General features: G+C 43.2%; 1 protein-coding gene across 1 annotated transcript; it reads left to right on the top strand.

The window, feature by feature from the left end:
- Positions 1–37333: 37333 nt before the first annotated feature.
- LOC148049545 (protein-glucosylgalactosylhydroxylysine glucosidase-like) lies at positions 37334–52549 on the top strand. The gene is given in 13 exon segments (XM_087703977.1): positions 37334–37371; positions 37489–37525; positions 37528–37926; positions 38939–39058; positions 40782–40831; positions 40833–40905; positions 41041–41152; positions 41487–41559; positions 43429–43565; positions 44388–44521; positions 44636–44740; positions 44829–44926; positions 51897–52549. Coding segments are annotated over 13 exon segments (1617 nt in total). The 3' UTR covers positions 52138–52549.
- Positions 52550–72089: the final 19540 nt, after the last annotated feature.

The following is a 72089-nucleotide window of genomic DNA, read 5'->3' on the forward strand; positions in this document are numbered from 1 at the left end:
AAACCGCGACTATACAGAGGAAGGAATACTACAATATCTGGAAAAGTCAGATCTGCCAAAGATACCAGAGGAAATAAAGGATATGCTCAATGAAGACATTAAAATATCAGAGATAATTGAAGCCATACATAGACAAAAGAATAATAATGCTGCAGGGCTGGATGGGCTGCCAGCGGAAATATATAAATATATGTTGTTTAAACTGGAAATTTTTCTCCTGGGCATAATACCGGAGGGGTTTAAGAAAGATACACTTTATTTAATTATACATGTACTAACTGCGGTGCGCATAACTTATGCACAATATTGGAAAAAAGAAAATACACCATCAGAGCTAGATATAATCAGAAAGTGTTGGCCTGTGCAGAAGCAGATTGGCTCACTCTTGAACTTAAAAATAAAGGGGAATCAGAATATTTTGAAGTCTGGAACAGATTTTATGACTGGTATAAGACAAGGTGACAAGACTGGAACAAACTAGATATTGTGATTGGACAGAAGGATAGGCAATGTATTAAGTAGGCTAATTGTCAATGGTTGAGACTAGCTGTATATAATGTGAATGTATGGTCACTCCGACTTCACGGTACTGCATTGTTTTAAATGTAAAAATAATAAAAATATATGAATGAATATATTGAATGAATTGATTGCGGTCCCATTGTTCGTTGAATCTGCTTTTCATATAAAACTCTTTGTATCCAGGATTGGTTTTGCCAAATCAGTTTGTTGCTGTGAATGTTCACACATGCAGCCAGGGGTGGGCTTCAAAAATTTCAGCAATGGGTTCTCTGTCCGGTTGCTGGGTGGGCGTGGCCTAGTCAGCCGAGGTGGCACGAGCTGACTGCAGTTCTGCAGTTTGGCTGTACAAATCTCACCGGCTCAAGGTTGACTCAGCCTTCCATCCTTCCGAGGTGGGTAAAATGAGGACCCGTATTGTTGGGGGCAATATGCTGACTCTGTAAACTGCTTAGAGAGGGCTGAAAGCCCTATGAAGTGATTTATAAGTCTAACTGCTATTGCTATTGCTATTCACCTTGGTCGGGGGGGGGGGGCATTTTCGCCTTCCCCAGGCTCCGGAGCTTTTCCTCATGCCTCTGGTAGGGCAAAAACTGCCTCCCCCAGGCTCTGGAGGCTCTCTGGCCTCCAGGAACTTCCAGGAGGCCCTACCCCCCCCCCCGAGCCTCCATGTGCGCCCTGCACTTACCATATTTTTCGGAGTATAAGGGAATATAACATGCACCAAGATTTTGAAGAGGTAAATTAAAAAAAAAGTTTTTGCACTCTGCAAACCTCCCAAAAACGGCCCGTTTTTCATGAACACAGGCCCATTTTTTCCCCAAAAAGGCATGAATAGCCTTTAGGGGTTTTCAGAGTGCTCCTGGGGGGTGAGGTGGGGACAAAAATGAGCAAAAACCAGATCATTTTGGGGGAAAATTGGCCATTATTGTAAAAAAAGGGGGGGCATGGATAGTCTTTAAGAAGCTTATAGAGTGCTCCTTGGGGCTGGGGGGGGGGAATTGAGCAAAAAACCAGGCTTTTTTGCTCATTTCTGCCCTCCCCAGCCTCCAGGAGCTCTCTAAAAGCTTCCTAGAGGCTCTGCACGGCCATTTTGGTGAAGTGGGCGGGGTTTTGGGAAGCAAAAAATGTTGTTTTCAGTGTATAAGGCGCACCCAGATTTTCATTCTTTTGAGGGGAAAAGGTGAGTCTTATACTCCGAAAAATACAGTACCTTGCATCCAAACAGGTTGTGTAAAGACTCCTGGGAGGGGTGGGGTGGACAGGGTCAGCCAGGGGTATGATTTGAAGGTTCTCCAAACTAGCCATAAAATTAATTACAGGTTCTCCTGAACCTGGGTGAACCCATAGCACACACCCCTTGATAAGCATATTCCTTTTTGAAAACACTTGTTTGAATGGAACTCAAAAAAGCGAAATGCAATTTGAAGATTGACAGGGAAAAACACCAGGACCCAGGAATTGTTAGATGCTTTCATTCTTCAGTTCAGATATTGAATTTGCTGCACATTCATCAGAAAGGTCTGGCATAGACAAAAAAAAATGAGCAGGGAATATTTCCTTCTATGTAATAATGGGAAAATATTTAATAATTCATAAACCTAAATAATCTCTGAAATTCCAGCAAATGTTGGGGAAAAAATTCTATTGAAATTAATGAATATTATCTGCATACATAAAATTTAGGATTGGGAAGTAGAGGGTGCATCTGTAAGCCGGGTTTTTTTGGGGGGGGGATTGGTCATACTTGCAAAATACGCACATATGTTGGAAAATTCTTTATCCTTACTAAAAGCAAAGATTCTACTGTGCCCTCTTGGCCATCCCATAGTTTGATAAGCTGGGATCAATTTGAGGGTGGGGCCTTATTCATTATCCAACGTTGCTGAAGATTAAGTGAATAAAGTGGTGATGAATAAATGCAGACTAAGGAAATTAGGAGCTGAAGATGCCACTGCTTTTCAAATTAAAAATTTTAATGGGCAAATATTTTTCTCTTTTCCTGATTAGAAGTTCCCTGCACATGAAACGTTCTGGCTCTGAAAAGAAACATTCATCTGAAGGACAGAGATACATTGCAACATTTTGTGCTGGGTCCCAAACATTTCAATTCGATAGTGGGAACTGGTAGGCTGCTGAACTTGTTCGGCAAACAAGGGACTTTTGCCTAGGGACAAAACAAGTTGTATTAGTATCAAAATATATTAGTCACAACAGTTTGGTCTAAACAAATAACATGGGAGTGGCATATTCAAAGAAATGGGGATGTCTGCCACGAAGGACTGTAAGTGCACTCTCTGTGGGGAAGCCGGATTCACTTAACAACTGTTATTAAACTGCAGTGATTCACTTAACAACTGTGGCAAGAAATATCATAAAGCGGAGCAAAACTCACTTAACAAATGTCTCACTTAGCAGCAGAAATTTTGACCTCAATTGTGGTTGTAAGTTGAGGACTACTTGTGTCAAAAATCTTTCCTACCATTTTAAGGGAGCGTCTGAACAGTGAAACGCAACTCCTCAAATACACTTAAAAGTAAGAATCTCTTCCAAATGCTCCAGTCCCAAACCCACAAAAATCTTAGCTTACTCTGTTATATCCTTGACTTATTCCGATCGCTTTATGCTCCCAACACTCTTGCCATCAGAAGATTTGAAACTCTGATACAGGCCATGATAGTTTTGACTGAGAGCTGACAAGGTTCTTCAGCTTTACCTTCCTGCTTCCCTTTCAGGCATAACAGGAACTGAAAATTATCTCGCTTTGGAAATACATGAATATTTAAGTATCAAATCCAAAACTCTTAGAACAACTTTATTGTCACTTTGAATGTACACTACCGTATTTTTCGGAGTATAAGATGCACCGGAGTATAAGACGCACCAAGGTTTTGAAGAGGCAAATTTTTTAAAAAAGGTTTTGCACTCCCGACCTCCCGAAAACGGACCTGTTGTTTTTTTTAAAAGAGGCATGAATAGCCTTTAGGAGGCTTGTAGAGTGCTCCTGGGGTGTGGGTGGGAACGAGCAAAAACCAGCCCGTTTTTCACAAAAACGAGCCAGTTTTTTGTCAAAAAAATTGCATGCCTAGCGTTTAGGAGGCTTATAGAGTGCTCCTAAAGGCTGATGAGGGGGAGAATTGAGCAAAAAATAGCCTGTTTTTCGCTCATTTCTGCCATCCCCAGCCCCCAGGAGCACCCTGAAAGCCTCCATAAGGCTATGCATGACCATTTTGTTGAAGACGCCAAAAAGGAGGCCAAAAATGCTGTATTCAGTGTATAAGACACACCCAGATTTTCACCCTCTTTTTTGAGGGAAAAAGGTGCATCTTATACTCCGAAAAATATGGGAATTGACATACATTAAAATGAAATGTCATAGCATACAGCTTGCAAAGGGTCACCACCTCCAATATACACTACATAAACATGACAAAATAAAGAAACACAAAATTATGCATATGCCCTCATATATGACACAGAGAAACAACAGTCAAGTTTGGATGTATACATGTACATGGTAAAAAGAAAGAATCTTGCGAGTTTACCAGACAGATGGGCATAGGGAACAAAACTCGTGCACATTTTCAGAAAGGTTTGGAAACAGGAGAAGGCAGAAAATTTGATTCCTGATTGTACATTTTTCCTGTAGCATCAGCTATGAGGAATAAAGACTAGAGTAAATAAAATGGAATAAAATTGCTATTTTGGATGTCCTCCCTTGCACCTGATATAAACATATAGTAAGTTGTTGTGACTCAGCAGCAGTCTTCTGTGAGTCTTTTCGGGATGCAAGATTAATTATGCAGCTGGGGCTTGTTAGGGGCATATTCTGGGGATAAAAGGATGGATGGTGCCACGCCCTAGTTGCAGGAGTCAACGTTCCTTGGTTCGTTCAACATTGATTGATCATCAGTCGTGGTTTATGTAAGATAAACTTGGAAAAGTGCTTTGTTTTCTGTAACCCTGATTCAAGGATACACTTGGAGAAGTGCTTTGATTTCTGTAACCCTGATTCGTAGAGACTTTGAAAGAAGTGCTTTGCTTTCGTTTTGTTCAACTTGTGTTGCCGTAAGAAAGATTTGTTTTTCATTCTGTTATCTGGTCAGAGACTGTATTTATGTTATTTTTGGGCTTGCAGCCAGTCTGAGCTGAGAACTGATAAAGAGAGTTCCTTTTAAGTTTGTTTGCCTGTCGTCTGTTTAACGAGCGGAGAAGGGGGGACAGAACAGTAAGTAATGAAGGATGTCTCTTTGGAATTTCTTTTTTAATTCTCTAGTTTTGGGTAAGAGAGCAGAGTTGGGAGTCTGGATTAAATAAGTGGGTAAATTAATGATTGGCAATGAGAAAATGAGAACTGTATACAAATAAATATTTTTATTGCCTTAAAAAAGAAATTTTGAAGGAATCCAGATCTCTGTTGTTGAAATCTTCCTTTTACCATGAAAACACTTGCAGTAAATATGTTCCAGTCGCTCTTACTGCAATGCAGCTGCAGTGTTCCCAGTGCAATGAGAAGCAATGGATGAAGTGAAATGAAAATATTCCAAGAACAAATCAGGCCATGCCTCTATTTCAAAGAACAGTGAATCCTCATAGAAGAGGTTCGGTAAACCTAATGCAAAGAATCAGGGCTGTGGCTGAAAACAGTGGTTTGAAAGACTAAATTTTGCAGCCTGCAAAGAAGGCCAATCCGTTTCATACTCATAATTTGTGATGATCATTTAAAGCTCTAAGGTATTCAGACCTATTACAGCATCCAAATGGCAATCAATATAGCAACGGAATAGTTTTTAGAACAAGGGATTGCACCAGCTACTCTTTTATTATTTTGTTTTGTCCGCTAAAGTGGCCTCAATAAACTACGATATTGTACTGGCAGCAGTAACTTTACTAGGTTCAGGAAAGGTATATTGTACAGAATTACCAAGAAATGGAGGGAAAGGTTGTAATAAATTAGGGCCTAGAGGCAGAACAACAGTGGCAATTTTATTCCAAGCATGAGAATAAGGAGGCAGCTTCTAAGGAAAACAGTTTAAGAGTAAATACTTAAAAAAGGTGGAAGAAAAATGAAATACCCGAATTTAAACCCAAAGAGTAGGTACTGCTGAACAAATCTAACTCTGCACCTTTACTAGTTTAATTTCTTTATTATGCATAAATTTACTAATTTTTACCACTCTCTTTTGGGGCAAAACAAAATGAATACTCTAACAGGATGGCTGTTCATCTTCAAGTGTTAATAGAAAAACAAAAGCAGTATTGTATTGATTAGGACTGAAGCTACTATAGATATTCAGGTGGAATATCTACACATTGCATGAAACACTGCCAAGACGTAAATGGCATCCAAGTGTTGTAGAAAAAAAAACAAAAAAACAGGGGGTTCCGGGGGAGGTGTTGCCGCCGTCGGCAGCTTAATGAAGCTGCCCTCAGAGTTCTGGTTCGTATATCTATTTAAGATCTTAGATATCTCTTTTTCCAGTAAGGAAAAAGTAGGGAGGGACCCTCAGCCAGTTAGAATCCTCTTTGAAGTTCGTAGCCTTTTTTTCTTTTTGGCTGCGAACGGAAGAGAGTGAATCAATGAAAGCTGAGTCATTTACTCCGGCCAGATCTTCTCAGCTTTTTTTTTTCAGCTCTAGGCGAGTTACTTCCCCCCCCAGAACAAGCCTTTGTAATTAACCCATTTAAGATCAATCCAGGCAGTGACCATACCATTCCTTTTTCTCTATTTAAAATACCAGCTTCAATTTTATAAAAGACTCCTTTTGTTTAACCTTTTTTTTCCTTAAAAAAAAATGGCGATTTTGTAACTTCCGCATTTGCTATAACGATATATCTTCAACTTCCTGGACAGACTTAAGGGATTACAAACTAATTAGTCCTGTTCCCTCGAAGATTTCTTTTTATTGATTGCCAGGGGTTTGTTGAAACTACCTTATCTCAAATTAACGTGAGTAGAGACTCTGTTTGCTTCCCTTTTTATCATGGCACCGAAATCAAAACCCAGACGCTCATCTCAGGCATTTGTTATGAAGTCGCTGTCCTTGCCTTCTACGCCCTCTACTGGAGATTTGCTAACGAAAGAATTTCTTTTTGAAATCCTTAAAGTGTTCAGAGAGGAAATGCAAAAATTTATTTCAGACTTTTATGACAGACTTGATGCCAAGATTGCTCAAACAAAGGAGGATATGATCGAGGTTATGAATGTTATGACAGATTATATTGCTGGAATGGAGGATAAATTGGAACTTTTGGAAGAAGCTAATTCCAACCTGACATCTAAAATTGAAATATTACAACAGGAAATCCAAATTGCGCAAAAACAACTTGTCATGATAAATTATAAGAAGACTGAGTCTGCAATAAGAGTTAGGGGATTGCGTAAAAATGAGCAGGAGAATTTGAAACAGACCTTTTTTGAGGCTTTTAGTCGCTCAGTGGGAAGTCCGGGACTGAACTTTGATTGGCAGATCCAAAAAATCTATCGCCATAATTCGTACGTAGCAAAACAGCGACAACTTCTGAGGGACATAATTATATATTTTGCCACAAGAGAATCCAGAAACGCGATAATACAGGAGTTCTACAATAATAGGCTGCAAATTGATGGACAGGATTTGATTGTTTTCAAGGAAATACTACCTCAGATATTAAGAGCCAGAAGAGACTATGCCTTCTTAACTAAGGAACTCAGAAATTCTCAGATTCAATACAGATGGGAAGTGCCGTTTGGTATTACTGTTACATTTGATAACCAAAAACATTGCCTCAACTCTGTTTGGGAAGCCCAAGATTTCTATTACAATATTCTGAAGGCGGGACTTCCTGAATTACCCGGACATGGAGAAAGACAAGGAGAAGGAGAAGAGAAACAGCGGAACACGTGGCTACAAGGCGAGAGGCATTGCTTTCCCCCTCCGGAAGGGCAGAAGAGTAGAGAATAAAGACTTAGTTATGCTTCTACATTTGCTCAATTTTTAATCTGAATAATACTTTGTGATTTCTGTCTTGGGTAAAACAGTATAGCTGCATACTGACGAAGAGACATTGAGACTGAAAGAGACTGAAAGAAGTGGCGATGATTTTGGAATATATATTGTATGGGATTTAAACAGGATTCGATGGATAACTTTGAATTTCTACTTTAATTGTTCATGATTTATTCTTTAGGGTGAGGAGAGCGGAGATCGTGATCTTCTTGGATTGTGGTTCGGGTTGAATGGAGCTGGGAAGTGTGGGGTAGATGGGAGGGTAGTGAAGGTTTAAGTAGAGTTTATTTTGAGACAGAAAGTAAGCTGATCTTTGTATAAATTGTTATTTGAATATAATGTTTGGAAAGATATACCCATAGAGTCTGCAGGAAGTTGAAGCAAACATAAGAGGAGTACGTATGAAAATAATATATATATATGGACACGGGTAAAGGCAGGATGGGAGGAGTTGGAAAAGGAAACCGAGAGAAGTATTTGAATGTTTAAATGGTTTAATAGAGAAGGAGGTAAAAGAGATAAATCAAAGGTTTGGATATTTAGATAAAGAGATAAGGCCTTCGCTGGAATTCCATTTAATTAACTTACTTGGTTTCAATATAGTTTGAAATCCTACAAGTAATAAAATAACTGAAATTAGGAATGAGGTACATTGTTTAAGATTTAAAGATGATGGGAAGCTGAGTTTAATGTAGAGAATTTGTTGATTTTTCCCGTTTTTCCTTTGTGTGTGTGTGTGTGTGTGTGTGTGTGTGTGGTTTTTTTTCTTTTTTTTACTATTTCCTTTTTTTTTGTTTTTCATTTATCTTTTATCTTTTAATTCTAAAGTTATTTGATTTTAATATACTCCAGACTGTGCTTGATAAAGAGTTATGCCGGGTATGGGACCTGGGAAGTCAAAAGGGGGTTAGGTAGGGGGGTTTAGGGGGGAGGGGGAGGGTGGAAATACAGTCCCAATTTTCAGAACAATAAGAATGCACTTGTTGCTCTCTTTTCTTTTTTTTTCTTTTTTTCTTTTATTTTCTCTTTTTTTTCATTTTTCTTAATTTTAGAGTAAAATATAAACTGAATAGATTAATGAATTGTAGAGATACACCAAAGTGAGGAGTAGAGAGAAAGAAGAGGGAGAAGTAAAGAGGGAGTGAGAGGGGAATGTAAGGAGGGTGAGATGGAGGGAAGGGGAGAAAGGAATGTTTGAGGGGGAAGGGAAGTAGAAGAGGGGAATGTTGGAGGGGAGAAATGAAAGTTGGAGGGGGAGAAGAAAGGGTGTATGGGGGATTGAAGTGCTATGTTGGTTTTCTATGGTGGAAGATGAGTTGTGTTCATTGATTTTCCTTTTTTTTAAAATGCACAGTATATAAGTGATTGTATAAAATGAAAATGAAAATGAAATAAACAGTTTTAAAGAAAAAAAAAACAGGACACGCAAGCCAGCTCTCCAGGGAAGGAATAGTTTATTGCGCAAGTTCAGAGATAAAGGCCTGAACCATGAGTGACAGGCAGGAAATCCCTTATATAGTTTATCGCGTTCAGATAAAGCCATCTGTTAGTTTTGGAAACACCCCTCAAACACCCCCCTTCGCCCTTAAGTTACAGCAATATTATGTCTACAGGAAGTAATAATACATAGTCAGCTGATGGAGCAGAGTAGCTTGTATTTTGAGGAAGTTAAATGTGTCTTCCAGACAGTCAAGCCAACAAATACATTAAAATAGAGACTTTGCCTCAGCAGGTTTCATGTGCCTCTAACCTGTGTCTAACTGCACCATGTCCTAAAAGCAAACCTTTGCAATTTCTATATATGAACAGTTAAAGCTTAATATCATGAAACCCTAGTTTGGTTCAGGCTTGAGGCCTACCTTGGTTCAGCCTGCTATTTCACAAGAGTCGGTTTGATTATTGTGTTTAAGGCATGAGCCTAGAGATGATGAGTCCTAGTCCTACCTTGGACACGAAACCAGCTGGATAATCTTGGACCAGGTACTATCTCTTAAGACTTAGGAAGGAGACAATGGCAAATCATTTCTGAAATCTTGCCAAGAAAACTGCAGGGACTTTTCCAGTCACCAGAAGTCATAAACACTGATTCAAAGAAAAGAAATATAAGATGTGTAATTTTACCTTCCCACCTGGATCAGTTAATAAAAGACCAAAACATAAAAATCCAGGTGGATTTTATGCTGGATGCTCTGTCAGACAATAAGACTATGGCCTCTTTATAATGGGATAATGCATGGCTTAAATTAGGGTTTTCTAACTGTGGGTCATGAGTCTTTGTAGGATTGTGAGCAGATAACCAGGGCAGAGTCCTCTCACATTGCTTTCAGCTACCACAAGTTGGCTCTGGATCATGTATCACAGCTTTCCACTCATCCAAACATTTCCTGTCAGGAATAGCTACCATCCATTCTATGAGGTTAACTTGAATGCAGTACCTGGTGTTGAAGTTGGACACGGCATTTTGCAGAATACATTGTGGCCAGCAGCAAAGACTGTGTTGAATAAGAGTTCAGGCTTTCCAGTTTTATTTTCTCCGGGATTTTACTCTTCATGCTGGTGGAAGAGAGAAAGTGTGGGGGCGGTGGCCTAGCTTTCACGAGGGAATGCCTACAGGCCTTCCCTTGCAAAAGCCACGGGCTCGGGTGCACTATGCGGCCGAAGCTGGGGGGTGGGTGGGTGGCCTAGCTTTTGCAAGGGAAGGCCTCCAGGCCTTCCCTCGCGAAAGTCACAGCCTGGTGGCGAAGGCAGCCTACCTTTCACAAGGGAAGCCCCCGCCCCCCGTCTCCAGCGTTGCCTGGCTGGCTAAGCCTGCCAGGCAACCTGCTTAGTGACCCTAGCCTTGTCTGAGGGTCCAGTGTCTTACCTGTTCCTGCTGCCTGCCTGCTCCCTGTTGCTTCCATCCATAGCGAGGAGGATCCATCCATCGCATCGGAGTGCTGCTGATTCTGCCTGTGGTAAGTGACCCGTTTTTTTTCTTTTATTTTTTTTAATGTATTTTAAAATAATATTTTATTTAATACACAGAATTTTTTATAATAGTTTTACTTAAAAGTATTGAGTGTAGAATATTTTAAAATGGTTTACTTTAATTTATTTTGGATAGAATCTTTTTTAAAATTGTCTTAGACTATTTTAGAAAAAGATTCTATCCAAAATAAATTAAAATAAACCATTTAACAAAATTCTATACTCAATACTTTGAAATGTATTGTGCATAGAATTTTTTATAATAGTTTTATTGTAATTTATTGTGTATGGAATATTATTAATGGTTTCATTTCAAGTTATTGTGTGTGGAATAGTTTGAAATGGTTATAGTGTAAATTATTCCTGGTGGATTGAACTAATGGTTACATACTATGGCTGGTACAATAACTTAAAATTGTTACAGTGTAAAATATTGCTGGTGTAATACTTAACAATGGTTTTTAAGGTTTTTTTTATTTATAGAATATGTTTTTTAAATTACTTTTGGGGGAATTTTATTTTTTAATTGTTTATAAAATATATTTACTACAAGAATTATTATTACGTTTTGCAAATGTTTTCTTTGTGATGCAATATGTTGCTTTTAAGTGTTCAGACCAGGTTTATGTGTCTCAAAGTGGCTGCTTTTCTATGGGCAGGTCAGGTTTCTTGCAAGGCAGTTTTGCCAGATTTAGTGTGTTTCACCCTCATTGTTTAGGTAATTCTGAGGTGGTTGATCGTTCTGTGAGTGCCTGTCCTTTATAATTTTCCACATTGCCTTGATGGTTTTTATTTCAGTGACTTTGTCTTTCCTGTCCTTAAGCTTAGGAAAAAAAACTGGTTTCATTGGCAGTCTTTTGGGGGGGTGATTCTTATTTTTTGGTGTTTTCCTGTCACTGCCATAGTTTGTGTGTGTGGGTGGGTGGGTGTGTAATGTCCTGCAGTTATCTACACATTAATAATGATCTCGTAATATTAATAATATCTAGTAATTAGTAATATCTAGTAATAACATTGTCTTGGCCACTCTCCCCAGGTCACATGGGTGGCAGCCTGGCAGGCCACTCCCATCTGGTCACATGGGCGGCAAGCCATTCCCATCTGGTCACATGGGTGACAAACTCCCACAAAGGAGGCCACGCCCATGGTGTAGGTTCGAACAATTTTTGAAACCCACCCCTGATTGAGGGCATTGTTGTATGATTGCTCTAGCATGATCTAGAGGAATGTGAAATTGTTTTGCAAGAGCCTTGGCATTTTGATGAAACATAGAATGACTTTCCCATGGAGTAACAGACAGAACATGCTGCTTTGTTGCGGCATCTGCAACAGCATTTCCTTCTGACAACATGCCTGGGAAAGACTGATGACTTCTAATATGTGGGATGTAAAGTTGATTCTATCTAAGTTGCAAAAGTTGTTGTAATGTCAAAAAGAGGGACAGGAGATCATCATCCAAAGATGGTGTAACATATGCACCAGGGAGGGAGGTGACAATTTGACAGACATACTGGCTATCTGAAATAATCTTGAGGTCTCGAGTTGGAAAGATTTGCAAGGCCAAAATTACGGCTGCAACCTCTGCACGCTGAGTGGACTTTTGCGGAGGTGTTATTTTCATAACCCAGTGTCCATGTTCAAGCCAGGCAGTTGTGCTCTACTTTGGCCCCCCATCAGTGAAGACTGTGAGGGCATTCACTAAAGGTTTTAATGAAATACCATTTTGGACTATGATTTCCACTTGATTAAAGACAAGCAGGCGCAGGTCTGCAGGAATATGGTAAGAAGGTTTCCCAACATAATCAGTCAGCGCAGCCTGTAAAGATGAGGAAAGGCTAACCATACGCTCCCAATCTTTCAATGGCAAGGGGACTATGATATTGATAAGATCTTGACCTATAAGTACCTTGCATCGTTCTCTTCCTTTAAAAATTAATTCTGCATGCATTTGTGCTAGTACGCTAATAGTATGACTTGGGCTATGTGGGAGATATAGTCATTCAATTATTAATAATGAAGGCTTATTCTTGCTTCGTTGTTGTATTTCCTGAGCTAATACCGCTGTAGGTTGTTTTGCGGTTGGAATGATAATCATTATCAAGGGAATATTTTCCTGGCATCTATCCACCCAGACCAATTTCAATGTTTCATTAATTTTTGTGAAGACCGCTTTTTGAGTTTGGGTAAGTGTTATCAATTCAGATGGATCTTTCTTACTTTTTAATGCATCAAACAAAGGGCTAAGCATACTAGTAGGAAGGCCTACGAATGGTCACAACCAATTAATTGAACCCAAAAGTTGCTGTAATTGAACGTAGGAGACTTTATCCCCTATCTTCAATTGAGGAATTTGTGGGTGTGAATATGTCTGTAATAACTTGTGACCTAAATAAATAAATGGTTCTTGTAGCTGTACTTTTTCTGGTGCCATCTGCAAACCATATGCAGCCAGATCTTGTGTTAGATGTTCTAGTTAATATGAAGGAATTTGCGGTCCAGCAACTAAGATATCATCCATATAATTATATACCAGTGCTTGAGGATATCTTTTCCTAAAAGGTTTCAAAGCTCTCACAACAAATTGCTGACAGAGAGTAGGACTATTTAACATGCCTTGGGGTAATACAGTCCATTGATATCTTTCTGTGGGTTGTTCAGCATTTAATACTGGAACTGTGAAGGCAAAGAGAGACTTATCCTTTTTGCACAATGGAATGGTAAAGAAACAATCCTTGAAATCAATGATCATAACTTGATATTCCCTAGGAATCATGTTTGGATTTGGGGTGCCACATTGTAGTGGCCCCATTGGTTGTAGGATTGCATTAATGGCCCTGAGATCATGAAGAAGCCTCTATTTACCAGATTTCTTCTTTATTACAAAAACTGGCGTATTAAATGGACTTGTAGTGGGTTCAATGTGGTTAGCGGCTAGCTGTTCTCTCACTAACTCATGTAAGGCTATAAGTTTCTCTTGCATTAAAGGCCATTGCTCAATCCACACAGGTGTAGTAGATTGCCATACTAAAGGGAGAGCAGTAGGCTGAGATATAGTAACTATTAATCATTAATAGTTAATTTTGCTGGAAATTGCAACATCAAATCTCTTCCCCATAGGTTTACATGAATGGGGAGTATAACTGGCTTTAACTGGGCTGTGCATCTGCCATCAAGAGCTGTTACTGTAAGCCATTTGGTGCGGCATCGGGCTGCTTGGGGTCCTCCAACTCCCCATACGGTGATTCTGTAGTAGGCCAATCTGTGGGCCAATTGTCAGTGGCTATAACAGAGACATCTGCACCAGAATCGAGGACTCCTTCAAAAGATCTGCCATTTAACAAATATATACGCTTTGGTTTTTCTTCTCGAATTGATTGTCTTACTGCCATAATACTAGGATGAACCAAATCCTCCACTTCCTTTACTAATTTGCTTACCTCCTGCTGGTACTACATATGGAACAATTACCAATTGTGCCCAAGAATCTCCTTGTTTTAAAGTCATGGGCACATTTATTTCAAATTGTATCATAAGTATTCCTTCATAATCTGAGTCAATGACTCCAGGGATGACAAAAATCCCCTTGGTTCCTGCGGAGGATTGAGGGAGGACCAATCCCACAGTGTTATCAGGTAATGGTCCTTTCAACTGTGATGACATTAAGGTAACAACTCCAGGGAAAGGAATGAATTTATCTTCTTGATTAATCAAATCAATACCTGCACTACCTCTCGTAGCATTCTACCTTTAGAATTTTTGATAGTAGTTGCAGCAATTGGGCCGGGGCTTGCCGTGAGCCCGAACTCTAGTTTTCCTGACTATTTCCCTGACTTCTGCACTGATTAGCCCAGTGAAATCCCTTCTTACATTTAGGGCAAACAGTTTTTGGTGTAGTTACTGCACCTCCTCCTGGCCCATTGCCTTTGTGAGCTCCAACACCAGGGGCTCTGCACTGCTGTTTAAAATGGCCAGGTTTGTTAGAATTAAAACAGTTACCTTTGGGCTTGCCAACTTTCCTTTTTGTAAGGCAGCTGTGAAAGCATCCATTTGATGAACATTTGTGTCTATATCAGTGCATGCTTTCAACATGTCAGCCAAGGTGTAATTTCCTCTATTAACAATAGATTGCAATGCGCAGTGGCAATCAGCATTAGCATGTTCGTAGGCTAGCCTTTTCATTAATTCTCCACTAGCTTCCTCATTATCTACTTGCCGCTGAATAGCTTCTTGCAATCTATCAATAAAATCAGAATATGTTTCACCAGCATTCTGCCGAATTGCTGCAAAAGACTTGCTAGGTTTGCCTGAAACTGGCACTCTCTTAAATGCTTTGATCACACAATGCCCTATCACAGAGTAGGCTGGCGGGGGCGTGCCTGTGGCTTGTTGCTGTATTGTAGTAAAAGCACCAACTCCGTACAGTTGGTCTGGTATATATAAACCTCCTGAATTGTTTCCTGCATGAATTGCTTCTGTCTGGTATTCTGCATTCCAAACAATATATTGTGCTGGTGTGAGAAGCATACGAAACAAATCCTTCCAATCTTGTGGGATCAAGTTATAACCATTAGATATGCCTTCCACCATTCCAACAGAATAGGTGGAATGCAAACCTGTCTCTGTGATACTTTTCCGCAGCTCTCTCAAAATTTGATATGGCAGGGATTCCATCGATATTGAGCTTGCCCTTGTGGATTGACTGTCTGTGTGACTGGAAAAGCTTGGAGACCCTCTGCAAGTTCTATCCCAGTGAGGGTTCCCTTTTGCTGCTCTTCCCGAAACTCTGCTCTGACTGCACTAAATGGCTCCTGTGAAAGAGCAATCGGTAATGGAGCAGTCGGGGAGCTAAGCTCCACTGGCTTCAGCATAGTTGCTGCCGGCAGAGTCAGCTGCATATATGGCGGAGGGGGAGCAGACCCCTCCTCAGGAAGCAAAGAGAGAAATGGTGATGGTGCCTTAAGTCTATGAGTCCCCATAACCTCAATTGCTTCTTTACATTTTTGCCACAGCAACAAATGTTGTATTGGTGCTTGTGGTGGCGAATGCAAATGTATTCCAATTTTTATCCAGTCCTGCAAGTCTAAAGTTCCTGCTTCTGGATACCATGGGCCTATTTCATTTGCTAACTGCTCGAAATCACTTAAACTAATTTCTGTTGTTCCATTGTTTTAAAATATTTTTTGTAGCTCTTTTGCATGACGCTTCTGCGGAGCTGACAATCCCCCCCCCAATACTCAAGTATTTTTGGGAGCGAAGTTCACTGTGGTGCACCTGGGCTCATCCAGCTGAATGAGTGCAGGGGGTATCACGTCAAGGTCACCAGATGTTGTTGTGGTGAAGAAAAATGCAGACAGACAGGAAGAAGGTTAATGGGAAGGCACCCCGAACAGCTTGTGGGAGCTCCCTTTTATTGTCATACACTGTTAGTGTGGCAGAAACTGATTCATTGATCAAAGTTCACTTGTAATGATTGACTAGACAAAGCTCATTGCTATGTTATCAATGTGGACAGTTAATGAACAGCTCATGGTTTCCTGCTGCAAGCGATGTAATGTGCCTACCTGCCAAATCTCATGTCTCACATTTATTAATCATTAAGGATCATTGTGCTGACAGTTGCATTCCTCAGAGTGGTTTGCCAGCTATTGAGAAAACCAACTATCCCCACAACCCAACAATCATCAGGAAAAGTTTTTGCTTTGCTCTGTAAAGGCCACCTACTGAATGTCCCATGCATGGATCTTTTGGTTTGGTTTGGTTTGGTTTGGTTTGGTTTGGTTTATTAGATTTATATGCCGCCCTTCTCCCAAGGACTCAGGGCGGCGTACAACATTAAAAAAAACACATATTACAAAAGTTAAAAAGAATTAAATAGAATATCCCAAATAAACCCAATTAGAACTGACAATGACATTTTTAAGAAAATTCAATTAAAATTAACAATGTTCAATAATTTATTTTGTTTTGTTCAGCCAGGCTGGCTTGCTGGAAAAGCCAACTTTTTAGGGCGCATCGGAAGGACTGGAGGTTGGGGATTATACAAAGCTCCGGGGGCAGCTCATTCCAGAGGGAAGGCGCTCCCACAGAGAAGGCTCTCCCCCTGGGGGTTGCTAGCCGACACTGCCTGGCCAACGGCACCCTGAGGAGGCCAACTCTATGGGATCGCACTGGACGGTGGGAGGCTACCGGTGACAGTAGGTGGTCTCGCAGGTATCATGGGCCTAAGCCATGGAGCACTTTAAAGATCATAATTAGTACCTTGTATTGCATCCGGAAGACAACTGGCAACCAGTGCAGGCCGCCTAAAAGGGGTGTAATATGGGAGCACCTAGGTGCCCCCATGATAACCCGTGCAGCCACATTCTGAACCAGTTGAAGCCTCTGGGTGCTCTTCAAGGGTAACCCCATGTAGAGCGTGTTAGAGTAGTCCAGGCGAGAAAGGATGAGGGCATGAGTGACTGTGCAAAGAGCATCCGATCCAGGAAGGGGCGCAACTGACGTACCAGGCAAACCTGGTCACGGCCATCAGGTGTTCTTCTAAACTAAGCCGTGTATCCAGGAGGACGTCCAGATTGCGGGCCCTCTCTGAGGGGGCTAAAATTTCTCCCCCTATCATCAAAGATGGAACAAGATACACAAATCGGGATGACGGAAACCACAGCCACTCAGTCTTGGAGGGATTGAGCTTGAGCCTGTTCCTCCCCATTCAGATCCGCCCAGCGTCCAGGCATCAGGACATCATGTCGAGGGCATTGTTTGGGTGGTTTGGGGTAGAGATGAAAAGTTGGGTATCATCAGCATATTGATGATACCATACTCCAAAACCACGAATGATCTCATCCAGTGGTTTCATATATATGTTGAACAGGAGGGGTGATAGAACTGACCCCTGGGGCACCCCCCAAGTGAAGCACCTCAGGGTCTATCCCTGCCCTCCAGCCAACACAAATTGCAACCGATCCAACAGGTAGGAGGAGAATCACTGTAAAATGGTGCCCCCCCCACTCCCAACCCCCGAGTCGTCACAATAGGATACCATGGTCGATGGTATCGAAAGCCACTGAGAGGTCTAATAGGACCAGGACAGAAAAGCAGCCCCTGTCCCGGGCCCACCAGAGATCATCGACCAATGCCGCCTCCATGCTGTATCCAGGCCTGAAACCCAACTGAAATGGTTCCAGGTACACAGCTTCATCCAGGAACTGGAGAGGCTGATGTGCTACCACACTCTCAACAACCTTCGCTACAAAGCGAAGGTTGGAGACCGGACGATAGTTGGCTAAAGAAGCTGGGTCCAGGGAAGGCTTCTTAAGGAGGGGCCTCACCACCGCCTCCTTCAAGGTGGTGAGAAAGAACCCCTCTCTCAACGAAGCGTTGGTAATCGCCTGGAGCCAGCCTCGTGTCACCTCCCGGGAAGCTGAGACTAACCAAGAGGGACATGGGTCCAGCACCCAAGTGGCAGCACTGAGTCTCCCCATAATCCTGTCCATGCCCAGGGTCAAACTCATCCCAGATGGTCTCCACAAGATTCATCCCCGTGGACTCGCCCGCATCTACCCAGTCAGAGTCCAAGCCTGTCCGGATCTGAGCAATTTTATCCTGCAGATACTGAACAAATTCTTCAGCCCTACCCTGCAAGGGGTCTTTCCCAGTTCCTTGGTTAAGTAAGGAGTGGGTCACCCTAAACAGGGTGGCTGGACAGTTATCTGCAGACGTGATAAGAGTGGAAAAATATTGCCGTTTTGCTGCTTTTATCACCACTAAGTAGGATTTAATATGAATTCTTACTAGTGTTCGATCAGATTTGGACCAGTTGGCCCTCCAACCACTCTCTAGATGTCTTTTCCGGCGTTTCATCTCCCAGAGCTCCTCGGTAAACCAGGGAGCTACCTGGGATCGACACCTGGTCAGAGGCCATAAAGGCACAACATGATCCAAAGCCCCAGTGACCGCCCTATCCCAGGCTTCCACTAGGGCTTTGGTCGAGTTGTGAGCAAGGGATTCAGGAAAAGTCCCAAGCTCCATCAGGAACCTTTCAGGGTCCATCAGGCACCTGGGGTGGAACCATCTAGTCTGTTCCTCCTCCCTGCGGTGAGGGGTAGCAGTATGGAAGTTGAGCCTGATGAGGAAATGATCCGACCATGACAAGGGTTGGATAGAAATATCCCCTAAATCTAGATCATTCATCCACGGCCCAGAGACAAAAATCAGGCCGAGCGTGTGTCCCCCATTATGGGTGGAGTCTTGAATTAACTGAGTTAGGTCCATAGCCGTCATGGAAGCCATGAACTCCCGAGCTGACTCGGATGTCTCGCCAATGGAAGGCAGCTTGAAATCTCCCAGGATCATAAGCCTGGGGAAATCAACTGCCAATCCAGCTAATACATTCAGCAGCTCCGGCAGGGCCGATGAAACGTAGCAGGGAGACAGGTATGTAACAAAAAGGCCCACCTGAACTCCAAGGCCCCATTTCACAAAAAGGGACTCACACCCACCTATCTGAGGCACAGTGACCTCCTGAGGTCTGAGACTTTCCCTAATAACCACCGCCACCCCCTGCCCCTGTCCTGGGCTCTCGGCTGGTGAAATGCCCGGAAGCCTGGTGGGCATAATTCACTAAGGGGAACACCCCCCTCATGGCCCAGCCAGGTCTCCGTAATGCACGCCAGGTCCGCTCTACCTTCTTGTATGAGGTTGTAAATGAGGGGAGCCTTATGTACCACGGACCTGGAGTTAAGCGACACCAGCCGGAGACCAGGGTCCTGTAGTGCCGAGCACCCAGGGGTGTGAGAAGGGTGATGAGGGTCGGAACACGCGATCACTCTTAAGCAGCGAACCCATGTCTCCCGAACATAATTTGGCCCTCGGCCCCCACCATATCTGCCTCTCCCACAAACAGTGGAGATGGTGAACCCCCCTAATGTCTCCCCCAGAATCCCAACCCTTCCAGCACTCCCGACCCACTCCCATTAGTTAGCTCTGGCCTGTACCCTGGCAGACTCCCCCCCCAAGCCTGTCTGAGCCATCCGTATCAACCCCCTCACCCCCCTTAAAATTTGATTAAAAAACCCCTGTAAAAAACCCTTAAGAAATCTCTTCTCCGCATGCCACCTCTCGGGATCCCAAGATCCGTCATTAAGGAAGCATCTTGATAGGCAAGAAGGCCATCCCCAGAAAAGGGGGCGTTCCTGAAGGGAATAAAGTTCTGTCGCAGTGTAACATAGAGGAGAGTGTGGCATCAACCAAACGGGATGACATCATGGGGAGATGGAACGAGGAGATGACATGTCCACAGGGGAGGGAGCAGCCAGCAGTGTTCAAGGGGGATAGCGGGAAGCTTATGTCCATCATAACAATGGTCGGTGTTAAGGACAATATGTAAGAGTAACGGCCAGATGTCAAAAACTCAGCAGATGGGGAATTGTGAGGTGGTGAAGTGGCTAGTCCATCGCCAGGGCCGCACTCCATTAACCCAGTCCATATTGTCACAAGAATTCGGGGCCAAATGTCCAAATGACACAGTATGATAGCCCAGGCAATGGTAGTGATACCAGAGGGGGCCAGAACGAAGGACCCCCCCACTCCAACCGCACCCATGCCAACCACCGAAGCCATCTTCCGCTGGCATAAATATCCATGCCAGCTGCCTCAGCCACTCCCCTCTGATTCAAATTATCATGTTCATAAGCAAGGAGGAGGGGGGAGCAGTCAGGATAACACCAAGGTTCGAGGAGCAGCAGCTGCAGGGATCCCAAGCCGGGTGTCCCACCGCCACTGCCAACCACACTCACGCCGGCTGCAGAGATCCCAAGCCGGGCGTCCGCTGCTGCTGCCCCCGCCGCTGCCACTGACCACATCTACGCTGGCTTCAGAAATCCCAGGCTGGGCGTCCCACTGATGACAACCACACCCACGCCGGCTGCAGAGACCCCAGGCCAGGTGACCCACCGCCACCACTGACCACACCCACGCCGGCATCCGCCGCCGCTCTTCATTCTCCTTTCACCACCAACCACACCATTTTACTCATGACGTTCCAGCTACGAAGCAGTAAATCGCAGCTCAAGGGTATCCCCGAGGTCCCAGGAAGTTCTCATAGCTAGACCTGGAACCAACGATGGGATAGGGTATCCCTGCCAGCCCCGAGAAGGACAATCATCTTCCTGAAGCTCTCCAACAAATGCAATGGTGATCTTGGGCATGCACACAGTGACTTTTGAGAGATTGCCCTAATTACCTGAAAGAAAAGTTACTTTATATTGAACATGATGCTCCAGACCCTCCTTGCCATAGTTTTTAATGAACCTAAGAGTCCCCCTCCCATGTTAAAGCTAAGTTATTGGGGAGGGGTTCAGAATCCTTCATTTGAGTATAAGTACCCTTTGTCATCTGAACCTTTCAAGTGCTCCAGCCTTTGTATCAACCTATAAAACAACTTCAGCTGAAACCATTCTTTCTCCTGCTTACTCCCACTTTGTTTCTTGGTTGCCATTCGTGGGGGGAGGGATGGGGGAACTTAGGAATGGGGTCCCTCAGCTGCTAGTCAAAACATCTACCAGCCGCCATGTGAACCAAGGTCATGCCAAAAGACACCTGTTGGAACTGAGTGGCAACCTATGACTGAATTGATTGGCCCATGTGTTCTAAAAGACAGAGAAGGGGGGGGGGGTTCTATTCTTTTAACTATCCCTAAGCCCAGAAAAGGGACACAGTGGCTCAGTGGCTAAGACACTGAGCTTGTCAATCAGAAAGGTCGGCAGTTCGGTGGTTCAAATCCCTAGTGCTGTGTAACGGAGTGAGCTCCCATTACTTGTCCCAACTTCTGCAGTTTGAAAGCATGTTAAAATGCAAGAAGAAAAATAGGAACCACCTTTGGTGGGAAGGTAACAGCGTTCTGTGCACCTTTGGTGTCTAGTCATGCTGGCCACATGACCACAGAGACATCTTTGGACAACGTTGGCTCTTCGGCTTTGAAACAGAGATGAGCACCGCCTCCTAGAGTCAGGAACGACTAGCACATATGTGCAAGGGGAATCTTTGCCTTTAAGCATGGGAACCCTTTAGAGCTAGCTTCACCTTTCTAAATGCCGATATGATGTACTCAATAAGGGCTTCTTGAACTTGAATAAACTGTCAGGGTCTTTACTGCCTTGAGTTCATTTCTCAGAACGATGACACTTTGGGATTAAGACTCTTGATTCCAGATCAAAGGTGGGTTGCTGCCGGTTCAGCTGAACTGGTAATGGAATTCAGGCCGCAGAACCGGCAGTGATCCAGGACTGACACGCCCCTAATCCTGAACCGGTTCCCTCAGCACCACTGATATCGCCATTATGTTGGGTTTTAGTGACTGCTCCTGCACAGTTCACTGCAAATTGTTCTGCGCATGCGCACACAACAATTTCCATTGAACAGCACACGCATATGCGCAGAGCTTGTGAACCAGTAGTAAAACTGGCAGCAACCCACCCCTGCTCCAGATCATCCTGTCTGCTCCCTAGTTATGTTCTTTTATGAAATTTGGGTGTATTTATTTCATTTTTGGATGACACAAGAGTGAAACTGAAAACAAACAAACCCCCTCAAAGTATCCCAACAGCACCATCAATATTATAAAGTCTCCCATCTCTAGGGGAGTGTACAACCATTACTAAAGAACTTTTGTTTCAATAGGCTATTCATTTTCCAAAGGTTGAATGGTTTTTGATGAAGTGCTCATAGTTGAGAGTGTGGTCTCTGGGAAAGAGAAGATAAATTTTTGTTGCCATATGTCTAGGGCAGTGATGGCGAACCTATGACACGCGTGTCAGTGCTGACACGCGTAGCCATTTGGGGTGACACACACAGGATTTCATGCGATTCATCCTCGGCTCCTGCACGGCCGCCGAGGATGAAAGAATCTGTGCTGGAGGAACGGGGGGGCAGGGCGTGTGATCTCCCCCACCCACACTCACTTACTGTATCGCCGCCACCCCTTTTTGAGCGCAGGGGCTGCTGGTAAGGCGTGTGTGCTGTGCGTACACACGTCATCAGCGCGGCGAGGGAGGACCCGCAGGAGAGGAGCGCGGGAACAGTGCGCACCTCTCTCCAGTCAGGCCGGCACAGAGAATCTACTCCTGGGACTGTCGGTTACGACCGCACCACAGCAGGGAACAGCGCAGTGCCAACGGGAACTGTGAGCGCCATTAGCAGCAACTATAAATTGCGCAAAATTATGTTTTTGTCGAAGTGACACACAACGCGAGTTATGCTTGATTTTTTGCCGATTTTTGACACACCACGCCAAAAAGGTTGCCCATCACTGGTCTAGGGTGACCAGACATACCGATTTCAGCGTGACAAGCACGATTTATAACAATTTTTCCCGTGTCCCTCCGCCTTTTAAAAAAGTCCCGATTTTCTGGCTTCATGTTGAAAGCCCAGTGGATTTGCTTAAGAAATCCTAACCGGGGCAAGACAAAAGACATCCTGTCTAATCCTCCTCTCTCTCTGTCTCAGTACTTTCATTGAAGATATTAAAACGTTAAAGCAACAAAACGGACCTCCCCCCCGCGCGCCGGTCGCGTTCACCTCATCTTATAAGAAAAAAATGATCTAGTACCATAGAGCTGCAGGAAATGGCTAGAGAGGTCGCCAGTGTTACTTCCTGGATTTTCGGGAGGGGAGGGGCACGGAGGTTGGAGGACTGCTCCAAAATGATGGGAAAGTTTCTTTGAAACTTGGAGTTTCTGCCTGCTGGTAAGTGTGCTGGGTTTTTTTCTTTTAGTTTTTAATGCATTTTAAAATAATGTAGGTTTTTAAAAATGTGCAGCTGCTGGTTTCCGGGGGAGGGGTTGCCGCCGTCGGCAGCTTAACGAAGCTGCCCTCAGAGTTCTGGTTCATATATCTATTTAAGATCTTAGATATCTCTTTTTTCGGGCAAGAAAAAAGTAGGGAGGGACCCAGCCAGTTAGAATCCTCTTTGTAGTTCGCAGCCCTTTTTTTTTTTGGCTGCGAACGAAAGAGAAGGATCAACGAAAGCTGAGTCACTTACTCCGGCCAGATCTTCTCAGCTGTTTTTTTTCAGCTCAAGGCGAGTTACCCCCCCCTCAGGACAAGCCTTTGTAATTAACTCATTTAAGATCAATCCGAGCAGCGACCATACCCGTGAACCCTTTTTTTCTCTCTATTTAAAATACCAGCTTCAATTTTATAAAAGACTCCTTTGTTTAATTTTTTTTTAAAAAATGGCGATTTTGTAGCTTCCGCATTTGCTATAACGATATATCCTCAACTTCCTGGCACAGAATTAAGGAAATAACTTTTTACAAACCAATTAGTCCCGTTCCCTCGAAGATTTCTTTTTATCAATTGCCAAAAGTTTACTGAAACTACCTTATCTCAAATCAACGTGAGCAGAGACTCTGTTTGCTTTCTTTTTATAATGGCACCAAAATCGAAGCAGCCCAGACGTTCTCTTACATCTCAGGCATTTGTTACAAAGCCGCAGCTCTTACCTTCCACGCCCCCTACTGGAGATTTGTTAACGAAAGAATTTCTTTTTGAGACTCTCAAAGAATTTAGAGAGGAGATGAAGCAACTTGTTAAAGATTTATGTGACAAGCTTGATACCAAGATTGCTCAAACAAGGGAGGATATGACAAGAGTCATAACTGTATTGACAGATTATGTTGCTGGAATGGAAGATAAGCTGGAGCTCCTGGAGGAAGCCAACTCCAACCTGACATCTAAAATTGAAGTGCTACAACAGGAAGTTGAAAACGCAGAAAAACAACTCGTTATGACAAATTATAAAAAGATGGAGCTTGCTTTAAGAGTTACGGGATTATGTGAAAATGAACAGGAGAACTTGAAACAGACTTTTTCAGAGGCTTTCAGTCGCTTGGTGGGAAGCCCGGGACTCAACTTTGATTGGCAGATCCAAAAAAATTATCGCCAGAATTCGTGGGCGGCAAAACAGAGACAGCTTCCGAGAGACATAATTATATATTTCGCTACAAGAGAATCCAGAAATGCGATACTACAAGAGTTTTATAATACCAGGCTGCGAATTGATGGACAGGATTTGATTGTTTTCAAAGAAATACCACCCCAAATGTTAAGAGCTAGGAGAGACTATGCTTTTCTAACTAAAGAACTCAGAAACCGTCAGGTACAGTATAGATGGGATGTGCCATTTGGTATTATAGTTACATTCGATGACCAAAAATATCATCTTAACTCTGTTTGGGAAGCCCGAGACTTTTATTATGAGATCCTAAAGGCGGGACACCTTGAATCACCTGGGCTTGGAGAAAGACAAAGAGAAGGAGAAGAGAAACAACAAAACACACAAGTACAAGACAGGAAGTATCGCTTTCCCCTTCCGGAAAAGCAGAAGACCAGAGAACAAGGATCTAGCCGTGCTCCCAGATGAATCGAAAATAATGTGGATCGTAGCAACATCTATGAACACCAACCATTGATTAAGGAGATATTTGTGAAACCTTTATAAACATCTTGCTATATTAAATGGCCTTAAAATGACATAACTTCTTTGCAAGGAAATTATATTAAATTAACTGACTTAAAATATTGGCTTAATTCTCAACTTGAACAATACTCTGTGACTTTTGTTTTGCATAAAATGGTATAGTTGTATACAGATGAAGAGACATTAATGCTGAAAGAACTGATGCTGATCTCCTTGGAAAATATATTGTATGGGACTTAAAAAAAAGACTTGATGGATAATTCTGAACTTTTATATAAATTACTAATGAATTATTTTCCAGGGTGAGGAGGGCGGAGAGTTTGGTGTTTCTGGATCGTGGTTCAGGTTGGAGGGAGTTGGGAGGTGTGGTGTAGACGGGAGGGTAGTGGAGGTTGAATTAGAGCTTATTTTGAGATAGAAAGTAAATTGATTTTTGTATAAACTGTTATTTGATTATAATGCCTGGAAGGATACACCCAGGGAGTCTGTAGGAAGACGGAGCATATATGAGAGGAATACGGATGAAAATAAAATATATGTATGTGTATGTATATGTGTGTGTATATACATTTATATGTGTATATGTATGTATATGGACACGGATAGAGGCAGGACGAGAAGAGTTGGATAAGGAAACCGAGAGAAGAATTTGAGATGTGTTTATAAAAGGGACAAATTAAAGGTTTGGAACCAGACAGATATTTAGATAAAGAAATAAGGTCCCTAACTAGAGAAGAATTCTATCTGGTTAACTTATTTGGTTTCAATACAGTTTGAAATCCTGCAAGCAATTAATTAACTGAGATTAGGAATGATGCACATTGTTCAAGTCTTAATAATGATGGGAAGCTGAGCTCAAAGTAAAGAGTTTATTGATTTTTCCTTTTTTTTCTTTTTTTTAAAATTATTTCCTTCTTTTTTCCTTTTTTAAAAAATCTCTTAACCTTCAATGTACTTGGTTTTAATATACTCTAGACTGTGTTTGATAAAAAGCTAAGCCAGGTATGGGATCTGGGAAGTCTGAAGGGGGTAGGGAGGGGGGATCATAGGTGGGAGGGGGGAGGAGGGAGGGGGGAAACATAGTTTCAATTTTCAAAACAACAAGAATGCACTTGTATACTGTTGCTTCTTTTCTTTCTTTTCTTTTCCTTTTTTTTTCTTTTTTTTCTTTCAATTTTAGTATAAAATACAAATCGAATATACTAATGAATAGCAGAAATACACTGAAGTGAGGAGTAGAGGGAAAGAAGAGGGAGGAGTAGAGAGGGAGTGAGAGGGGAATGGAAGGAGGGTGAGATGGAGGGAGGGGGAGAAAGGAACGTTAGAGGGGGAGGGGAAGTAGAGGAGGGGAATGCTGAAGGGGAGAAATGAAAGTTGGAGGGGGAGAAAGAAAGGGTGTATGGAGGGTTGAAGTGTTATGTTGGTTTTGTATTTTGGAAGAGTTGTGTTTATTGTTTCTTTAATCGCACAGTATATAAGTGATTGTATAAATTGAAAATGAAAATGAAATAAAACATATATTTTAAAAAAAATGTGCAGCTGCTGTTTTTTTATTCAAAACAATATGTGATGTGCCATGGAAAAATCATTTAAAAAAAACCCTGAAAGAACAAAAGGATTTTTTTAGGGTATTTCCTGATCAAAACTATAATTGTTTCTGCATGACACCCTTAATCACAAATAGCCAACTACACTTCATTCTAAATAGTTTTATTTCCTTTATTGTATGTGATTACTCAAGTCCAAAAACTGAGTTAATTGGATAAACTCAGCTCCACAATTTACTAAATATACAGTTACAGGAATTTCATGTATGCTGTCTCTTAGGGTTTATTGAAAATAGGAGAATAATATGAGAGGGATTTGATGTAAAATAAGCTCTTTTAATGAATTCAAAATCAACGCAGCAGGCAAGACATGGGAGTGAACATAATACCCCTTCCCCTTCCCCGATTTTATGTGAGCCGCCCTGAGTCCCCTCAGGGAAAAGGGCGGCCTACAAATATTAATAAAATCTATAAAAAAATCTATACACACTTTAACAATATATTTTTTTCTTTTAGCCATCAAATACTGCAGCAAGTGTGTCAGTAATAATAGCAAGACAGGCATAGGATTTTCCAGCCAGGTTAATTTTACTTTATTATGGTTTTGATGTTGTATTTAATTTTATCTGTATTAGAAACTTATGAAGGCTGTGCAACATTTTGAGGTGATATAGAGTATGTAAAGGCATGAATACAGTAGAACCTCTGGTCATAACCATAATTCGTTCCATAACATTGGTCGCAAACTGATTTGGTCATGAATCAAACCTAACTTTGGAAATTTGGCGCTTACAAAAAAAATGGGGCAGAAGGGGAAATCAGCAGCAGGGGGGGAGGGGGGAGAATGTGAATATTTTGGTCAGAAGCGTTCGTGACCAGAGGTTCTATTGTATAACATCTTCACTTAAGGCTTAAGATTCACTTAAGATATAACATCTTCACTTAAGATTCACTTAAGAACTGTGGCAAGAAAGGTGGTATAGTGACCAAAGTTACAGTGGTATTGAAAAAAGTGACTGATGACCATTTTTCACACTTAGCGGCCATTTTCACACTTAGCGACTGTTGCAGCATCCACATGGTCACGCGATCAAAATTTTGATGTTTGGCAACAGATTCGTATTTATGATGGTTTCAGTGTCCTGGGGTCATATAATCACCTTTTGACGAAGTCAAATGGGGAAACCAGATTCACTTATGTTACTAACTTATCAGCTGCATTTATTCAATTAAGAACTGTGGCAAGAAAGGTGATATAGTGACCAAAGTTACAATGGCATTGAAAAAAGTGACTGATGACCATTTTTCACACTTAGCAACCATTTTCACACTTAGCGACCGTTGCAGCGTCCTTATGGCCACGTGATCAAAATTCGGATGTTTGGCAACGGTTACAATTTATATTTGTAAATTGTAGTTATGTTGAAATAAAAAAAACATTACAATACTATTTTTGCGTTGTATGAAAATTTTTGTTGCTCCGTATAAAAATTTTAATCAACCTCCTCCCCCCCACCCCCACCCCCGGTCAAAGGTGTCCCTCTTTACGAATCTGAAAATCTGGTCACCTTATCCAACCCTCTTCCTGCTTGTATTTCCTGCTTGCTTGTTTTTCTGTTTTTACTGTTGATGGTTGACCTTAAAAGGCAGAAAATATTCTCCACTTCAGTTAAGGTAACTTCTTCACTTACAAAGGAACCCGTTACAGTCATGAGTTGTCATAGTGTCTGTTATCACAGACCCAATTTTACAACCATTTTTTTCAGCAACTGATAACTAAATCCTGCAATCAACCAAATGGGGCATTTTTGCCCAAAACTGGAAACAAATACTGTTTTAAACAAAAATGTTGTAAATTGGGGTCATACGACCATGTGGCTCTGCCAACACCCATAAAAGTGGACCAGTTGCCAAGTGCCCAAGATGTGGTCATGTCGTCATGTAAGGCAGGCATTTGTCAGAACTTCAGAACTGCGTTGTGAATACCTTGCGGGGGGGGGAGGGGGAGGCGTCCATCATAACTTTGAATTAGTTAACTTGCCAAGCCAAGTTTGTTGCCTTGTTTGTTGTGCATTGTTTTGTTTTCTTTATATTTAATATTAGTCCCATTTTTGTCAACATGCTCTCTAACTTTCATTACTAGAGTTTGCAAACTCTTTGCCTTGTCTGCAATCAGAGTAATGTCCAGACAATAGTTCAGACAATAGTGCCTAAAAGAAAGACTTTTATATTGGATCTATTACATTCCATGTTCCCATATTCCTACTATATGTAAAGCAAGCAAGCAAGCAGAATTCTATAGCTATAATACGGGTTCCATCTGTTTTCCATTTTCTATGCTATATAATAAATTCTCCATTTAACTTGTAACAAAGAAAATAATAGCCTGAATTAAGTACTCAACAATTAGCATCTTTATTAGAGCTATAAAGTGTTATATCTCTCCTTCCCTCCTCTTATCTCAGGTGATACGCATTGCCCATTTGCAGATCTTCCTTTTGCTATTTACTATACACCAGTGATGGCTAACCTTTTTCTAAAGGCATGCCAAAATTGTGCGTGTGCGAACTATCGCGCATGCCCCATCTACCTGCGCATGCATGGGTGACCCCTCCACACATGTGTGTATGGCCCCACACACCGGGGGGGGGGAGTTTTCACCCTCTCCTGGCTTTGGAGGCTTTCCTGAAGCTTGGGGAGGGTGAAAACAGCCTCCCTCAGCCCTCTGGAAAGCCAAAAATCAGCTGGCCTGCACAAACATGCAATGGCAAATATGGCTCCGCGTGTTTTTCCTTCCTAACATCAATGGAGACGTTTTTTTGCAGAAAATATGTTAAGAGCTGTAAGTAATGATTTAACTAGGTTGGGCTTTTTTGGTTGTTTTAATTTACATCATGTATGTTTAATGGGGGGAGGGGCTTTGAGAGATAAAAGTGGCCAATGTGAAGGATGCATCTTGCCCTCCGGATGTGTCTCCTCTGCAGATCTCTGGAGAGGAGAAAGGGGTGGTGAGGGAGCTGTGTAAGAGAAGGTTGCCCCAACCAGCCAGCATCCTTATCACACACAATTGGAAATAGGAATCCCCCTTCAAGAAGGGCCAACCTCCCTCGGGCAGGACCAGGGAGAGCTGATCCCCTGCCTCCTCCTCTTGCTCTCCAGAGACCTCTCAAGGCAGAAATTGGACTGCTTCCTGAAAACTTTCTCCTCCCTGCTTTCGCATGCAGGAGCAGCATCCTCCGCCTCCTGCTTTGTTGGGAGGGGCCACCAGACAGGGAAACGCCAACCATGTCTGGGATTGGGAATAGAACATCTCCTTTGGCATGCTGCACATACAGGCACATACACATCTACACCCACACCCACACCCACACATCCAGATCTGAGCTTACAAACTGCCAATTATACTTAGGCTTGGGGAGAAGGTCCTCTCCCTCCTCTGTGGATAAAAGTCCCCAAACCCGGAGTGCAGTGTGTGTGTGTCTGTGTGTGTGTGTGTGTGTGTGTGTGCGTGCGTGTATTTGCAAGCATGCACATACACACACACACACACACACGGAGGGGCACACCCTTGGCTGCCAGCAGTTTGGAGAAGTGAGGAGCTTGTGGGGCAGTGAATTGTCCCCACATCAAGTCAGCCACTGCAACTTGTTCCATCCCAAATCAGCCACACCCAGTGAGTGGCATCGAGCCAGCCACAAACCACACAGCCATGCCTGGCAACCCCGTGACTGGCCCCTTTGAGGGCAACCATTATGCTTATGCGGCCCTCAATGAAATTTAGTTTGAGGTCCCTGGTTAAAGATTACAGTAAAGCATCCATTTGCCCCAATAAAGAGGAATAAAAACAATAATCGTTTTTTCTCCATCTCCTGTGAAAAGGTCAGAAAGGGCTTCCATTTATAGTGAATTTCTTCAGTGACTTTTCTCACGAGAAAAATTGGCCACCGTCACCACTTCTGTCATCTTTATTAACCATTCCTCTATTGTGAATACACAGCAGAAAGAGGAAGCTTGAGAGTTCACAAGGTTAGTGCTATATAGGATACCATATAGCTTTGGATACCATGGCGCCAAGGAGGGGAAGGGAAACCCATATGGAGAACCAATTGAATCGTTAGTTGAAATGCTGCTTTGACCATGAGGATCGACTGAGTGATTTTGGCTGGTCCTATTAACAGTTCTCACATGTTGCACAATCCCTTGTGTTAGGGGGCTTGTATAAGGTGACCAGACATAACGCTTTTGGTGGGACACCCCCGCTTTTTGATGCATTTTCCCGCGTCCCGCCCGCTTTTTTAAAAGGCACGCTTTTTTTGGCGATTGCAGCTCCCGCCCATCAGCTTCTGGGCTGGCTCATCGTTCTGTTCTATGCTACCTACAAATTTAAGCCAGCCCAGCCTGCCGCTCACTGATTTTATTGGCTGGACTCCAGCCAATCAGTGAGCTGGCCAACCAGCTCACTGATTGGCTGGACTCCTTAGCTGAGGACGCATGTGCGAGTCTCCATTTTATTTTGTCTTTCTTGTTGGGGTTGCAGCTGCGCTTACTGGTGGTGAGTAAAATAAATCATGTTTTGTAAAAAAATTTACTCGGGAGTAAATTTTACTTACTCCCGAGTAAAAATTTTACTCGGGAGTAAAAAGTGGCTGCCGGTCACGCAGAGAACTTCCACGTGGTTCCATCCAGACTTGCCGCCCGTGCTGGCTGTGAACTCCGCAAAGCCAAAGGGGGAGAAGGCAGGGGGCTGTCTCCTCCTCCCAGCCCAGCAAACAGTCCTTTTTTCAGCTGTGCAGACAACTTCCACGTGGCTCTCGCAGCCCGGCAGAAGCATTTTTTCGGGGGAGGGCTCTGCCTTAAGCAAGAATTGCATTAAAGACCAGAGCAACAGGTATTTCCTTATTTGCCCGGAGACAAATAATTCCTAGGGATACTTGCCATGTTCTTTCATCACCATGACGATCTTATTTTTTTGAGCTAAATGTATTTTTCCAGTTTGAATTGGGCATAATCTTTTTTTATTGATCCACTGTCAGGAAGAGGGATTATAATTTAAAACAGATGATTTCAGTGGCATCTTTTTTATTAATTTAAATTTCTTTCCGTTCTCCATACCCATCTTCTTGTATCAAATAATAGCAGTGGATTCATTGGTATTAAGTGTATATGTTTGAAGCAGTGCAGGAAATCTTGAAAACTTATGAATTTCTCTCCCCTCTGTGGCATTAGGCCTTAGTATCTGATTTGCTATATAACTTAGCAGTAGTTATTAGCACTCTTGGTGAATGATTCCCTTTTCTCAAATTATCTTGAACAATAGTTTGCAGTGTTTTCATATCTTGCACCCAGCTTTTTAAATTTATTATTAAATAATTTGTATTCTATCAGGGGCTTTCAGCAGTTTACAGCAACAAAAATGCCAAATAAAATTATATTATTATAAAATCATTGTAACAATTCCACAAAAACAATAAAAAGAAAATCCAGTGATAAAACCATATTAAATCCCAATGGCTCTAGAAGACAGAATAATTTGTACAGCCTTCCTGAATGGACAGCAGGTTAGGGCTCCCTGCTCTGGAGGCGGTTTCCAAAGGATGGGCACCAGCTGAGACCTTCCTCCTGAGAAAGCCCTACCTTTGTCATGAATGGGATTACAGGGCCTCCCCAGAAGATATTTAAAGCTCTGGTAAGATAGCTTTGAGGGGGGTGGTCTTTAAATATTTGGACTTTAAGCTGATTTTGGAACATCTGTAAATTTGAAAGCACAAAAAATGCTATTGGCTTGTTTCCAGATGAGTCATTTACTGTAAGGAGTATAGGCTCAATGTATTTTAAAATAATATTTTATTTATTGTGCATATGATTTATTAAAATAGTGGTATTCTGTGTTGATTCTTTTTTTAAATTGTCTTAGACTATTTAAAAAAAGATTCTATCCAAAATAAATTGAAACAAGCCATTTTTAAAATTTCTATGCACAATACTTTGAAATGGACTCAGGAGTCATGATTGACACTGAGTGAATTTGCACTTTTAATAATCAGGAAGATACAATGGCATTGAAAAAAGTGACTGATGACCATTTTTCACACTTAGCGACCATTTTCACACTTAGCGACCGTTGTGGCATCCTCATGGTTACGCGATCAAAATGTTGATGTTTGGCAACGGATTCGTATTTCTGATGATAGTTTGAAATGGTGACAGTATAAATTATTGCTGGTGTAATACTTAACAATGGTTTTTAAGGATTTCTTTTATTTATAGAATACCTTTTTTATTATTTTGGGGGGATTTTTACTTTTAAATTGTTTATAAAATGTATTTACTACAAGAAATGTTCCTTTTTGCAAATGTGATCTTTGCAAATCTTTGTGATGCAATATGTTCAGACCAGGTTTATGTGTCTCAAAGTGGCTGCTATTCTATGGGCAGGCCAGGTTGGTGCAAGGCAGCTTTGCCAGATTTGGTGTGTTTCACCCTCATTGAATTTTATATCGTATAAAGAATGGAAGGAGGAAGGAAGAGAAAAAAGGAGGAAGGGAGTGAGTGAGGAAAGAAGAGGATGGAAGGAGGGAGGAAGGAAGGAAGAGAGGGAAAGAGCAGAAGACAGATAAGGTGAAGGTAGATAAGCAAGAGGAATGAAGGAAGAAGTGAGGAGTCTCGAGGAGGGGGAAAACATTTAGTGACCAAAGTTACAATGGCATTGAAAAAAGTGACTGATGACCATTTTTCACACTTAGCAACCGTTGAGACCATTTTTCACACTTAGCGACTGTTGAGACCATTTTTCACACTTAGCGACCGTTGCAGCATCCTCATGGTCACGTGATCAAAATTTTGTTTGGCAACAGATTCGTATTTATGCTGGTTTCAGTGTCCTGGGGTGACCTTTTGACAAAAAAATTTTTTTTTAATCAAGCCCCCCCCTGCCCCCCCGTCAAGGGTGTCCCTCTTTTCCAATCTGAAAATCTGGTCACCTTAGGCTTGTACAAAGGCTCAATCTCCAATTAAATGCCCCTGAAACCTCCTCCCTCTAATGAGGTTATGCTTCTTCTTGGACAGTGGGTCTCAACCTTCCTAATGCTGCGACCCTTTAATACAGTTCCTCATGTTGTGGTGACCCCCAACCATAACATTATTTTATGTTTTCCGTATTTTTTCAAAAATATGTGTTTTCCGAAGGTCTTAGGTGACTTCTGTGAAAGGGCTGTTCGACCCTCAAAGGGGTTCTGACCCACAGGTTGAGAACTGTTGTTCTTGGAGAAGTAGCAGCAGCAGCAGCAGAAGAGGAAGGAGAGTAGGGGAAGCCTTGATCCAGATTAATGCAACCTAAGGTTATCAAGGTTAGAAGGATCATATACAACCATGTTAGGAAAGTGCAAAAAAAGCAATAATGGTATAAAGAAGAAAAAGGAAGACTTATAAGAAAGGCAATTAAAAATGTTTTTTTGCAGGTAGCATACATTTCTAGGGACCAATACTAAAAAATAAGGTTTAGAATTATAAGAAAAAAATAAGAAATATCTGCAGGTCCAGTCAGGCTAGCTGATAGTTTTAACCACAAGAACTCACATATACTCTCGAAATAAACTGCTTGTTTTGGTTTCTTATGCAGCTAAGTCACAGAAAAGCAGCAACAGTGGCTAAAGCAAAATTCACCTATGGCCATTAGAAAAGCCAGTTTTGGAAGAAGGCGGGGCTTAGCAGTGAGAAGACGGACTTTCAGGCACTTCCTGAATGACCATCTATACCGGAGTCTTTTTTGGAGGATTCTTTTGAATCTAAGCTGTCCCGAAGAGACAGTGATGTGGGAGGAACTCCATGGTCCCAGAGGTGTCCGCAAAATCTCTGGGAACCTAAGGAAAGCCTTCCTAATCCAGTGGCTTCCGGATCGGCTAAACAATGCCGACTGCAACTGCAAAGACCCAGAGAGAGAGAGCAGAATACGAGCAGGTCGTTTGATGTGAGTTTTAAATCCTTTTTTTTGTTGGAAAGAGAACACCCTAAATTTGGAAACTTAGTTTAAAATAAGGCTGAGAAGTGAGAAAAGCGGCGGAGATAAATGTTTGCCATTTGGAAGTTTATTTTTCTGTTCCTTTTTTCTAATTCCTAAGCCGGGCTGGACTTTCCTGTAATTTGAATCGGCTTTTTGCATTCCTTCTCTTTGTTGTCGACACCTTTAACTTTGAATTTATTGGGGCACTAAATCTTAAACTTAAAGTGCTTTGAAGATTGGGGTTTTTTTTTTTTTTGGTTTGCTTTTCTTCGTTGCCTTTTAGCCCTTTTGAGGTTTGTCTTTTTTTTTTTTTTAACAATTAGTAATTAACAAACGGAATGGACTAAAACAAGTTGTAAATTACAAACTACAAGCCAACACTGCCATCTTGTGGACTTGAACTTTGTTATTAAAATCCCCCCTGTAATGCACTTGATTTACGTGTTTACGCAGCTGGCAAACTGTGAGATAAAACAGCAAAGCTGACCGTGACCTTGAAGAGACTCTTATCTTAGGGGGGGGGGGGGAAAGAGTCCGGGAAAAATCATTTGTTTTAGCTTGTTGGCATCCTTTCATCTCCCAACACCATCCTCATATTACCGGCTGTGGAGATACCGACACCAAGTTTTTCTTTTTTGATCATCACCATCGACCTTTTGATATTTTATATATATATTTTTTTCTTCTCTGTTTTGATTTTATTTTATCTTTTTTTAACCTCTGGATCACCTCTTGACTATTTACATCTTTTCTGCTTCTTTCTTTTCTCACTTGTAACTGAAGCACCCCTTCTCCCCTTTTTGGAGGGGGGGTATCTTCCTTTTTTTTATTACTATTTCATACTCTCTTACTTATATATATATATTTTATTGCACTCTACTGCATTTCATCCTTGAAACAAAAAAAAAGCTTCCTCTTCTTTCCTTCCTTTTCTTTCCCTTCTCTCTTTTCCTTGCCTTTTTCCTTCCCCCCTTTTCTTATCTCCCCTCCCCCTCCTCTGTGTACTTTACGTACTTAATCCACTATACTTATAACCCTCTACCCTCTAATACTAATTGGCTATGAGTAGAAAAGCAGTTGCCTCTGGCTTTACATCAACCCTTGCCCCCTCACCTGCGGGAGGCCAGAGGACAACACAGATGACGTCTCATCAGGAAAAAGAGAAGGAAGCCAACTTTGAAACACTTATACAAATGATGCAGAAAATGCAAGCAGGAAACGATACCCTTGTAAAAAAAATGGAGGCAATGGAACAACAAAACCAAAGTATTGTACAAAAAGTTGATAATATGGAAGGAAAAGTAGAAAAGCCAGTTTAAAGGGCAATGGTAATTTAGGGAAATTGTGAACTTTGTGGTCCTCGTCAAAAGGGATTTGCGTTTGGGTTGAGGGAATAAAACGCTGTTGAAATCCATTTTGGGGGTATGTCTATTTTCCTAGCAACTGTCTTGCAAAACTGTAGTTTACAATAAAGTGCTTGCTGCTTCACTTAATGACTGTCCAATTTCTGACTGGAGTGGGTTTCCCACAGTGCCAATTTTTATTCTTGTAGTTCGGCATTTTCCAGCTAAACAGAAAAAAAATAACCACATTAGGGATTCCTCGCGCTTTCGCGGCCAGATGCTTTCCCCTTACGGCACAAACTGGGAGAGTCTGAAAAAGAGAAAATGGAAAGGAGAGAAAAGGGCCGATGCCGGAGGGAGGAGAGGAGACGGCGAGGCAGTGACGTGCGGTGAGGTTTATGCCTGGTGAGGCTCAGCTGGGCATCCTTTTGTGAAGCAGCTCAGCAGGGCAGCGGTCTTTCTTGCCACAAGGCCTGGCTCTTGTAAGGAAACCCCCGGCTAAGCGTTTTATGGCTGGCTGAAATGCACGGAAGTTTCCAGCCACCCACAGGGGGACTAGGAGGGAAGGGGTCGCTCCTCGGAAGTCTATCTAGCCAGCAGCCCCAGGAGACACCCCCCCCCAAGAGAAGAATTGGGGCTACCAAAGCTCCCACACCCACCCACCTTTGGGATGCAAGAGATGGCAAGGCTTGCAGCGAAGGGAATCTGGACCCTGGGAAGGTTGGGGAGGGGTGAAGAGCGAGCCTCCTCCTTCTCCCCCACTCCTCTCTCCTCTGAAGCACGCCCACCGAAATAACCCGCCCAACGTAAGCGTGCTCAACTGCAACAAGAAGACATGATTCGCTGCTCCCAGATCAGGAGGCGGGAGAATTAGTGCCTCTTTTGCATCTGAACTTTTTTGCTTTTTAACTCTTTCTTAACTTTTAGAAGGCAAAAAATTCCTTATGCAAAGGAGGCTCTGAGTTCTCTCGCCTCCTGCTTTGTTAACACTAAGCAGACACCAAGCCACTGTGACCTGGAATCTGGTAGCAACTATCTTGGCTTTAATTATTTTTTAAAAAAATATTTAAATTTCTTTCCTTTTCCTGAGGAGACAGGTGAGGCTCCACCTCCCTTGCCTCTAGTGAGTGCACGTCCCTGGGGCGAGGCGCCTCCTGTCTCTTGGCCCGGAAGGCATGGGCAGTTTTTACAAAAAGCTCCCCGTCTCCGCTTGGAATTGTTCCCACCCTGCGGAATAGGACCGAGCAGCAAATTCGCCAGGTGGAAGAGGCAGGGACGGGAAACGCCTATGATACTAACAGGGTGCTTTGGATGATAAGAAAGGGGGGACTTTTACTAATATTGCCTTCCCTAACCTGCTGTCCTCCAAATATACCAGCTCTACAACTCTTGAGCTCCCAAGTAGCTTGGTCTACGAGGCAGAGAGATTGAGGAAGAAGAGAACCATTGGCCACTGCACTTAAAAGGGATAGGCAGAGATAAAAAGGATAAGGAGAATGAGGAGATGGAAAAGGTTTAGGTTAGAGTTCAAAAGGTATGCAAAGCAAAGTCTTTGTGCTCAATGAGTAGAGAATTCCAGTGATGTTTCTGTGGTTTAGTAGATCTTCTAATATTCAGAGAGAAACATAAGGATTCCCATTTTTTTCTTTAGCTATCTCTATGGAAAGACATTGGTCCCAGAAGTAGAGCCCCCCCCCCGCAACCTACTGTACACATGATCTGGAACTCAGTGCCCCAATCAGTGACCCTCCCTGGAGAACAGAAGGAGCAGAGATGGGAGTTCCTCACTGCTGTAGCAGAGTCTGAAAAGGTTATGCAAAGGACCTTTTGTGAAGGGATGTCCCTGGTTGGACCGGGTTCCTTATATCTGTCTCACACCCAGGCATCGGCAGCGCTCTGGGAAGGCTGCTGTGTAGATGTGGACGGGCCTCTTCCCTTCAGCCAGGCCATATATGGCTGCCTGTATTACCTGTTGAGTGCCATTCCTCCTCTGGGCTCTGCTAACTTCCCTTTCTCTGGAATCAGCCCAGGAGGCCTTTCCAACAGCACATCCAGTGAAGACTACTGGGGCCATGTCTTCTGGGACCAGGTGAGCAAAGGGAACCGCCCCAGTTTGCTACTCCTGGATGAAGGGGAGATGAATTGGGGAAGATGCTGCCTGCCAAGGCAAAGACCGGGTCATCTACTGTCCTGCAGCTAGTGTTGGTTTTCTGTGATGCGCATGCAAAGACTAAAAGGTGTTGTGAATTTTGCCCAGTTCTTCTTCTCTCCATTACAGGTTGATGTAAGTACCATGCAATCAACTGTTAGTTCAGATATGTGACTCAACCTGGAAAGTGAAGATAGAAAGTTAGACTTAGTTCGTCTCACCTGACATGCATGGGGTAGAATGTAGATGTGTGTTTAAACTAGGGATCTTTTTAATTTGAGGTGACATGGATTGAATCCGGCTGTTATCTATGTTCTGTCCTGAGGCACAGTCTCTGCTTCTCGAATAAAATATCTTTTCAAAATGGACAACAAGTTGGAAGGTCTTATTAGCAAATGACCTGACTCTGGATCTGTCTCTAATTTTCCCCTCCTCCCTCCCTCTCTATCCATTCCTTTGTAACTTAAGATTTGCTAACCTTGCGGTTGTTTCATCTGACATGTGAAATACCATGTTTTTATTGTTGCTCTGGCACTTCCTGATTTAAACACTATCCCCTAAATCAGAGTTCCCCAAACTTTCTGGGTTGGCGGCCCAGAGGGAAAGGGAAGGGCAGGCGCCTTTATGTGTGCATGCATTCGTGGGAGCAGCACTTTCTTCCACAGTCCCCTGAGGAGGATTTGATATTAACTTTCCACCAGCCTCCTGCCCCAGAGAAGAATGTTCATCATGTGGTTCTCTATTTTTTAAACTGAAGCGACATAATTCCTAGAGCCCAGATTTTGTTCTGAGGGAGGGAATGAAGAAGTTTGTCTCCCAGAAGACTCATGCTCATCTGAAGCTGGGAGCCCTTATGGGAAAGGAATAACTGCTGGCTTTACTCTAATTTGCAGATCTTTTACATTTGATGGCCATATTTATATATGTTGTCCTTTTTTGTTGTTAAATGTAGGATACCTGGATATACCCAAACATCCTGCTTTTCTATCCAGAAGCGGCTTGTGCTATCTTAAAATACAGGATCCAAACACTAGAGGGAGCTCTACACAACGCATGGGAACAAGGATACAAGGTAGAAGCCACTTACAAAGACAAGAGGAAAAGTCCCTTCTCTTTCCACAGCAGGCGTGGAACCAGTTTCCTTCACTATTTCCTTTAGTCGTGGCTGGGATCCACATAGAGGTTCCCCTTGTTTTGAATGGTTTTTAATTTTAGCATTTCGGCAGCTTTTCAAGAAACAAAAGTAAAATCCTGGCGCAGCAGCAGAAACTCCTTTGAAACAAGAGTGGCTCTAAACAGTTTCGAAAGCCTTGATGATATTCAAAAGCAGCTTTTGCAATCTGAAGTGGGGGAGACTGGAAGTAGAAGGACAAGAAGTGGTGTCTCCATTGAGGAGATTTTGACTCTTTCTCAGAAGTTAGATGGCTTCTTTTCCAGATTCAGACCTTGCTCTGAAGAGAAGACAGGGATCTCTTCTCTGTTCCCCAGAAAGCATAAATGGTTAGAACAGGCAAAGGGCTCCAAATTTCAACAGGCTAATTTGAAAATAATTTCTGAAGTAGCACAATAGAAAATTCAGGGTGAGTTTTTAGCTTTGTCTAGAATTGATTAAATAAAGTAATTTAGACCAACCACCAGTAATACCACATGAATATATAAATCATTTGAAATTAAGCTAGATTAATCGTTGGAGCCCTGGTGGCACAGTGGTTACTAAGCAGTATTTCAGGCTAATTCTACCGACTGCCAGCAATTCGATTCCTACTGGCTCAAAGTTGATTCTGCCTTCCATCCTTCTGAGGTTGGTAAACTGAGGGCCCAGATTGTTGGGGGCTGATTCTGTGAACTTTAAGTTAACTTTAAATTAAGGCAATACGCTTAAACAACAATGTAGTAACAATTTCTAAGGTCATAATCCTGAAGAGCAGACTTCCTTCAGAAGTTGGCTGCTAAAACTCCAGTGATGCTGAATCCATGGATTCAGAGGGCACAAGCATGTAAGCATTTCTCAAATTTGCAACTTGTTGCTGAGGGTTTAAAATCAGTTAATTTAAGTCTCAGTAAATTTTATGGTGAGCTATAGGGATGGGGGGAGGGGTTTATGCCTTTGAAACAGTCTTGATTCCTGATGACTGGACTAATCCCTGCAGTTTTCTTGGCAAGACTTTGGAAGTGGCTTCCTATTGCCTTCTTCCTAGAACAGAGAATAGATGACTGGCCCAAGATCACCCAACTAGATTGTTTCCTAAGGGGGTGATAGAACTCAGAATGTCCTGGTTTCTAGCCTGATGCCTTAATCGTTGCACCAAACTGGCAACTTCTAACCTGCAGCATCAAAAGAAAACTTCTTCACTTGCTTATTGGATCCAAGCAGTGGCCTTCATGTGGCAACTTCCTGGTGTTCTCTTCTTTCCTATGAACATGTGGCTGGATACTGAAGGTGCTGAATTCAACCCCTCTCCCATGAGTTTCACCCCATTTGACCCAAGTGGAGAGTTTTGTGGGGATCCACCATTGAACAACCGCAAGAACTATTCTTTGGCAACTGAACAAGGCCCAGAATGACATTGAAAAGTTGCCTTCTCTCATTGAGGATGGAAACTGGATTGAGCAAACAAGGCCACTGGCTGTTCTCTAGCAGGCTCTTCTGTCATGCAGGGAAAACCTGCCCATTCCTGAACAAGCGTGCTCTGGATTTGAACATCTCCAAAGAAAGGAAAAAAATTACTATTTAATATGCCTTATGACTTGTCGAGATACTTGATTTTATTTCATGTTGGTTTCCATTGTGGCAGGGTGCAAAGTTTCCCTGGGAGAGTGCGGCAACGGGCCAAGAGGTCTGCCCTTTATGGAGACGAGGAGATCCACATCAATGGAGATGTGATGCTGGCATTCGAGCAGTATTTCTGCCTCACTCAGGTAGCTGTGGCTGGGCTTGGAGAAGCCACTGTTGCCTCCCGTCCTGCTCCTGCTTTTGCCACTAAACCTGGCTAGCCTGTCTGAGTCAGATGGGGCCCTGCAGGGTCAATGGAATCTCTCCTGATGCGCTTCTAGGACTTGAAGCTCTTTCAGCAGGAAGGTGGCTGGGATGTAGTCCAGGCTATCGCTCAATACTGGTGCAGCCGAGTTGTGTGGAACTCTGAGGAAGAAAACTATCACATTGTGGGTAAGTGTGTAAGGGGGCTCCTGAGCAGGGATAGGAGTCAGTTCAGTGCATCTCCTCCAGCAGCTACAGCTGATGAGGCAGAGCCTGTAATGATAGGTGGGAATGACCTTGGGAGGCAGGAGGGAGAGCAATAAAGGTTTTTCTTAAATGCCCAAATGAATTGCAACCAATATGCACCCTTGAACCTTCATCCATCAATGCTTATTGCAAGAGCTATTCTGGGAGAGAGAAAAAAGATTGGACAGCTTATAGGTGTCCATTCCTAACCATGAGGACGTCACAGTGAGGCCTATGGAAGGGCTGCTGAGTTCTAAAACTGTCTGCCTCCTTTCAGGTGTTTTGCCCCCAGATGAATATCATTGCACTGTAGATAATTCTGTCTATACAAATGCAGTTGCCCAGAGGAGGTAAGAGATGTCCAGAATTGCTGATCCTGCTTCTCTGCCCTTCTCCTCCCAGAATTTTTTCTCTGTCCTTCTCTCCTTCCAGAATTTCTATTCTTTCTTTGGCTTTTTTTCTACTTTGGGCTTTTTTATGGTTAACACTTAATTCACCTTCTCAATGCATTTATTATCTGTTACAAATTTAAATACAAGTTCATTTAGTGACCTTTCAAAGTTACAACATCACTGGAAAAATAATGACATTTTTCACACAAATGTTGCTGCATTCCCATGGTCACATGATCAAAAATCAGATGTTTGGCAATTGTTTCATATTTGTGACTATTGCAGGGTCCCAGATCCCATTTTGCAACCTTCTGACAAGCCAAGTCAATGGGGAAGCCAGGTTCACTTAACAACCGTGTTACTAATTTAACAACTGTGGTGAGTCACTTAACAGCAGTGGCAATAAAGGTTGTAAAATGGGGCAAAACTCACTTGAAAATGTTTCACTTAGCAACAGAAATGTTGGGCTCAATTGTGGTCGTAAGTCCAGGACTACCTGTAATTTAAAAGTTCATTGGCATACTTACTTTTCAAGAATATAAACAATAATTATGATAGGCTGAGCCTCATGTCATACTTTAGTCTGGCTGGCTGGGGAGTTTCATGTCTTCAGCCCAACTCTTGGGAAGATGCTTTGAATTTTCTGGTCCAAAGTCCAAACCAAATGCAGTATATTTGTCAACTCCCTCTTCCTTCCCACTTCCAGTTGACACAAAATTTATTTTTTGGTTTCCAGGAGGAGTTGACTTTCAAGTGCAGCGATGGTTTAAGACTAACCTTTCCTCCTTCTCTCCCTCCTCACCCCCATGTAAAGGCATTGCCCATGTAAAGAAAGGAAAGGAGGCCAATCAAAAAGAAATAGAGTAAGATTTTTTGTAACGATACTCTGTCTTATGAAATATATACTGTATAATGCTTCTTTGCAAATTGTAAGCTACTTTTCGCAAAAGTTTCCCTAATTGAGTTTAGTAGTACAAAATCAAGCATGAATTTCCAAGTACTTTATGGATTATTTGGGAATTTTTTTAGGTCTAGTTCATGTGTGTGACTGTCTACAAATGTGTTTCTCTAACTTTAGATTTTGTCATCACATCCCTAACAGTTAGTGCCAGAGAAAACGTCCCTTGTATGAGCCAGTTATGAAATCAGAGAATTCCAAATTTGGAATTCCAAATTTTAATATTTCACATTATACAAAAAAACCTCCATTAAACCATCCATGAATATTGGCTATCCAAGATCTCAGGTCCCATGTTCATTTAAAGACACTAAAGAAAAAAGATTAGAAATACACAGATAAGCTTGAAAATGTTGCTGCTGATTTTCTTGGTTTCATTAGAAGCCATCTCTTTGAAAGTAACAGCATTGTTCAGAAATCAATATTCTGTTCCCAAGTAATACTGGTAAAAGCAGAAAGGTGGAAATACAATAGCAAACCTTGAATAGATACTTTGTTGAGACTGTTAAGAACTTTAAAAACAAATCTGCCTGTTTTTACTCCAGGACTAGAGGAAGTCCCAAAAACTTCTTTAAGTGGCATATAACTGATTTGTCTTGTGCAACAAAATGTATGCCGTTGTACCTTTGGGATGCCATTTAATTTCACAGAAGTAAACATTAAGCAAGTATGACATCACAGTGATTAAAACATGTGTTGGGAGGAATAATTTAATACCTCTTTAATACCAAACCAGGAGCAACCTCAAAGAAAAAAAAGTGCCCCAAATATACTGATGTTGTCTTTTAAAATGCTAAATGTCAAATTACAATTTGTAATTCTCTGCTAGGTTAATTTAGCTAGATGTTTTTCCCTCCATACCATTTCAGCTTGAAATTTGCAATTGACTTGGGCTCCCAGTTGCATTTTGTTGTCCCTGAAGAGTGGAAGGAGATTATGAAGAAACATAAAGTGCCTTTGGATAAGAGCAGAGGTTACCATCCAGAATATGATGGATACTGTCCAGGTGAGGGATTCAGAAGAAGAAACCAAGGTGTTCATCCTAGCTTTAAAACCTGCAGATCAAATTGTTCACTTAATTGTGAGAATGAAAACCATCACTCAACCTGCATGCTAATGTGGAGAGCATTCAAGTTAACATTTTGCCCAACAGTTGGTAGTCAATATTGTTGCATTCTTGCTCAGGGATGTGCTTTCTCTGATGTGGGAATGGGGATGAGGAGGAGAATAATGCAAATTATGCTAAGAGATCTTCCTTTTCCTCTCACCAACAACAAAAGGCAAAATTGTTGTATTCTCACTTTCATTGATATTTGGTCATTTCTTTGCCAGAAGGAAATGGGAAGCTTTGTTTTCCCATCCCTTCCAATTATCTTCTGATTGCCTAAAACAGCTTGAAACCATAAGAATGGCATTGGTTGTGTCAAAGCAGCAGAGGCTTTGGACACTTACATGTAGCTTTTGATTATGAGTTGCCTTCCCCTTCAAGAGGTAATGTGTTGAAAAGAGATAACTCTCTCACATATTGGCTAAACTGGCAGGCCAGATACTAGAATATCTGCAGGTTGCTTCTTCAAATGAACATTTTAACAGGCACTTAGGACTTCATTGCTGTATGATTAATAAAAAAAACCTGAGCATCTTAAGTTATCATGACATCTTTGCTTACCATACATCAAGATTCTTTGATGTAAGTAGAGGCTTTCTTTCTGTATCCCCTTCGCCATCAAGGGGAATGTGGTATGAAAACGAGAGGTTCCATTTCATTAGCGATCACCATCCCACATCTTGGTCACCTCAGAGCTTTGCTTCATGCCTCTTCCCACAGGTGAGCTAGTGAAACAAGCGGATGTTGTCTTGCTTGGGTTTCCTCTCATGTACCCCATGGACCCAGAAGTCAGAAGGAAGGATCTAGAGATCTATGAGCCTGTGACTGATCCCCAGGGGCCTGCCATGACTTGGGTAAAAAGCTGGCCTTGAGGGAGGGAGCAAGTGGTTTCCATGCCCATCTGCAGTGCATCTGTTTGTGGATGGTAGAGTGCACCCTCAGTGTTACCAGTGTCTTTCTTCCTTCAGAGCATGTTTGCAATTGGCTGGTTGGAGCTGAAGGAAATCAAAAGAGCACAACAACAGATGAGCAAATGTTTCAGCAACACCACCGAGCCATTCAAGGTCAACCAACTAGACACATTTTATTCCTGTCTTTAAGTTCTTCTCTTGACAACAATCATCTATAGTACGTATGAATATATATTCTTCTTTTTCATACATCTGGGTGGAAAACTCTGATGGATCAGGAGCTGTAAATTTCTTGACCGGGATGGGTGGATTTCTGCAAGCCATCTTTTTTGGATATGCTGGGTTCAGGTATAAATTAAGAATGGTGAAAAAAATTGTCAGAGTTTTCTTCCTAGTCGAAATCATATGATCTCCCAGAACATCTTGTGTTGCAGAATGAATGGGGACGTAGTTTCCCTAACACTAGAGTTTCCTAAAATCTATTTCTTAGCTGTCTTATTGTGTATTTGACTTAAAATGTATCTTCGTGTGTTCAGAAAAAGTTGTATATGGGGTAAGTGTAACTGGGAATAATCCGTTATAAAAACATAACAATGATGTAGGTTAGAAAAGTCACATCTAAAAATAAATATAGTGTGAGTTTTGCAACTAAAAGTATTTTGTAAAGCAATACAAAATATTGATAGAATGATTTCATTTAGCACTTGCTGTGATTACTATCTATTCAAAAGTCCCTTTTGAATGAACACATAGACATATAAGTATAAATTAAAATTACAGTAATAACTTTTTAGACATCAAGTTGGGGGCGGAAGTAGGGGAAATAAGCTTTCCCCACTGCAGGAGTTGTGCATGGGCAGATGCTTCTGACTGCAGTCATCAAACTCCTTTTGTTTCTGCTAATCTGAAATACCATTAACTGAGCAGCCAGAATCCCTCAAGCAGGGATACTGAGATTAAGGCCATCTTGTCTTTTCCCACCAAGGGCTCTGATGATGTTACCTAGTTTGGTAATTAAACATATGCAAGAAAACAATCAAGCTCAGAGAGCACAAAGGATCTCACAATTCAACCCTGAGCTATAAATATCCTCCTCCATCAGTGCTTTGTTTTGTTTTGCTGATGTTGCTTCACAGAATAGTATGTGCATAGATGATGCAAAAATCAAGTTGCAAAATGCATCGGCCACTCTAGCCAGTAGAATTAACTTTGGCCTGGTAACTCTCTAGAGTTTCTGGAAATGTATTCTACTCTAAGCTCTGGCTTTTTGGCTTTGACATGCCTTTTTAAAACTACCAGTATTTAATTCAACTTGGACCTTAATAGTTTTCTTTGCCATCCCACCACTCCCATCAAGCTTTGGAAGAACTTATTCTTGGACTGTGCTTTAAAATCACTTGTTGGGGACAATAATGGTAATCTTTTTTTTTTAAATAGAATTTATTTTTATTTTCAAAACAAACACAACACATAAAATCTTCCTTCTTTACATACTGTAGAAAGTGTATCAGTTGGTTACAAAAGGCTTTCGTGCATCTCTTTCACAGTCATCAAGCATAATTTATATTCTCAAGTATTTTAACTCAGATATTTATGCATGTTACCCTTATACCTCCATTTTTATTTGACTATAATTATTTAAACGTCCTTCATCATAAAATATACCAAGATTTAATACATAACCACATACTAGCATTTCATTTAATATTTATAAAATCCTCCAATAACACTGAATCCTTATGTCCTATTTTAGCTAAACATCCATAATATTTAATAACAAACTTTTCTAATCCTCCTTTCCAAATCACTGTTTGCAATTTTCATCTAGTTTCCTTATATTGTACCCATACATATATATAAGTTGTCATCATTATCCTTCCTTTATTTGACTATATCCTGTATCATGACATTTTCCCTCTAATAATCAAAACCTAACTGTATCTAACTTAGTTCTTTTTTATTAACCTTTGTATATAATCCAAAAGGATTTCTAATCTTCCTTTCATAGGTACCATTCAATATTCATATTCAATTATTACTTATCATAACACTATACATTGTGTACATTATTATCATTATCAATTATTTATTTATCTATTATCACTAAATTTCATTAAGTTTAACTAGTTTTAAATTATATTCTTCCATCTATCAACCTGTATCTTTCCAGTAACAAAACAATCTCATATCTTCTGCCATTTGTGGTACCAATCCTCTAATCATCTTCTTGATCAGCTTTGTATGGACTTCTCTTAGCAACTCTTTGCTTATAAGATCTCTCATTTAATCTTTTTTATTATTTTTTTTTAATTTTTAATTTAAAACAAATACAACATCTTTCTTTACATGCTATAGAAAGTGTATCAGTTGGTTACAAATAGACTTTTGTGCATCTCTTCCACAGCCAACAAACATAATTCATGTTAACTCGAGCATTTTAACTCAAATATTCATATATATCCATCATCATATATCCATTTTCATTTGACAATAATAATAATAATAATAATAATAATAATAATAATAATAATAATATCATAATGTATGAATTATGGAAAGAACAATATCCAGATTCAAATGTTAGTGAACAACGACTAGCAGATCAAAGGCGATTTATTATCCGCAATAAAGTGTTTAGTGAAGTTGAACATGAGGAAATTCAGGCAAATTGCAAAAACCAAAAAACAATATCACAAGCGGAAATAACTGATATTCAAGACACAACTAAAGACATTATAGTAGAACTCCCAGAAGAAGCTCTTGGGGAGGAAATAACATCACCACCACTAGAACCAGTTATCACTGAACCAACTGATGAACTAACTCAAAAACAAAAAGAATTGAAGGATAAGATCATGGAGCATTTTCTGCTTAATGAGGAAAGGCAACGTTTACCATCACTAAAAACTATGCCTAAGAAAATTTTTGCCCCTATCATGAAAATGGTTAATGCAGTGTTTTCAACAATTGAACCGGGATCCATCTTGGAAACAAACGCAGCTGTAATAGTCACTAATGAACTAGGCATTAAAATTAAAGTACCTAGTCACACAACAGAAAAAGCATCAAAGCCAAAGTGGAAAATCCGTTTAGAACAAAAAATCAAAAAATTAAGGGCAGATGCTAGTAACTTAAAGAACATGCATGAGCAACGGCTTAAAAACAACAAAATCATAGATCGGCTAATCAGAAGATATAGATTGGATACAAGAAACATCAATGAAGCTGTAGAGATTGTAAAACAGCAGATAACAGCAACAGCTAGAAAAATTGAAAGATATGAGGCACGAATCATCCAATATAAACAAAATCAGCAATTTCGAACAGACCAACGGCGTTTTTATCAAAGACTTAATGTGCATGGTGACACCAAAAGTGAAAAACCAGAAAAGCAGGCCACAGTTGAATTCTGGAAAGAATTGTGGGAAAATGCAAAGGATTACAACAAGAAAGCAAAGTGGATACATGACTTTGAGAAAAGCATTGGCAACAAACAAATGCAAGTATTAGAAATAACAACTGAGATGGTCAAAAATCGAGTTAAAAAGGTAAAGAATTGGACATCACCTGGAAAAGACCAATTACATGGTTTCTGGCTCAAATATCTGACCAGTTTACATGCAATATTGGCCAGGCAACTGAATGAAATTTTACAAAAGGGCCAAATTGATGAATGGTTGACAACTGGAAAAACATACTTGATTCAGAAAGATGCAACTAAAGGAACAACACCTGAAAACTACAGACCAATAACATGCTTGCTAACAACCTTCAAATTATTCACAGGCATTATTGCAGATAACATGATGGATTATTTGGAAACAAACAACATCTTGCCAGTAGAGCAAAAAGGCAACAAAAGAAGGAGCAGGGGCACAAAAGATCAGCTTCTAATTGATAAAATGATATTAGAAAATTGTAAGAACAGAAAAACGAACTTGAATATGGTCTGGATTGATTACAAAAAGGCATTTGACTCACTGCCACATAGTTGGATCATAAAATGCTTAGAAACAACTGGCATTAGCAAAAAAATATTACATCCTTTACTGAAAAGGCGATGAAACAATGGAGAACTGAGTTGGCAGTAGGGAATGAGATCTACGGAATGGTTAATATCAAGCGAGGAATTTTCCAGGGTGATTCACTTTCACCTCTTCTCTTCATCATCACAATGATCCCACTATCAGTAATCTTTAAAAAAAAATGAAATTAAGCTACCAAACAGCCAAAGAAGCTGAAAAAATTTCGCATTTACTATATATGGATGATTTGAAACTCTATGGAAAGTCAGAAATAGAAGTCCAATCATTGACAAACACAGTCCGAGTATTCAGCACCGATATTTCAATGCAGTTTGGCATGGAAAAATGCGCCACTGTATCCATAAAAAGGGGCAAAATGACTGCATGTGAGGGAATTGAAATGCCCAATGGCCAATTAATTAAATGCAAAGAAAAGGAAGCCTACAAATACTTAGGCATTCTCCAGTTGGATAACATCAAGCATGGAGAAGTAAAAACTATTGTCAGGTGAGAGTACACCAACAGAGTTAGGAAAATTTTGAAATCTAAATTGAATGGTGGAAATACAATCAAGGCCATAAATACCTGGGCAATACCAGTTATAAGATACACAGCTGGTATAGTTAACTGGACATGAGCTGATTTGGACCTTTTGGACCGAAAAACCAGGAAACTAATGACAATGCACTACAGTTTACATCCACGTGGTGATACTGATAGACTTTATCTGCCCCGAAAATCAGGTGGCAGAGGATTATTACAAGTGAAGCAAATAGTTGAAGAAGAAAAACATGCACTGGCTGATTATTTAAAAGAAAGTCAAGAACATCTATTAATCGAAGTAAAGAACAAAAATCTACTGAACAGACGAAACAAGAATACAGAAAAGATGTGATAAAATCAAGAATGGAGAGTTGGCAGAACAAAGCACTGCATGGCCAATTTCTGGAAAAAATAAAAGATAAAGTGGACAGTGAACGAACTTGGTTATGGTTAACAACAGGTACATTAAAGAAAGAAACAGAGTCATAATCCTGGCTGCGGAAGAACAAGCTATCCGCACAAATGCCATTAAGGCCAAAATCGAAAAATCCTCTGATGATGCCAAATGCAGACCTTGCAAAGAAGCTGATGAAACTGTTGATCACATACTCAGCTGCTGTAAAAAAATCATGCAGACTGATTATAAATTGCGGCACAATTCAGTAGCACAAATGATCCATTGGAATTTGTGCAAAAATTATAATATTAAAACAGCAACAAACTGGTGGGAACATCAGCCTGAAAAAGTCACCGAAAATCAGATAGTCAAGATCTTGTGGATTTCCGTATACAAACCGACAAAATACTGGCGCATAATACACCAGACATCACACTCGTGGAGAAAAATAAGGTCACAATCATAGACATCGCAATACCATGTGATAGCAGGGTTGCCGAGAAGGAACATGAAAAAATAGCAAGATGCCAGGACTTAAAAATCGAAATTCAACGACTATGGCACAAACCAGCAGTGACAATTCCAGTGGTAATTGGCACACTTGGTGCTATTCCAAAAGCACTGGAATTACATTTAAAACAGTTAAAAATTGACAAAATCACCATCAGTCAAATGCAAAAAGCCGCACTGCTTGGATCTGCACGCATATTACAAAAATATGTTATGACGTCCTAGGCCCCTGGGTGGGGCGCGACTAGTAATCAATGCCAAATCCGGCAAAACAACTGGCCGCTGTGATACAATTGTATAATAATAATAATAATTTTTGTTTCTTAAACAATACATGCCCACACCAGTGGGAAAAGAAAAAAAAAACAAAAAAAAAAGAAGACAAAAAGAACAAAAGACAAGGCAGGGGAAAAAAACAAAAAACAAAAGAGAAACCAAAAAAAAAGAACACAGGTATATATTATTAAAAAAGTATATCAGCTGGTTACATGTTTTGGTGCATCTCTTCCATTAATTCATATTAATTCAAATATCTTAACTCAAATGTTTACCATATTGACATCATTATACCTCCATTTTTAGTTGACTACAGTTATTTAAATATCCTTCATCCTTAAATATGCCAAAGATTTAATCCATGACCACATGCTGACATTTCATTTACTTGTTTGTAAAATCCTCTATTAACATCAAATCCTCATATCCTGTATTAGCTGAACATCCATAATATTTAATACCAGAATCGAAAATTCTGCAACTGATGCTTCATAAAGTATAGATTCTTTAATGCTTCTCATTCCTTGTGCACTCTGTCTTTTGAAATAAATCTTCTGTATGGCTGCCCCCCTTTCAAGTGTTGCATCTCTTTCTCCCTCTGAAGTAAACCAGACGCCCGGCGTGTCAGCAAGTTGAGAAACTTCATTTCTGACATTCTTCATTTGTATTTCAGGAACATTCCAACACTCAATGTTCTCATTTTTTTCTTCATATTTTAATGTTAAATAGTCCAGCTTTTTTTCAAATCTTTCATATGTGTCAAACAACTTTTGAAATGCGGAGAAAATCATTTGAAACGAATCATTTGAAGCATGTATAGACGCCATGTTGTGACGCAGCTAGAAGCTTTAAAATATTTGCAAGTAAAAACACGCTGGGAGCTGTGCAATCTTATCTGATCTTAGACCAACACAGCCAAGCAATAAAAGTGTCAGATTGTAAGAAGCCAAATTGTAGTAAATTGGTTTACAGCCCACTTAAGGAGAGTCAGAGTGAATGTTGGAGTAATCTTTCCTTTTATCCACGTAAATAGCATTTAAAACATTTAAGAAATAAGATAACCACTGGCCATAAACCCATTAAAAAAAACCAATTCACCACTAGATTCTTCTGTTCTTTGGTTTCAATTAGCTTAAGTTTTAATGCGGACCGTATCTCTTTGAGTAATAAAATCAGCTTACCAGTTGAAACCACTCCCACCATTCTTAGGGGCAACCTGCAGTTTCGGTTAGCTTACAGCTAATCCAGAAGGAACTGGCAAAGGAGGTTATTCCAAGCCCCCCCCCCCGAGACTTGCGAACATCTCTGAGGTCACTGGATCTCCCCCAACCTTTCACTGTCTCTCCGGGACAGCTAGGGTCCAAAACGACACCTCCAATTTCCTTCGGAATAGGGGAATTTCAGGAATAGCCTGAAACTCTGTCTTCTCACTGCTAAGCCCCGCCTTCTTCCCGCCTTCTTCATCTTGAATGATGGCCTGAGTGAGGTATCTGTATCCTGTTTCAAGGCTGGTGATAATGTAAGGGATTCCCTATTCTAGCCACTGAGTTCTTTCTGCTCTTCCTAGGATCTCCAGAAGCTGCCTGAAATTTGACCCTGTTTATCCTGATGACATAAAGCAGCTGAACATTACTGGAATTTGCTACTTAGGAAGCAAGCTAAATCTCACCTTCACCAAAGAGAAAACCACCATCCAAATGACCAAGTCTTCTCCCAATTTACACTTATCTGTTCTGGAAGTTGTACTGGCTGGAACAGGAGAGCATCTATCCTTAAAAGAATGTGTTACATTGTTTGCTATAACATGAATACCCCACATTGTCACTTAAGAACATTTAAGAAATTTATATCACTAGCACTACTAAACTAGCCCTCAGGATGGCCTTTGGGGATTCGTATTTGTTAAAGCTGGAACTGAGCCAATCTAGATCCACAAGCAGCCAAAAACAAGAGCTCAGTCCCTATAGATGAAAAACAAAATCTATATAAGAGTATGTGACTTTCCCAGGACAGCTGAGGAATCTGATAAGTGAATGCCAAACATATCTATGGCACAATTTCTCTGATGATTTCCTCTCTTTTCATAAGGCACAGCTCTATCTTCTCTGGATTTTCCATGTGGGAATCCAGTCAAAGCAAACCTAGATAAACAATTATTGCTGGCAGCCCTTGAAAACTTTAGGTGTTGATGTAATTCCTTGAGTTCCAACTCTTGTTCCAGAGCTCCTAGGACAGTGATGGGCAACCTTTTTGGCGTGGTGTGTCAAAAATCGGCAAAAAATCAAGCATAACTCGCGTTGTGTGTCACTTCGACAAAAACATAATTTTGCGCAATTTATAGTTGCTGCTAATGGCGCTCACAGTTCCCGTTGGCACTGCGCTGTTCCCTGCTGTGGTGCGGTCGTAACCGACAGTCCCAGGAGTAGATTCTCTGTGCCGGCCTGACTGGAGAGAGGTGCGCACTGTTCCCGCGCTCCTCTCCTGCGGGTCCTCCCTCGCCGCGCTGATGACGTGTGTGCGCACAGCACACACGCCTTACCAGCAGCCCCTGCGCTCAAAAAGGGGTGGCGGCGATACAGTAAGTGAGTGTGGGTGGGGGAGATCACACGCCCTGCCCCCCCGTTCCTCCAGCACAGATTCTTTCATCCTCGGCGGCCGTGCAGGAGCCGAGGATGAATCGCATGAAATCCTGTGTGTGTCACCCCAAATGGCTACGCGTGTCAGCACTGACACGCATGTCATAGGTTCGCCATCACTGTCCTAGGAGAAAAAGTATAGCAAGAAGGCTACCTAGCTAAAGTCTACTAGGCCACTAGATGCTGATACCTAAAAATAATGTTAAGCAGTACCCATTGCTTTGTGTGGGGAAAAGTAGAGACGCTCTTCAGGATGGAATCTGTCTGACCTATCAGATCATGTCGGATGCCCCAATTGCTAACTGGAAAATTTGAAATTCGCGTTTCTAGAAGGGAGAGCAGTTTGGAGGACCTGGACTACAACAAGCTTTATTCCTGACTTTTGGGCATCAATGTGGCTGGTGGAAGTAGGAATTAATAATGGCTGGATATGCATAGATTCTCTTAATTCTGTCTCACAGGTGTACATGGAGAAGTAGCAGAAATGAAGGATAGAAACTGGAATAGATTTAAATCACTATTTTACACATTCTGCCTTTCTTTTCATTTCAGGGCAAAGTGTTTCCTTCTTTACAACTGCTGGGTGGATTCAGAAAGAATCTGTTCTGCCATGAAAACCGGCTGGGTGACTTTGGGCCAGTTCCTCTCTCTCAGCTCAACCTACCTCACAGGGTTGTTGTTGTGGGGAAAATAGGAAGAGGTGTATTGGATATGTTTGCCATTCTGAATTATTTGTAAAAATAATAAGAGGGGTACAGTTTAAATAAAGAAACTACACTGAGGCATTTTTCATTCTGGTAATATCTTCGGGGGAGGGAGGGAAGTCCATATTTGGATAGCTTCTATCTTGGGTCCAAAGTAAACAAACTCAAAATGTGCAAATTGAATTCTCTAGATCCATCAATAATGTCACTCACCCATTAAAATATAATCATAAGGGAGAATGCTCCCAAATAATAATTAAGCCAGATATTTCATCCATAAGCTCTGAACTTCAAAGTCAGTCTCAAGAGAAACGTGTATTGTAAACACACAGATATTCCTTCCTCCTGAAGTTGCTCCTCAATCCTATTTTTTCTGACTTCCTGCCTAATGGAGCAGTACTGAGGGAGGTCAAACTCCTTGTGTTGGATTTTGTGACTCTGACCCTCTTTTACCTCCTGTGCCCTTTTTCCTGTGTGGACTCGCACATCTGTGGTGGTTGTGAATGTTTGGAATGAGGCAGGGGCTTTTTTGGGCACAAGGCGATCTATGGATTTCAGGATTGGTTTAGGTCAGGAGTCCCATCTAGCCCCTTCACTGGGAGGAAGAAACCCCACCTTCTTTCCAAATAATGGGGCAGTGTCTGCAAGAGGAGCTCAGCAGTGAGAGAAGCCGCCTGTGAACAGCAACCAGGGGAGTATTTAAAGGCATTTGGGAGGCATCACTTCCATCTACTTTTAGCCTTTGAAAGTCAACAAAGGAACCACATGATGGCACCTAAACCACAGCTGTAACCAAAGTTATCCAAGAAAAAAACCTTTGCATCTGGTTGCTCTGGCTTAACCTGTGAAAACTTTGACATTATGGATTCTTGGCAATAGCTTGCAGCATTCCTGATTTTTGAGTGTTTTTGAATGTACTATAATGACCATGTGGGAGGTGAGCTTTGGTTTAGTAATATTTGGGAATTCACTCTTGGGAAATGGGACAAGCGTAGGGAGGCTTGCATTTGCAGGGTGGCAGGGGGTTATTCCTGATACTCTCGCCCACAGTTCAGCGGAGACTCTTGCTGCTGCCTGGCACTCGGCAGCGTCAGAGTCTCTGGACCGGATTGCGCCACTACGGCCCCTCCGGGTCAGCGGCTCCCGGAGGCCTCGTTGGTTCACCAAGGAGCTCCGGGAGATAAAGCGCCGAAGGAGACGCCTAGAGCACCAGTGGAGATCCGATAGGTCCAAACCGAACCAGGCACTTTTGACAGCATGCACCAAGGAATACATCCGGGCATTAAGAACAGCTAAAAGAACACACATTGCCACCTTGGTAGCGTCCGCCGAGTCCCGCCCAGCCGCCCTGTTTAGGATAACCCGCTCCCTCCTAAATAGGAGGGAGACGGGGGACCCCTTACAGGGTAGGGCTGAGGAGTATGTTCAGTTCTTGGCGGACAAAGTTGCTCGGTTTCGGTCGGACCTGGACTCCACTCCCGCAGATCCAGCCGAGACACAGGGGAATGACTTGGCAGACCATCTCTGGGTTGAGTTTCAGGATGTTGCCTCCGGGGATGTGGACAAGGCTATGCGAGCTGTGAGCGCCTCCACCTGTATACTGGACCCGTGTCCCTCCTGGCTGGTTGCCAACAGCAGTGAGGTGACACGAGGCTGGATCCAGGCGGTTGTTACCGCCTCTCTTCGGGAGGGGCACTTCCCCGCCGCGCTCAAGGCGGCGGTGGTGAGACCCCTCCTGAAGAAACCATCCTTGGATCCAGCCGCTCTTAATAACTACCGTCCAGTCTCCAACCTCCCCTTTGTGGGGAAGGTTGTTGAGAAGGTGGTGGCCTTCCAGCTTCAGCGTACCTTGGAGGAAGCTAACTACCTTGACCCCTTCTAGTCCGGCTTCAGGCCCGGTTACAGCACAGAAACCGCTTTGGTCGCATTGACCGATGATCTCTGGAGAGCCAGAGATGGAGGCCATGCGTCCATCCTGGTTCTCCTTGACCCCTCAGCGGCTTTTGATACCATTGACCATGGTATCCTTCTGCAACGACTGCGGGAGGTGGGGGTGGGCGGCACTGTTCTGCAGTGGTTCTCCTCCTACCTCTCGGACAGGTCGCAGTCGGTGTTGGTAGGGGGGCAGAGATCGTCCCCGAGGCCCCTAACTTATGGGGTGCCGCAGGGTTCGGTCTTATCCCCCCTACTATTTAACATATACATGAAACCGCTGGGCGAGATCATTTGGAGGCACAGGATAAAATACCACCAATATGCGGACGATACACAGTTGTATCTGTCCGTCCGTGCCAACTCAATGAAGCGGTGGACGTGATGAACCGGGGCCTTGAAGCTGTTAAAGACTGGATGAGAGCTAACAAACTGGTACTCAACCCGGACAAGACCGAGTGGCTGTTGTGTTTTCCTCCCAACAATTCGGCCGACGTTCCATCACTCAGGCTGGGGGGTCAAAATTTATACCCCTCAGACAGGGTCCGCAACTTGGGAGTCCTCCTGGACCCACAGCTGAGTTTCGACCATCACTTGACCAGGGGGGCATTTGCCCAGGTTCGCCTGGTGCGCCAGTTGCGGCCCTACCTGAACCGGGAGGCCCTCACAACAGTCACTCGAGCCCTTGTGATCTCTAGGCTGGAATACTGCAATGTGCTCTACATGGGGCTGCCCTTGAAGAGCATCCGGCGACTTCAGCATCCGGAGAACGCGGCCGCGCGAGTGATTGTGGGCGCACCATGGTTCGCCCACATAACACCGATCCTCCGTGAGCTGCGCTGGCTACCTGTTGATCTCCGGGTGCACTTCAAGGTCCTACTTACCACTCACAAAGCACTCCATGGTAGTGGATCTGGCTATTTGAGAGACCGCCTTCTGCCAATTACCTCTCTCCGTCGCATCAGATCGCATAGAGTAGGCCTCCTCCGAATTCCATCTGCCAGTCAGTGCCGACTGGCGACTACGCGGAGGAGAGCCTTCTCAGTTGCAGCTCCGACGCTATGGAACAATCTCCCCGTGGAGATCCGCACCCTCACCACCGTCCAGGCCTTCCGCACAGCTCTCAAGATCTGGCTATCCCGTCAGGCCTGGGGATAAGACTTTACTCTCGCCCCTCCCGAATGTTGAATGAATGTTGTGTTTTTACCGTTAATTATTTTTATTCACATTTTCTTTTCGTGCTTTGTCCTGCACTCCCGTCCCCTACTATTGTAAGCCGCCCTGAGTCCCCTCAGGGAAAAGGGCGGCCTATAAATGTTTAATAAAACATAAAACATAAACATAAAACAGTCAGGCCTGTGTCTTCCCATTTTCCAGTACAGCTAGAAGGAAGACACAACTACAACTTCACTTGTCCAAGCTATTATTTCTGCTGTGTGCACATACAAACATGCAAATAAGTTTTGTGGTTGCTAAATGAGGCCCATAGATGTAATGGGCTGTAAGAATAAGGTTGAGGAAGAGTGGCAGGCAAAGGAATAGTCAGGCAGAAAAGTAATTTTGAGAGTTCTCAGACCAAATCTTTCCTAGTTTTAAGATTAAAAGCATGGGACAAGAGGAAGCCCATTCAGAATTGCAAGATTACCACATCCAATAAAAGTAATCTCAGTACTCATGATTTGGTTTCCAATTCTGGACTTCCTTGAAGGAATAACCTCAGGCAACTATTCCCCCCAACTATGTGGCTTCAAGAAGGAAGACCATTCAACAGAAATGCACAGAGTAACTGGATTTTCATGGCCTTGGGATATGTGGGACTGTGGCTACACAAGAGGCTATCCCAGCCTGCTCCCCTCATGAGCTGCCAGCAGTCCTCTTCTGTTTTAAAGCCTGGAGGAAGACTTTTGCAGGAATCTCCAACCTTGCAACTTTAAAACTTGTGTACTTCAACTCCCAAAATTCCTCAGACAGCATAGCTATTTACCAATCGGGTATAGTAAGTCCATCTTCTTTAAGGGAGTTCAGTTCACTCATTGAATCTGCCAGTTCTAAGCCTGTGAATCCAGGTTGTCTTCAAATTTCTTGAACAGGCCTGTTTTCCAGCCAGTTGCTCCTACAATCTGCCAGCAAGGATTTAGATTACAGTCCATCCACTGGTGGGATTCCAATAATTTAACAACCGGTTCTCTGCCCTAATGACTGGCTGGGTGGTCATGTGACTGCGTGGCTGTCACCAACTCGATGTCACTCACATCGAGGGGTGCTTCACTGCCCAGACTCCCATGTATGTCTGTGTCTGGGGAGGGAGGGTGTGATAAGACCCTTCTCGGTGGTAGCCCCGACCCAATGGAACGATCTCCCCATGGAGCTTCGTACCCTCACCACCCTCCAGACCTTCCGCACAGCCCTTAGAATCTGGCTATCCCGTCAGGCCTGGGGCTAAAGATTGTGACCCGCCCGAATGGTATGAATGTTGCGTTTTAATTATGTACTGTCTATATGTAAAAGTCTGTTTCCCCCCTTCCTTTTGATTGTGAGCTGCCCTGAGTCCCCCCAGGGAAAAGGGCGGCATGCAAATAAACACAAATTCCAAATTCCAAATAAGAGAAGAAAAGATATTTCTTAATCCAGAAAGAGCAAGTGAGAGCATTATATGGGATCATTTTGAATGTCCTACAAACAGTAATCCATGAATAGCATTGTAGTCTATACCTGGTTTCTTTGCTGAATTCCATTTTCAGCCACATCTATTACTCAAATATTTCATTTCATTTTTTCATTTTAATGACATTTATAGGCCGCCCTTTTCCCTGAGGGGACTCAGGGTGGCTTACAATAAATAGGAAGGGTGTGCAAGACAAAACACAAGGAAAAAAAAAACGTGTGAATAAGAAAAATAAACCAGTAAAACACAACATTCATTCAGCATTCGGGTGGGGCGAGGTTAGGGTCTTATCCCCAGGCCTGACGGGATAGCCAGATCTTGAGGGCTGTGCGGAAGGTCTGGACGGTGGTGAGGGTGCGAATCTCCATGGGGAGATCGTTCCAAAGCGTCGGAGCTGCAACTGAGAAGGCTCTCCTCCGCGTAGTCGCCAGTCGGCACTGACTGGCGGATGGAATTCGGAGGAGGCCTACTCTATGCGATCTGATGGGACGAAGGGAGGTAATTGGCAGAAGGCGGTCTCTCAAATAGTCAGATCCACTACCATGGAGGGCTTTATGAATGGTGAGTAGCACCTTGAAGCGCACCCGGAGATCAAAAGGTAGCCAGCGCAGCTCACGGAGGATCGGTGTTATGTGGGCGAACCGTGGTGCGCCCACGATCACTCGTGCGGCAGCTTTCTGGACTAGCTGAAGTCGCCGGATGCTCTTCAAGGGCAGCCCCATGTAGAGCAGATATCAGAAATATCAGCTTATTTTGGACATCAAGACATATCACCATAGTTTAATGTATGTAATCCTCACTTAGCAGCATGAATTGGGACGGAAAACTCTGTCAATAAGCAATGCAGTCGTAAGACATGTGACTGTACTGCAATATGGCCGTTTTGGCAATCCCAGTTACGATTATTAAGTGAATGCTATGTATTTGCAGCATCTGGTCATGTGATCACCACTTGCGACCTCCAGCTGGCTTTCCCATTGACTTTGTTTTCTGGAAGGCAGTAGAGAGGGTTACCAAGGGTGGTCATGTGACCATGAGATGCTGCAATGTCATAATTGTGAATTGAGCATCTGAATCATGATCATGTATCTGCAGGAATGTTACAATGGCTGCAATTACAAGGACCCTTTGTAAATATCCCTCATTCAGCGCTATTGTTAAGTTTGAACGTTCCCTGAACTAGTATAGCTTAACCAGGGAATGTTGATGAGAGCTCCACTGTTCCACAAAAGAAGCCTCATATATTGGGGTGTGTGGCCTGAATTCCAGCAACAGGATGTGTTCTCCGGAGGGCTCTCTGAAGAACCATCAGATTCCTGCTGTATCAGGGGAGGGGTGACCTGTAACCCCACTATAGCTGTCTTGGAGATACAGTGAAGGGGGGGGGGTGCAAGTGAGTGTGGTTGGGAAACCAGCAATTCCCCTAAAACACCTGCTTTTGCCCTTGGACCCAAAGCAAGAAAGGTAGCCAACATGAGCTATCTCAGCTGGAAGGCCAGACAAAGCACGGGAATCAACGTGGACAGCGTCTGGGTAAGATAATAATTCGTTTATTTGGCTACTTTGGGTTATGTTTTACCTACCCAATTTTTATCTTTTTATCTTTTTTTTTAACCTCTTGCAATGAGGTGTGGATTACCATCATGGAATTAATTTTGTGGGGTTTTTTTCTTCCCCATTTTTTTTTGGGGGGGGGAGCGATTGGGTTAAGGTAGCAAGAACCTGAAGACGAGGCCCAAGAACAAGAGGTCAGTTTATTGGAGTCTGGTGCTTGAGCCAGTGTGGGCAACTCCAGGACTACAATTAATTTACTAACCTATTTTTTGGATTACAAAATTTGATTACAAATTAAATACAACAATGTCAGATACCAAGTCCAAATACCAAGATGAAGAAAACAATATCTTATGCATCTGCAACAGCTATCTCGCCTGGTTCAGTGACCCAGAAACCAGCAGGCACAGGAACACAACAAGATAAAGCTATATTGTATGTTGCAAGACATACATGGGTATATCAAGGAGTGTATAAACAGAGTAGAAGAGAAAGTCGGAGACAAATTGAAAGAAGTCAAGGAAATGATGGGGAAAAATAAACAAAGGCTGCAGAAGGTGGAAGAAAAGGCAGAGATAACAGGGAAAATGGCAGTTGGACTTACCTGAACTGCATGTTTCGAGGAAAGGTGTGGGAGGAGTAACCATGGGTATTAACCAAGCCTTCTTGCCTATTGGAGACTGAGATAATCTTTTGAAGCCACACCTCCTGCTCTCCTCTGGCTACTCAGATTAACCGATGGATTGTAGCAGCATCTGAAAGGAAGGATAAAGAAGAACAGCCAACACATATCCTTCCTACCATTAGGTTGAATCTGGACTTGCTCAGGCCCCCAGGCGCGGGGCACCCTAACGGGGGGGGGGGGGAGTGACTCCTCCCACACCTTTCTTTGAAACATGCAGTTCAGGTAAGTCCAACTGCCAGTTTCGGAAGAGAAGGTGTGGGAGGAGTAACCATGGGACATACCAAAGCTAGATGTCCTGGGAGGGAATAGATGGGCCTGAGCCCCTTTGAGAGTCCAGGACTCCCTGCAGAACCCTCCTGCCACTCGGCATATCTCCTCTATAGGTGCCTGGGTGGACCAGGCCACTGAGGTGGCCGTACTTCTAGTGGAGTGCGCTGTGATGCCCTCTTGGACCTGGAGGCCCCGAGCCTCGTAAGCCTGTGAAATGGCCGCTCTAATCCATCTGCTGATGGTGGCCGGGGAGACCTTGGCTCCTCGGGAGGATGGTTGGAAGGACACGAAGAGGGCCTCTGAACGCCTAAAGGGCGCCGTGCGCTTCAGGTATATGCACAGGGCTTTTCTGACATCCAACTTGTGCCAGGATTTCTCCCTCTCCCCAGAAGGATGGGGACAGAAATCCGGGAGAATGACCTCTAGTGCCCTGTGGAAGGGGGAGTTGACCTTGGGCATGAAGGAAGGGTCGAGTCTGAGGATGACCCTGTTATCTAGGAAGGTGCAAAAATCCGCCCTGCTGGAGAGAGCATTGATCTCAGAGTCTCTTCTGGCTGAAGTGATGGCGACCAGAAAGACGACCTTAAGGGTCAGCAGTTGGAGGGAAACCTTCCTCAAGGGTTTGAACGGTGCCTCCGTCAGGGCCTGGAGGACCCAGGTGGGGAATCGATGGACCACTGAGGGTTTCAGATTCGCCGCCCCCTTGAGGAACCGTTTGCGTACCGGATGTTGGGACAAGGGAGGAGTGTTCATCCCTCCCAGAACTGTAGAAAGAGCGGAGACCTGATGTCTAAGAGTACTGATGGCCAGGCCCTTCTGATGGCCCTCCTGGAGGAAGTCCAGGACCTGCAGAACCGAGGCTGCCGTTGGGCAGAGGCCTTTCGCTCGGCACCAGTCTGCGAAGGCCTCCCAGGAGGCATTGTAGATACGGGTGGTGGACTGCCTCCTGGATGCCTCTACCACCCTGATGACCTCTTTGGAAAACTGGGCCTCCCTTAGTTGTTCCCGCTCAATCGCCAGACGGTCAGATGAAGCCACTCTGGGTCCGGGTGCTCTAGGGACCCCTGGTGTAGTGCCACCTCCCCCGCTGGGATTCTCCAGTGAGGGGCTGTGGACAGGTCCACTAGGCCTGCCAGCCAGGGACAGCGTGGCCAAAAGGAAGCCACCATTATCACCTCTGCTCTCTCTGCTACAACCCTCCTCAGGACCCCGGGGATGAGGGGGAGGGGGGAAGCGTAGAGAAGACCTGGTGGCCAACTGCATCGAAGAGCGTCCGTGTCCATGGCTCCTGTGGTTGGGAACCTCAAAACGAACTCCAGCAGCTGGGCGTTCTGCGGGGTCGCGAATAGGTCCACCGTCGGATGTCTAAACCTCTCGTAGATCTGATGGAAGATCAAGGGGTGGAGCTGCCACTCTCTGTTGTCGATCGTCTCTCTGCTGAGCCAGTCTGCCTGATGGTTCTCTGTTCCGGAGATGTGTTCCTCTCTGATGGATGGCAGGTGTCTCTCTGCCCAGTTTCCCAGCCGCAGTGCCTCGTCGCGAAGAGCCTTGGAATGGGTGCCGCCTTGTCTGTTCACGTGGGCCTTGGCCGCTACGTTGTCTGTCAGGACTAGGATGTGATGTCCGCTCACTATACCCTTGAAGTGCCGGAGAGCCAGGTGGATGGCTCTGAGCTCCAATCATTTGATGTTGTTTCTCAGATCTGTTGGGGTCCACTGGCCCTGGGCGATCTGATTCTCCAGGTGGGCCCCCCAGTCGAAGAGACTTGCGTCGGTGGTGAGCATCATCCTTGCCGGTTCTCTGAAGAGGCATCCTCTGTTCAAGGCTGGGGACAGCCACCAGCGGAAGGATAGCAGCACCTGGGGGACACCCGGATCCTGAAGGTGGCGTCGCTCATCCTGGCTTTCTGGTGGGGCAGCAAGAACCACTGGAGCTCCCTGGCATGTAGACGAGCCCATGGCACGATCCCTATGCACGAGATGAACTTCCCCAGGACCCTGGAAAGAAGAACTACAGGGACAGAGCGTGACTTGTGAACCTTGTGGATCATTTTAATGATGCTGTCCTTGCGATCCTGGGATAGAAAAACCTCCCCAGCCACTGAGTCGATGATGGATCCTAGGTGAAGGAGCCTGGTGGAGGGCACAAGGTGACTTTCTCCAGGTTAATGGAGAAACCCAGGGATCTGAGGGTGTCGATGGTGGTACCCAAGTTGCGTGCAGCCGAGTCAGCCGACCTGGCTAAGACGAGGATGTCGTCTAGGTAGCAGAACAAACAGACTGGCAGGGAACGTAGGTGACCTGCTGCTGCTGCAAGCACCTTGGTGAATGTCCTGTGTGCTGAGGCCAGCCCAAAGGGCAGAGCTCTGTATTGGAAGTGATTCCCCTCGTGGGAAAATCTCAGGAATTTACGGTGTTCCGGGGTGATCCTGATATGCAGGTAGGCCTCAGTGAGGTTGATGGAAGCCAGAAAATCGCAAGCCCCATTAGTCTGGGGGTGGTGGGCGGAGCTTAGACCCTGGGCGGAGCCAATGCGTTTAAGAAATTCTTTCCAGAAGACGGAGGTGAATTGGATGCCCCTATCAGAAATTATGCGGTCAGGCATGCCATGCAAGCGGTAAACATGAGAAATGAAAAGTTTAGCGAGCGCCTTCGCAGAAGGGATCTTAGGGCAAGGTATGAAATGAACTTGCTTGGAAAACAAGTCAGTAACCACCCATATGACAGTGTGCCCCTGGCTCTCAGGAAGTTCGACAATGAAATCCATAGAAATCTCCTTCCATGGGGCGACAGGGCGAGCCACAGTCTGGAGTAAACCTTGCGGTTTCCCCGGCGGGTGCTTAGCAGCTGCACAAACAGGACAGCTGGCAACATAAAGTTCAATGTCCTTCTTCAAAGATGGCCACCAAAACTGCCGTTTCACAAGATGCAGTGTCTTCACAAAGCCAAAGTGCCCCGCCAACTTGGAATCATGTGCCCGTTGGAGAACCACGAGATGAAGAGAGGCAGGGACGTAAAATTTCACTCCAATCCATGGCAAATCGTCTCTCATTGTGCATTCACCTTGATGCTGCTGGAACCAATCATCCTGAGGAAGGGCCTTTTTGAGGTCGGAAAGGAAATCTTGAGACACGTCCACCTTAGTGCGTGTCTGTTGCCTAGTAACAACAGGAGCAGCAAGGCTGGATGCAGGAAGTACGGGTTGAACAATACTCAGCTTAGAGCAGTTGTACTGAGGGAGTCTGGACAAAGCATCAGCCATGAAATTCTTCCCCCCCCCCCCCGGGATGTACTTAAGTGTGAAATTAAAATGATTGAAATGCTGAGCCCAGCGCATCTGCTTAGGGGAGAGCTGCCTGGGAGTCCTCAAAGCTTCCAAGTTCTTATGGTCAGTCCACACCTCAAATGGGTGTTTAGCGCCCTCCAGGAAATGGCGCCATGTGGTCAAAACCCAACGTACAGCAAATGCCTCTTTCTCCCAAATCGCCCAACGTCTCTCTGTCTCTGTGAGTTTACGAGAGGTGTAGGCACAAGGTTGTAGATTATCTTGGTCATTTGTCTGAAGCAAAACAGCTCCCACTGCCACGTCGCTGGCATCAGCTTGAACAACAAAAGGCTTGTCCATATCTGGATGCTTCAGAACTGGCTCTTCGGCAAAAAGTCTCTTCAACTTTTCAAATGCAGCTTGACACTCCATGGTCCAATTCAATGGTTTGCTAGGTTTAGGTTTCGGCCCACCTTTGGACTTCAACAAATTAGTGATGGGAAGTGCAATTTTGGCAAAAGAAGGGATGAACTGACAGTAGAAATTAGCAAAACCCAAAAATTTCTGCAATTGCCTCCGTGTGCGGGGCGCCTCCCACTCAGTGACCGCCTTGACCTTAGCGGGGTCCATTTCCACTCCTGCAGGTGAGATGCGATACCCAAGGTAGTCTATCTTCTCCTGGTGAAATTCACATTTGGATAACTTGGCATAAAGTTCCGCAGCTTGGAGTTTCTTCAGGATGGTGCGGACCAACTTGACGTGTTCGTCATAAGTTTGAGTGTAAATAAGGATATCATCTAAATATACGATGCCTTTGTAAAGGTGGTCATGCAAAATCTCATTAATTAGCTGCATGAAAACTGCAGGTGCCCCCTGCAGGCCAAAAGCCATTACATGGAACTGGAAGCACCCCAGGGGGCAGTTGAAAGCAGTCTTCCACTCATCTCCCTCCTTAATTCGGACTCTATAATATGCCTCCCTTAAGTCCAGTTTAGTAAAAATGCGGCCTTTTCCAAGTTGGGCCAGCACGTCCTTCATCAGAGGCAAAGGGAAGAGATTATGAGAAGAGATTGAATTAAGGTTCTTAAAGTTCACACATAAGCGCAGAGTGCCATCCTTCTTCTCCCTGAATAGTACAGGGGCCGCCACCTTGGGTCTGGCTGGTTCAATGAAACCCCTTTGTAAGTTTTTGTCAATAAACTTCCTCATTTCCTCCATCTCCCTGGGCGACATAGAGTAAATTTGGGGTTTTGGAAGCGGCACTCCAGGCAAAATCTCGATGGAGCAGTCAGTGCTCCTGTGAGGTGGAAGCTTATCCGAAGATTTTTCACTAAAAACCCCTTTTAAGTCCCAATATTCTTTCGGAATCTTTTCCTTCCCCTCAATTTTCTCCTGGCCCCTGGTGGCCAATGCGGGGCTGGAGCCACCAGGCTCAGGGGCGTTGGCTTCCCCGTCTGGGGCTGTGCTGGTCCGGATGCGCAGCCACCCCTCCCTCCAGTTAATGCGAGGGGAGTTCCAAAATAAGGGGTCTGTCCATCCCAGGTGCCACAATAAAAGAGATCAATTTCACATGGGTGCCCATTTTCATTTCTAGAGGTTCAGTGTAGAAATGGGCCGGGTCTCCTCCCGCAATGGATCCATCAATTTGGCAAAAAACAATAGGGGTTTTCAAAGTCCTCAATTTTAAGCCCAGGATTAATCATACATCTAGAACAGCCCGAATCGAGTAGAGCGGAAAGCTGCTCCATCTCCCCACCAGATGACACCCTTAACTCAATTGGGATCAACATGGGGCCTTTATGTGAATTCACGCATTGAGGCGAGCCGTCGTCATCGGAGTCATCAGAGGAGCTGGTGGTCACATCCGCTCCCTCCTTCATCTCCGGCTGGAAACAGTGGGGGGTATTTTCAGCAGCAAGCGCAGCTCCCTTCTCCTTCCCCAGGGCCTTGCTTGCCTTCCCTTTCCTCTTGGTAGGGATTTGGGCGGGCGGAGGAAGTTTAACGCGGCAATCCATTGCACGATGGCCTTCTATTCCACAACGAAGGCACATGAAAGGCTTGTCTTTGCCAGTGGAGCTTCCCTTCCCTTCACCCCGATGCGGAATGGGGCCCTTTGAGCTGGGGTGTGTGTGTGATCTCTCTGCTTTTTCCCCTTTCACACGTTGAATTCTAATCAAGTCTAGTTCAACATCCGCTGTATTTTCATAGCCAGCAACAATTCGCTTAGGAAGGTGTCTGTTAACGCATTGTTGGTAAATGTCCTCATTTAATCCCAATGCAAACTGGTCCTGAACCTCTTCAGCCACTGGCTTATTTCCCTGTTTTAGGGCCATAAAATTCACCTTCCCTCGTCTCTCAATCAGCGGGTCATCAAACCTCCAGCCGTGGATGGGGAGGGAGACCTGGCTTCCCTGGCAGTCGAAGTGTTGGGGCATTCAGGCTGCCCCCTGGAAGGCTCCTGTGGGGGCCTGCTCCTGGAGCTCTGAGGCTGCTGATTTAAGCTGGAGGCCATTACCTGGGCCAAGGCCCTAGCTAGCATGTCCTGGAAACTGTTGGTGAGGTCAGGCAGTGCAGGCTGAAGCTCTGGTGGCTGGGAATATTTCCTGGGTTCAGGGGATAGAGGGGCCAGGTGAGGTCTAGCAGGGCTGGCTGCCTTGCAACCAAAGGGATCCGCTCTCGAGTCCACTGGGGGGGGGCAGAGAAAGTGGGGGCGAAAGGGAGCTGTGCCCTCTAAGGGAACTCCTTGGTGAGGCTGGAGAAGCTGCCCGGGTCCCAGCCCGGGCTGAAGGCCTTTGGGGAGAACGAGATCTGGAGGGGGAAGGGCTGATGGTCGCCCTGAACTCCCTGGTCGAGGCCCTGGTAGCTCTGGCCTTCTTCCTGGGGGCTGCCTTCTTGGGGGCCCTGGCCTTGTCCCTCCTCACTGGGGATCTTCCTCTGGGGGCCGGGGAAACTGCCCTGGAGGGCCCCTCGTCCAGGTCCACACCCCCTGGGGCTCTGGACCTGGTATCCCTACTCCTGGTCGCCTCCGCCATTACTCACAGTTACGGTGCTCACCGATGTCCTCCTTCTGCAGCCGGTTGTACGGCAGATTTGCCTCTTTGGGGCTTGAATCTGCTTCTCTGCTCTCCTGCTGCTGGATTGCGGCCTCAGCTGCTGGCAGGCACAGTCCTGGAATACCCCCCTGATCACCGGCGGGGTAGAGCCTAAAGGGAAGCCTCTTCCGGCTTCCTGGTGCCTTGTGAGTGCTTTCGGCATCTGTAGGGGAACGCTGATCACGCGCTCACCCACGTGCTCTTAAGATGGCGACTGACCAAGATGGTGATCGCTGGAGCCCTCTGGATCCTCTCTCGTCGCTGGAAGCCTCCGCAGCAATCCTCGGTGTTTTCCTGGTCTTCGCAGACCTTCCTGGGCCTTTCCGGACGCTGCACAGTCACTTCTTTTGTCCCTGCGGGCTCTGGGACTTCCACCCCCTCAACGCGACTGGCCGGTCACCTGGGGAGTTTGTGCATGCGCTGGCAAGCCGAAGCTTGAAAAAGTGGCGCAGAGCACAGCAGAAGGATGGTGAGGCGATCTGCTGTCTTTAAATAGTAATCCTGGTAGAAAAAAGATTTGCTGAAAGGGAAAAAACTCCTAAGTTTTCGAAGAGAAGGGAGAGAAAAAGTAACACTCCTTTCAGGCCGAAGACTGAGGTTAATCTGGGTAGCCAGAGGAGAGCAGGAGGTGCGGCTTCAAAAGATTACCTCAGTCTCCAATAGGCAAGAAGGCTTGGTTAATACCCATGGTTACTCCTCCCACACCTTCTCTTCAGAAACAAGTGGAAGAGATGGATTATAGGTTGACAACATTTGATTAAAAAAACAGGAAAGAGTCAACGTATTGTGGGAGATGGAAAGTTCCGAATTATATCTAAGACTCCAGAACACCGGAGGAGAAAGGAAAGAATTTAGCAGAGATCATTGCAGAAATTCTCTCAGCGGCTACAGAAATGAGTAAGGAATATATTCTAAGTGGAATGGATGAGACTTTTAGAGTATATACAAGATATGCAGTGAGAAACAACTTGCCCAGAGAGGTACATGTAAGATTTGTAAAAAAAAACCAAAACCCTGAAAATTTTTTGGATATGGGATTGATTTATAGAAATGTCAAAAATTTTGGTCTCAAAATAACAAAATGACAATGTCAATAGCATATAAAGAAAATCTGTATAAGATGTTTTACAGGTGGCACTTACCCCCGACGAGAATAGCAAGAATGTTTAGGAATAAATCCGAAAAATGTTGGAAATGTCATCAGATACCGGGCTCATATTACCATACGTGATGGACGTGCACAGAAGCTAAAAGATACTGGACTAAAATCCACACATGATTGGAAAAAATGATAGAAAAACATATAGACTTTAAACCAGAGATATTTTATTGGGGATTTTATACAGCAGAGAATTGAAATATTTGATTGTAAATGTGTTAACCATGGCTAGAATTGTATTTGCTAAAAATTGGGAAAATGAAAAAACACCAATGCAGGAGGAAGTTACTTAAAAAATAATGGAATGTGCTGAAATGAGCAAATTGACATTTGAAATTAGAGAACAAGAAGATAAACAATTTTATAAGATATGGGATTTATTTTATCAATGGTTACACAAAAAATATGGAAATGAAATATGCTAGAGCCTTTTATAGTACAAGGATAATAGAATGATACCGAATACAATATAAGGATGTACTACTACTGGATGGCTTCGGGATGATGTAATGAATTGTTATAATATAAATTAATTCAAAATTTAGAATATCTTGTATAAAATGAATAATAGTTAAAGTCGAATAAATGATTAATAATGACAATAATGTAAACATATATATTAGATTGATAATATGACATTTTATATAAATTGTAAATGAGCACTATGGAGGGGATGCAAAAAGGTATCAGATGCTACTTCACTTAGTAACCAAGAAAGAAATCACTCAACTCCATTTTGCAGAATTAAGAGTACTTTTCCTGATTATAAGTAAATAGAAGCTAAGCAAAGCTGGATCTGAGCAAAAGCGCGTGAAAGCTTCAAATATCAATACACGATCCATTCCCCTCCCCTTGGAAACCATAGCCCAATCCAATATCTCCATAACTGCCAGGTGGGAGACATCTTCAAAAATCATCATCAGGTTGGTATGCCGGACAGTTGGCCTTGGCGGGAAACTCCCCTCCTTTCTACATGTGCAAACGAATGGTGAGAATAACTCCCAATTAACAGTCCTCCTGTACAGAATATTTCCCTCTCCCAAATACCATGCCCTCCCTCCCCATTTCAATGGCAGCCGAAAAGCAAGCAGCAAAACAGAGGCTGACACCTCTGGTTTTGTAATCAACCAACACACCAGAGGTGGATTCCTACCAGTTCGCACCAGTTCGGTAGAACCGGTTCATCAAATCTACTGAACCGGTTGGAAGAGGTTCCACCAGAAAGCAGGCCACACCTACAGAAGAGGTTCCAAAAAAATTTAAAACCCACCACTGACACACACACACACATATATAAATACACACACACACATACACACACACACACACACACAGACTCACACACAGAGAGAAAGAGAAAGAGAAAGAAAGGAAGGAAGAAATAAAGAAAAAAAAGAAAAAAAAGAAAAAGTGAGAGAGAGATGAAAGAAAAAAAGGAAAAAGGGACAGACAGAAAAGGAAGGAGAGAGAGAGAGAGAGAAAACACATGGCCAGCAAGCCACTCCCACCAGGTCACATGGCCGGCAAGCCACTCCCACAAAAGAGGCCACACTCACAGAGTAGGTTCGAAAATTTTTTGAAACCCACCACTGCAACACACTATATGTAATTGAAAGATGGTTTTATATTTTATGTTTTGTTTGTATATATTTGTCTAAAAGTAAAAATTCTTTTAAAAAAATGAAAATGCCCACCCCCAGCCCTCTGGTGGTGGGAGGCCATTTTTGCCCTCCCTAGGCTTCAGGAAAGCCTCTGGAGCCTGGGGAGGGTGAAAAACAAGGCCAACGGGCCAACCAGAAGTTCCCGTTGGATCTGTTTTTTGCCTTCTCTAGGCTCTGGAGGCTTTCCTGAAGCCTGGGAAGGACGAAAAACACTTCATTGTTCCCAAACTTCCAGTTTGCCTGTAGGGCTCTTTTCCACCCTCCCCAGGCTTCAGCAAAGCCTCCAGAGCCTGGGGAGGGCAAAAGACAGGCCCAATGGGCCAAACGGAAGTTCATTCCCAAACTTCTAGTTGAGCCATTGGGCCTGTTTTTTGCCCTCTCTAGGCTCTGGAGGCTTTGCTGAAGCCTGGGGGGGGGGCCAAAATCGGCCTCCCCCCGACCCTCCAGAAGGCCAGTAAATATGGCTCCGTGTGCTCATTAGGGCTTCAGGGGTTCTGAAAGGAGTCGGTTCTCTGCTTCTTCATGTTCTGCGAGGACTCTGAGCTTTCCGGTCTCTTCCCTCTTTCCTAGATTCTAGCTGGAGATTCCACCACATATGTTTCATTCCATATTCCATTCTGTATAATGTATTCTCCATCCAACCTATAATTAAAAAATACTTTAATCTTCCAGCAAAAATCCCTAACAATGAGATTAGAATCTGATTCATCCTCGATAATTTCAAGGGTGATTTGTTTTCACTCATTCCAGGTTGTTTTGTCTGATCCAAAAGTTTGATTTCCAGTCTCTTTGGGAAGATTTGCTATCACTACAATTTAACTGGTGTGTGTGTGTGTGTGTGTGTGTGTCTGTGTGTGTGTGTTTGTGTGTGTGTGTGTGTGTGTGTGTGTGTTATCCTTGGTATCCCAGTGTTTCTCAAATTCATCTTCATCTTAATCTCCCCCCCAAAAAAATAACTAGGCAAACAGCTTTTTCATATTTTCATTTCATTTTAGAATCTAAGCAATGCCCTTCCCACTTCTTTAATTTATATAGCTCGATTCTCCAAGAGAAGCTCACTTTCATGATTTTGTCACCTGTCCAAGATGTGACTGGGGGTCAATAATGGACGAACTGTAAGTGCTGCAGTAAGTAGGGGAGTCTTTGGTGGACTGATCTAAAGGCCAAATTTGAGTTAAGAGAAGTTTTATCTTGAAGACTTTCAAAAATAGTTGATATAAGAGAGACTTTTTAAAAGGAAATCAGAAAGATTAATATAATATGAAAGAAAACAGTAGCATGAGAGTGATCTCTGTCAGTTATCATATTTGAAATAAACCAAATAGTGACATTAAAAATGGACACTATTATAATTAACATAATACTTTATAGTGCTGTAAGTTGTTTAATTTCAAATGTGTTCTGAACTGATTTTACATTCTGGACTTATTGATTGGTTACTATTTCTCTGAAGTATTCTGGAATTACATATTACATATATTGTCAGTAAGAATTTGACAAAATGAAACTAATTCTATAGTGTCACCTGTTGACCCTACAAAACAAGTAATTACAGTAAGAATCCCCCCCCCCCAAATACCATAATGGATCAATCTCATTCGGTATACACTAACTAATTGTATTGTTTTGGAAAAAGAATGAGAAAATATAATAATTTGGTTTTTAAAATATTAATTACTTGCAAAGCAATCGTGGGACAAAGAACTATCAAAATCACATTGTCTCAAATGAATATCAAATGAGAAAAATCAAGAGTTAAGACATGTTTAAAGATCGCAATGGATAAATCCCAAAGGATAAACCAAGAAGACGCAGGGTGTTGTTGTCATGAGGTAAGCAGAATTTATCTGGGAGGCTAGAAATTACAGTTAGTTTGAATAGCTATTTCTTGTTAAATGTTAATAAGGGGCTCTGCCAGCAAACTCAGGAGGAAACAAGTACCCAACGAATGCTCCCCCTCCGCTCCAAGAGAAGTTGAGTCATTCTGTTTTCCAGAGTGGATCTGGATTAGGATCTCTTACTGCAGTTCAGAAAAGGCCTCCATTAGATACTTTTAAGGGGAAAACACCAGTGTTAACCTGGTCAGAGATGAAAGAGCAAGTTGATTTTATACTAATCATATTAAAATAGAAGACAAT

Source organism: Thamnophis sirtalis, unplaced genomic scaffold (assembly GCF_051295495.1).
Source record: "Thamnophis sirtalis isolate CommonGarterSnake01/CBP01778 unplaced genomic scaffold, rThaSir2_p1.2 scaffold_1, whole genome shotgun sequence".
Classification (NCBI taxonomy): domain Eukaryota; kingdom Metazoa; phylum Chordata; class Lepidosauria; order Squamata; family Natricidae; genus Thamnophis; species Thamnophis sirtalis.